The 71,524-nt window shown below is 41.6% G+C and overlaps 1 protein-coding gene across 3 annotated transcripts; it reads right to left on the bottom strand.

Moving 5' to 3' along the window:
- Nucleotides 1–27,658: 27,658 nt before the first annotated feature.
- Nucleotides 27,659–61,318, bottom strand: PANK1 (pantothenate kinase 1). 3 transcript variants are annotated; one of them, XM_010222045.2, is made up of 7 exons: nt 61,225–61,318; nt 45,829–46,181; nt 36,076–36,329; nt 34,163–34,339; nt 33,638–33,761; nt 28,839–28,964; nt 27,659–28,195 (listed from the first exon to the last, which is right to left on the bottom strand). In XM_010222045.2, exons 1-7 carry the CDS (start codon nt 61,253–61,255, stop codon nt 28,136–28,138), a joined length of 1,125 nt encoding a protein of 374 aa, XP_010220347.1. In that variant the 5' UTR covers nt 61,256–61,318; the 3' UTR covers nt 27,659–28,135. The 3 variants fall into 3 exon arrangements, with proteins under 3 accessions (XP_010220347.1, XP_088384905.1, XP_010220348.2); XM_088528779.1 differs by lacking the exon at nt 61,225–61,318 and adding an exon at nt 53,565–53,793; XM_010222046.2 differs by lacking the exon at nt 61,225–61,318 and adding an exon at nt 53,276–53,318.
- Between the last annotated feature and the right edge of the window lie 10,206 nt (nt 61,319–71,524).

The raw sequence follows: 71,524 nt of genomic DNA, 5'->3' as shown, positions 1-71,524 counted from the left end.
AATGAGTGGAGAGCAAATTATCCTCTGCAAATAAGTCAAATAGCTGACGATGTTAGAATCATAAAACCTTTTTTTGCAGAGGAAATGATCAACTCTATACTGTCCAATAACTGCAACACACACAACTTCTACAACAACATCTTGGCACTTTTGGTGTTGATATGCAGCTGGTGAGGTACCTGTTTATTAGTGAGAGCAAAATAGCATCAAAATTCTTTCAGATACTAATCATATTTCTAAAATATGCATTAGGACATGGTGGGCAGGTCATAGTTGTGGAAGGAACTGCTTCTGTTCCCTTTTTTTGATTTACAATTACATTATTACTTCTGATTTTTTAAGTTATTAATTTTGTCAAACATTCCTTATTAATGGTTGAACTTTAAAATATGTGATATTCCAATCATTTACTGAGTTCAAGGAATCATAAATGCACTCTTCTGTATCAGGCACTTATTAACATCCCATTATATCCTTAAACAAATATTAACATATGATCATAATTGTTTGGAAATGCTGAAAAAGCTTTTTATTTGCAGAGGCCTTCAGCTGACAGTTTTCCCACACTCGATATATTAATTTTTTCCATAACCAGGAAAACGTTGCATGAGAAAGAGCAACACTACAAAGTTGTTACCGTACATGTGGCAACAGGGAGCTTTTTCTCAGACCTACTAGTGGTCAAGTGTGTGAAAACTGTTACTCGCCCCTCCTTTTGCTAACGTACACCAGATTCTGCTTTGGGGCTACCAAAGGAAAAAAGAGGCAAGTGCTCTCCTACCTCGCCCCTCAAAGGGGAAGGAGGCTGCTCCGAACAGCCCCACGAGTGCCCAGGCATGAGCACTGCAGACTGCAGAGAGGGGAGCACTGAGCACGGCAGACAAAACGTCCCACACTGGGATGGCCATGAGCTGCCTGTGTCTCCGTGCGCACGGAGCCCGGCCCCGCGGCCACCCGCTCCGACCGAGGCGCTCCTCGGCGCGGGGCTGCCGAGGAAGCAGCGCGCGGACGGCTCACTAGTGTGCTCTCAGAACACACACTGCTGCTTCGAGCTCTTTTGCAGCCATCATCCTTTCAGCCCTTCCTTTTCATGGAAGGGCCTTATTACAGTTAGGAAAAAAATCATTTGGCTTATAATGTCCCCAAGGTTCCTGGCTTGGTTTTTAGTAAAATAGGAACTACGCTTTAAAAAAGGTATCTTCCTTTGCTACTGAGGCTCTGTGCACTTAAAGAACAGAATTCTAAGGTTTTAAGAATTTACAGGAAAAAAGTACTTTTCGGTTAGTTTTCAAGATGCAAATCAGACAAAATTGCCCTTTCAAAGGGAACAGAGATGACTATTTTAAAAAACAAATTCTGTATCTATAGATCAAGTTATCCAGATTACCTCTGTTTATCAGGTGTTCTACTGCTGCTGTGCACATCAGTCCATTTTCCTTCAAAATGCAGGATTTGTTTGCAAAAACTAATCAGGCATGCAAAGGCAAGGCAGGTTATTTCCTTTCATTCACACAAGCTTATGATTCAAAACAAATCTATTAGGCTACTTAATGCTGCCATGTGCTATTCTAATGGAGAATAAGCACCATATGAGACCAAACTGTCACCATCACCATTATTTTCCCTTAGGAAGCTTGCAGCTGAGACCATGAACCTTGTGAAATTACGATAACCTTAGTGGTATCTCAAAACCACTATTAAGTTTTCCCTTTAATAATGATAACATAATCATTGTATATACAGTAGTAGATCATTATAGTTCCCCAAAATAATGGAAGAGAATCATTAAATATGGGGGGAAAAAAAAAAAGATTTTAAGAGGAAGGGAAAAAAGAGAACAAAACCAACCCCACAAACAAGCCTGCTGTTTCTTGGAACTGGCTGGCTTTGGACAGTGTGTACTGATGATTATTGCTTCATGGAGTCAGGCACTTCTCAGAAGTAACTGGCAGATCACAGCTATGCTAAGCAAAGCCAAAACAGCATGGCCATAAGGATATACCAAAGAAAAAATCTCTGGATAGTTAAGTGCATGTGTATGCCATTGTGCTGATAAGGCTACAGAATAACTCTGTGATGACCTCTGTCTTAAAAATGCTGTGTAACATCTACAAAAAAATAAGTGAGATTACTAGGAATCTGCATATATCACGCACGCATATAAAGGTATAGTTTGATAAACTACTTCTAACTTGCATAAAACCACCCGACTATGATTGAGGGCAATATCATGTACAGCATGAATATGACTAAGTGTGCAAAACAGTCAAATATATATAACACATATCCTTTCAATACATATAAAGTTTTTCATATTCCAAGAACTTATAATGGACTAAATTCCCTTGCATTTTCAAAAGCCATTCCAGGCTTAAATCGAGCTTCAGCACCTCCCAGGAACAACAATCATAGTCTCAGACTCTTGCAAAGGCTTTTCTATTTAACTTCATTCTTACAGCAATTTATTACCAGCAATATGAAGACTTGGGGGGGGGGGGGGGGCGGGCAGAAATCAGGATAGAGGTATCAAGGCATAATAAATCTTTTATATGATCAGCTTTAACCAGTCTTTGGTAAATGCCACATTTCTGCCCTGCCCAGACGAGCACAGCCTTGTTTTTTTGGCTAAATATTGAAGTTAAATCTCATTTAAGTGCTATTTAGTATACTTCCTTAACATAACTGGCTGTCACATATTGAGATTGTTTTCTAGCAGTACTTAATACAACTTTTGCATATTTGCCTGTATTACCTGAAGGATTTAGAAACAGTTCTAGGGACTTCCGATCCATCCGCTGCTCTGCCAAAAGAACAAAAATGTGTCAGCTTAAAAATGCATGTCCTGGTGTTTTTTTTTTTTTTTTTTTTTTCCTGCTGCTGTATATTCTGTGAATTTAAGCTAAAAGCCCACCTGAATATGTCTACAGCGAGGCAAACTTCAGGTACATTCACATAACTCCCATTAAAGTCAGTAAGAACTGCACTGAGGTTTCCTATGGTAAAAGTTCATCCCAGCACTTCTCTTTCTGTCCTCCCGCCGCCAGCTTTGACCCTGTAATTACCACTGCTGATAACTCAATACAATCCTGCCAAGCTATATGATATGAACTGCAGAGTATCATTCAGTTAGCTTCAAAACACGTCATACAGGTATTTTAATGACATCTCAGGCTGGAAGCTGGTTAGTGCTGAGAAAAAAAAAGCATTAAATCTCAAATATAAATGTATGGAAAAGCACAAAAACCTAGACACTATGTGAAGCACAGCAGAGACTATGGTCTTTCTTCTGAGATGACAAAATGTGCAGGAAAATACGCAGATATGTATGTGCTTATAGAAAATGTTGACAAAGAACTGAGATTGTAAAATTTTATTTTATTAAAAGCACTTCTCATGAAAAGTCATGAGAATAGTGGTATTAGCTCTCATGTCTTGGTGAAATTAACAGGGTAATTTTTATTCTATTGGCCTAAAAATTCTCTCTGAAATACTAATATTTTCCTTCTTTTCTCACATACACAGTACCAAGGTTATAATGGCAGAATCATTCATTCTAGGTGTCTCTGCGTTGTAGTGGGAGGTGAAATGATTATATAAGATTGCCTAGTTCTGAGCAATTGTTAATTATTTTGACAAGATTATCAGGAAACTCTAAACACTCTCACCTACTTAGGGCTGGTCAGAATTATATCTGCCTGGAGGATAAAACTACGACACATGCCTGCTGTTATCCTCTACATATGCATTTTAAAGGAGAGAGGAAAGCTTCAGAAAATAACAGAGAAATGCCACTAGTAGTAAGCAGGAAGGAAACATCAAATACTAACATGAAAGAAATGGAAACAGATGGAGGTCAAGGAAAAAAAAACAACAACAAAAAAAAAACAAAAAAATTGTTTGCCATTAAGGAAAGAAATCTCTAACCAGGAAGAACCTATTTGACTGCAAAAACATGGTGAAAACACATCTGCTCAGTTTGCCTTGCTGAAATCACACACAAAGTAAACTACACACAAAGTTAAAGAACAACTGACATGTCCTGAGAAGATCAGCACATTTTTCATGTTCAGTCTTCCATTCTGCCACACCAAAAATCTGTATTGCAACAAGGCCTTTGCTAAACAGCTTATTTAAAAGCTTTAAAGCTTTGAGAAAAGTCCCTCTGAAGTTTCCACTGCAAAGTGAGTTTTGGTGCAGCTGCTTGATTACATCATTTGCAGGAACCACCAGCAGGAACTTTCTATGCTGCTTCCAGGCTTTACTGCTGCTAGGGCTTTCTGCAGCCCAGAAACAGTTTCTCAATTTTAGGTTAAAAGCCATCTGTCTTCAAAGATAATGTTTTGTTTTGACAAGTGAAATATGGAAAAAAAATTCTATCCTACTACAAATAGCTACGTATTTGCTTTGCAGATTTCTGAATATTTTTATTCTCTTAAAACATTCCTTTTCATTAGTGTTCCTATAAAGCTCCTCAGCTTGTATCCTATCAGCTCCACATACGCCCATAACTATCAGCTAGCAGAATATTAAAACATTTTGTCTGACAAAGATACCAGTGTTCATATTTAAGAAAATTACGGAGGAGATATAACTGGAAAGAACACTTAAAAATGGCTGAACACAAGAAAGCAAAGGGTTAGCTACACCCACAAAAAGCACAAGACCAGGTAAGTGAGAGGCAGCTCCACAAAAGAGAGACCATGGGTGCCTCAGAGGGGAAAAAAAAAAAAAAAAAAAAAAAAAAAAAAAAAAAAAAAAGGGGGTAAATGGGAAAAGCTGAAATTTAAGAAAAGGTCAAGTTCCACTAGGAGTCATGAGATAGTAGGTAGGAAGCCAGGTTTCCTAGATTGTATCATGCTTTTCTTTTCAGTGGGTATACTGCACAAAGGGCACAAAGCTATAAAAGAAAGAGGAAAAGGAGAGAGTGCATATGGAGCAGCAAAACAGGACGTTACTGAATCATCTTGTTAAATGTTAGACAGCAGTGAAAAGAGAATGCATAAATGGCAGAATTTTAAAGGTTTTAAAAGACTGACAATATCTAATCAAAAGAAACCCTATAACATTTGTAAGAATAAGTTGTAAATGAATCAATCAAAATATTTCTTACATTTCTGCTAAACTCAGCCCTTCTAATTGAAGCGAATGGGAGCCAGCTCTGCCTGCCAAGACTCTCACAACACATCCAGACTCTCCTATCAGCAAACTCTCCACTGGAAACACTTCAGAAGCAAAGTATGCCGATTCTACTACTTAGTGTGCCCTACAGACCAACCGCAGACCATTTATCATAGCATCTTGAACTCCTATTCAGAAACTACAGTACTGGAAGGGCTGCCAACACAAACACTTGACTAAGAAATTGAGGAAAAAATAGTAGAAAAAAGTATCTGTGTTTAGCTCGGTACTATACAGAAATATAGTTACGAGACCACTTTAAAAATAACCTAGATCCTCTATCTCATCCTCCTTCTTCACCCAAATGGTCAAGAAGCAGTTATGAAGAAAGCAACTGGTAGCTATTCAGATGGGACAGCCACATAAGTATCCTTTGGTCACAGTCTCATCACATGCTCAGGAACCAAGAAACCTCAAAAGGAAAACTCAACAGCTACATTATCCTGTTATTCCAGCCAACCTTGTAATTGTCCTTTAACTAGATCCCATTATCAATAATCCTTTTAGCAGGTTCAGTTACATTTTAAACAGCTTGTTACATGGAATGACAAGAGAAAAAAGCAACTCAAGAATGATCTTGACAAAAAAAATGCTTATTTTGATATAGAGAGGATGATATTCCTTGAAAATCTGTCAGATGAAATTAGGTTTTCTCTGAAAGAATGATATTTTCAAGAGTCGCTTCTATTTACAATGTAAGTAAATCCCAACTCAGAGATAAAATTTTATGAGAACATTATTTAAAGTGCATCTTCTGAACTACCTGAATAACTGATAACTTGGAGTATCTGAAAGAACAGATTTTACAGAGAACAGTTGGTTCACTCATGAGTTCCTAAACACCGCAATAATGAAAGGGTAATCAATCCCCTTGTCAGAACTGCTAAACAAAAATTAAAGAGAAAATTCAATCAATAACTAGCTCTCAGCTAAGAGTTCTCCCAGCTGCAATAAGAGTCTTTCTCAAGTAACACCCATTCATGGAAAAATGTTGCTAGCACATCCTGCCTACGTATGCTCTTTCTGAAGTAGTTATTCCTCGGCTGACATGCTTCAAAGCCTGCATCTTTAGATCGCTTTTCTTTGGGAGTAGGCATTTCACAACACGTCAGTTTGTGCTTCATAACCTTTGAAAGGTTAGAAGCTTCCAAATCCAGCAGAAGAAAAAAAAACAGGAAAAAAAGAAAAAATAAAGGAAATTTTTAAATCAGGCCTCAAGCGTTAACTGTTCTTCCTTTTTTTCCTGTACAGTCACCCTAAAACACATTCCCACTTGTTTCACACATCATGCTGCTTGTCCCTACTTTGACACCCTCTTTTTTTATTCCTCTCTCCCTGTTCTTCTCCCCTCCGCAGGTTGTATGTAGTCCCTCAGTACATACTGCACAGTCCTTCCCTGCCGGGAGGATTTGAGACACTGTCAACATTCTTTACATGCATGTTGTATTTTCTAGAAACAGCAAAACCGCTTTAATTTCCACGGAATCTGGCTGAAGAGTAACTGCAAGTACCAGGTGTGGTTTTTTTTTTTTTTTTTCTCCCAAGTGTCTCCCAAGATTTACTTCCTCACCTCGATACAAATGAAGCAGTAAAGTTACCCACCAAAAAGGTCCCGCTGCAAAATGCCTCTGCTGAAATGTCCAAGCTGGTCACGCAAGAGCTCTCAAACTGCTTCGTTATCCAGCTCTTCTTGGCACACAGACAGAGCCTGGCAGCTCTGACCAGTCTCATTTGAACATCAGTCACCTGTGGGCTGTTTCCATCTAGTGTGTGCTATGAGCAAAATACGGCATTACATGGTGGGGGTTTCAGCTCCCAGGGGATGGGTAAGATTACTCTCCACTCCATTAACTTCATTAAGAATAATCTAGCTGTGTGGGACAACTCTATTTACTCAACTTGCTATTTTCTGACACTAATAGAAAGAACTCTGACCACAAACAACAAAGGTGAAGTATTGGCTTCATCCTAAATTTCTGTTTTCTCATGGCCTGCCATAAACTACTGTAACATATACACTGCATTTGAATCCCTAAAAAAAAAAAAAACAAACAAACAAACAAAAAAAAAACACTGCTCAGAGCTTGAGATCTGTGATGTGCTCTGCTCAACTAAAAGATATGGTATGAGAATACAGTGCTTGCCCCCTTGGGAAGCAGGACCTTGCTGCAGTGTGCAGTGATGTCTCTGTTAGGAAACTTTGTTTTTCTGCTAATTTACATTTCGGCCACATGTCAATTTACAAAAACGAAAACCAAACTTGACTAATGTAATTGTTCACCAATTACATTCTGTTTTGATTGCTGAGATTTTCACATTTTTAGGGTGGAATCCAAGTTCTTCAGCACATAATGCCACATACTCCATATTTTTGGTGGGACTTTGAGGACCTACAGTATCAGCTGCAATGCTGCATTCAGTACATTCTTCACCTAATGTCAATTTTTGCTGTCATCAAATCGTATTTCATGGCAACTGCATTTCCTATATTAAATATTTTATCTTAGAAGTGACACAACTATCAGCCACAGAGAGAAACAGATTGAACTGTTTCTGATGAGGAAACATATGAAAACATAAAACATGAAGCCCACATTCAAAAATGAAAATGACTATTACATGAGACTTCAGATCTTACTGGAATGCAGCACTGATCTCTCAAGTGGAGGGATTACCTGGTATTTTGCATTACCTCAGTGTCTTCAAGAGGTGAAGGGCTGCTGTTCTCAGCCAACTGTTCTTGCTCAGCTGATTTCCATTTCAGTGCTCTCAGCTCACAGGAGGCCTTCAAGAAAGAAAGGAAAAAAAAAAAGCCCTCAATATAAGAGATGTTTGTCAGATTTTCTTTGCTAACAATATAGTACAGAGTGTAGTTTGCCCCAAGGAGCATTCAGACTATTTAACTTTTTTGATTTAATATTATTTTAATTAAATTAAGTTTAATTATTTTAATATTTTTAATATTAAAGTAATATTTCAGGAGTTCAGCAATAAGAGAGATAGGAGTCAAACAGAGAACAGTTATAGAGAAGCTGCCCAAATGCCTATCGCCTTTATCCAGAACAAGTACTGCCTGATAGATTAAGCAGATCGGATACTGTAGCTTTAAAGCCTCCTTGGAAGGAAGTGTAAATGAAGAAGGGGTTTGCAGGAAAGCAGGATGGCCAAGAGATGCACTTGATAGCAAGAAAATTCTCCAGGCACAGGAACAACCAGAGCGAGAAGAGACACAAGGTGCTTCCTATCAACCCTGGTGAAACATCATCTGGAAAAGTGAAACAGTTGAAAGTGGGAGTTACCAGAAAGGCAATGTTCCTTACAACATAAAACAATGCTTCTGACAGTGAGAAGTAGTATAAAGAAATCCGCACAACGTGGAACATGACATCACATCAGTTCCTTGAATGTCACTCAGAACATCAGGTTACAACTGAAAAGTTATGATTCCTATGATAAAAGGGAGGGCATGTGTACTCCCCACAAAATGCAATATCAAAATGTACTGCGAGCCAGGCCTGTCCACACAAGGCTGACTATGATGTCCCTGGCCCCATTTCAGTGTGAATAGCAGAGATTCTGGACGGAATCAGGAGGAACAGAAAGGCGAGGATGACACATGCATTGAAAGTGAAACCATGGTGGTTTCCCATCTTCTTTTCTGTATTCTTCTAACAGCTTTTATGGAGGAGTAAATGTGCTGAGCTTGTAGAGAATTTTGGAGGCTTCTGAAGCAGATGAACAAATGCAAAGCCAAGAAATCACCAATCTAAATATCCATGCACCTTGGAAAAAGCTTGCGAGTAATGGATATGATCTCATGTGGAATCACATAGTCCATCAGGGTAGCATCAGACTAGGCCAGAGCAGAGCTGGCACAGGGACCCCAGGCAAGCAGCCCCCAGCATTGTTTCTTCACAAGCTTCTCAGCATTGGGCACCAACAGGCTGCCTGAACAAGCACCTCTGGCAAAGGACCTCCAATCTTGCCAAACAACCACTCGAGGAGATAAGCCCTAAAATGAATCAAAGGAGGAAGATGTACTTGCCCAAGCCATTTGACTTAATTACAAAGAGTTGTGTAGTGTTAAAGAAGCTCCAAAAGCAAGATTAAGATGTGTATATGGTAAGTATTCTAATACATTGTTTACTAAATATTGTTACAGTCCCCAAAATGCTGTGTCAGCAGGAAAACCATTTGAGTGAGGAGGGACACAATGATTAAACAGCAGCAGCACCACCATAGTCTGCAAGAAATCTCTAGAGAAGTAGAGGAAGATCCCACTTCCCACATTTGCATTTCACATCTGGGAACAGTGAGTCATTACATCCATATTGGTCCAAATCCAGAAGCCACAGGAAGGAAGGAAGCTTTGGGAAAAGAATAAAAAATAAAGAAAATAAATGAAAGACAGGGGAATGTTTCCACTGTGAACAAAAGGAGTCAGAGAGAACTCGGCTCTGCCCTGCTGCTGAGCATAAGGAAAGTTAAATTCACAGCTTCAAAATTTCTCTCAGATCCCATTCAAATAAGAGCATGAAGGAGTTAAGTGGTTGCTTAGCTGAAATATCTTCTCAGATTTTGTCAGCTAAACTTGCCTTTAAGATCCTGTGCAATAGCTGGGGAAGCCTTCTTGTTTCTGAAATACAATAAGGCAATGTTGCCTTCTTCTGTTGTTTTTTTTCCTGGAACTTGATTATCAAGAACTGAAATTTTTCTCTTTCATTTTTTCATCTGCATTCTTATTTAGTGTTTGAAATTAACTCAAGAGAAGCTTAAAAACAGTTGATACACTGTTACCCTAGAAGCAATTGAGTAGAAGTGAGTTGTGTAGGTAAACCCCAAAGAGCACTGCAAAACCAAGAAAGCCAAGGAACCTCAGAAGTTTGGTCCTGTCTCCTGGCAAGCTCTGGATATCATTTCAGTGGTACCGCCAAGCATCAAGATCAGAAGAGAAGATCAGATTTGTTTTGACAAGCACAGAAAAACCTGTGATTCCAAATGGCTCTTAGATCAAACAACTTGAGGAGGGTTGGAGAAGAAAAGGTGACAAATTATGACTCCATAAATAACGTAACAATGAGTTAAAACAATAATTCTAATTAACCACCCACAAATGGTCAAATGCTGCACATTGCTATTATTTGTGGACACTGCCATGATGATCCTCTGGCAGCAACTATTGTTCTTGAATGTTTTTTGAATCCTAAGTACAATATTTCACAGTAACCTCATAGATTCTTGTAATCAGCTTATAAGTCTGCTTTGTGGGCATACAAATACAGAGATATGTCCATAACAGACACCGGACATACAACATACAAGACGACAGTTGCCACGTGTAATTACTCATTCTTTTCTATACTTAACACCCTAAGAGAGCCAATTCACACCAAAGGCAATAAAGTGACCTCTCAGTAAAATACGCCTCCCCCATCCCTCTCCCCCAAAAAGTTCTCAAAAATCCTGTAATAAAAACAGGTTAAGAAAAACACTAAAGATAATTAATTTACTGCCAAGTCTGTTCATTATCCCCCAAAGCAGCTAGAACCTAACAAACATGACACATAATAGAGAAAAAAGCACAGCTTTATAAATACATATAAATAAGAATATTTTCAATATCAATATTATAATTATCAATAATTTTAATATGTGTGTGTATGTATAAAATAAAGTAGAAAAAAGTAGTGCAAGTGCCAGGAAGAGAAGAACAACCAACTGCTTTGCAGGCAACCTGGGTCTCTATAACAGAGAATTACAGCTGAAAAAACAACTTTTCTGTAGTATTTAGATAGAATACAAAGGAAATGAAAGCCTTAACTAACGAGTACACTCCTTGCAACTTAGTAATATATTATTTCATTCCCTTAAGGCAGCTCTGCAATCCTGAGCTGCCACAGACACTGGGGCAGTGTCACAACTGCTTGCTCCTCTTATTACCTAAAAAGCTATCTTACTGTCAAAGTGATGGCCTATTGCCTTTGGTGCCTGCAAAACTTATGATTTTGCAAGGACAAAGTGACATATTTTGTCTTTACAGTGAAGGGAAAGATACTGCTTGTGCCTCCTGGCTACACCCAGACTCTGCTGGATGCTATAGCCCGCAGGCAGATCGGTGCTGCCTCAGGTATCTGGCACAGGCTAGACAGGCATCACCTTCAGGGCTGAACATGCAGCAGCCACCCCTTCCTCCAGAGCTCAAAACTGAGAATGCTTCCTCCCAAAGCAGCAGGAGGAAGGACCCCAATTCCAACAATTTTGTAGTGTAAAACTTCTGAAAAAAAGGTCTCTGCGATTCCCATGTGAGCCCAGTGAAACTAACAGAAGAAAACAGCTTCCATTTCATTATTTGGTAATCCAGGACTCTATGTGAGATGCCAGACTCTATGAGCCTTTTCAATTGAGCAGAAAATGGCCAACATCCTTGTTTAATGCTTACTGTGTATACGGTAAGACAGGAGGTACACAAAGGCTGTGCACAGGTTACAGAACTTATACAAGATCCTAACCAGAGCTCTGTGCCATCAGAAAGGCAGAGAAATGTGCAAGACCACAGCTTGCCCTGCATGTAGCTACACCCAGAACTCTACAAGCCTAAGAAAGACCAAAGATAAAATTTTCAAAGATGGGAGTCTCCATCTAGACATCTTTACCCGGAACAGCTGAATTATTTTGCAGTCCTAGGGGCAAGAGCTCTTTGACTTACCATGTGCTAGCAAGTGCAGACAGCTTCCAGAGAAGAAAACAAAACCATCTTTGAAGTTTGATAAGCCAAATAGGAAACACCTACATTTTCAGAGAAGAAAAAGAAAAAAAAATAGTAGTGATTAGCTTGGATGGCTTGGGTTTAAAAACCAAATCCTGTGGTTTTAAAGGATTACAACTTTCCAAGTTTCACCATAGCAGGGGTTGGGAGCCTTCTGCCTGCAGGCAAGCTGTAGCTTGCAGCCTTTCAGTCCACTGTCATATCAATATATACCAATGAACACAGGCGACAATGTGGCGTGTGAAAGATGTGTTTGGTTTTCACAGAACAGCAAGCAAGAAAGCCCTTTTCTCTTAGAAAGGATTCTGAAAACAAAGATACGCACACCACCTTTTAAAATCTACGTGCGACTCTCAGAAGATAATCCAAAATGCAACTGTAGTGACTCACCTCCCCTTATAATGCAACACAAAAGTGGTGCAAGTCCTTTCTGAGAAGCCACAACGAGATCATGACAAAGAAACAAGGTGCATATAAATAAGAACGAGAATAAGCCCTAAAACAATATGCAAAAGCAAAAGTAACAGTGATTTCCAGACCCAAAGCAGTCACAGCAGAAAACTCATGCTCCGCTGACTTCAGTCTCGCTGTACAAACTTAAACAGTGCTATTTGCAAAATCAATTCTGTGTCTCAGAATTTAACAGCAGGTTTAGGCTACGTCCAAAATATATTTAACAGAATATGCATATGTAAAAGTAAATTGTGTGCAGGTGGCAGTTTTATTTTGTAGGTTGAAAGCTACCCTTTTAGATGTGTTTTAGAAAAGCAGTTAACATACTCCCCTCTCAGACTTTTAGGCATACATTTATCTAGCAGAAAATAATCTGATTAATAACCTTCACTCCCTTAGTTTGATCTTTCAGAAAAAAAAAGGCTTTAAAAACCCATTTTCTGCAATGGAAATTAATACAGAAAAATATATCCTGAAGTTATACAAAACAAAGGTAAACCACTGACAAATTTATTAAGAGAAAGCTCAGAAATGCACGTGCAAAACACACAGACCGAGTTCTTTGGATACACAATCAGCTAACCGCACTCTAATGATTGCATTAAGATAGCTGGGCTTTCAAGAACATTTTTCAAGCAACAACCATAACCACATCTACTACAAGCCGTAGTTTGATAAGCGACTCTTTCAGCAGCAGCAATGCCTGCAGAAACAGCTCTTACCTCCTGCTCCCTGCTTCATGCTCCCTCCTCCTGGGCCACTGGCAGCCGTTTGCAGGACCACAACGAATCAGAATTAAAAGTAATCAATAGCCAAAGACGACAAGGCTCTCTTGAACCTGCGTCAGCTCCCTGGTGCCGTTCAGCACCAGTCCCACAAACAGTTGTGCTAGTGCAGCTCGGAGGGTGGCAGGGGGCTGCTTACGCAAGCACGGTCGTCCGAAGAAGCGTGTGCCAAACTTCTCCCCGAGGAAGCAATTGTGTTTGCACCAAAACATCTGAAAAATCTTCCCCCCTGTGCCCAATCCCTGGGATCCTGGCCCAAGAATACAGATCTGGGATGGATCCCTGGGGTCGTCCCTTGCAACGGCAGGCAAATATCAAGTGAGCAAACTCTGTCAGTCAGGAAACATAATTTGTTAAGTCACCTCTTAGTTAAAGGAGTATAAAAGCTTATAGTTGAACTGAATATACACCCTGGGGCAGGAGGCGGGAAGGAAAGGTTACTTTGATTTCCTCTTTCTACTTAGCAGCTAAGTCATTTTGACAAAGCTCTGCAAAAAAGTTGCACACTGCTATTTTTTCTTTCATTGTCACTTCCGAACTTGAGTTTAAAACAAAAATGAATGACTGAATTTTAAAGTCATTAAAATAGAAACATCTAAGCAAAGTCCTGAGAAACCTTCAATCAAAATGCAGCTGCTACTACACTAGCATAAAAACAGAAAAAAATATAATGCAAGGCAAAAATAGTGTATGAAACAAACAAAAACCCTCCAAATGCATGAAATAAGGAGTGACTTATAACTACGCACAGTTTGCATGAAAATTTGGTTGTCACTGCTAATGATTTGAAATGAGCAATAATGCAACTCTAAGCAGGGCGTAACAGAATCGCTCCAAGCAAAACGCAACCCTGTTGCGCTTAATTAAGCTTTGCGTTACCCCTGAATTTCTCAGCACCAAAGGAAACATTTCTCCATGGCCTCTGCAGGAGCAACCCGTAACGACACACACACACAGCTATTCCAGGCAGCCTGTTAGCTCAAGGAAACCCGCTCCACACAGGGCTCTCTTGCCAACCCAAATTCACCCCAAACATGTAATCATCAACTTACATTTAGAGACATTAATCAGAATGCTTAAACGAGTGTCCATCTAGTCCAAAAATTTAAAACAGATAGTACCTATTGCATCTTGTGGCAGCTTTGTTTCACCAAGCAGTTCCCCAGCCCGCATTGGCCCCTCTGCGAGCACCTTTCCATAGGGATGGTGGCGGCTGGGCAGGTGTCGCCCGCGCGAACACAGGAGCCGCCGCACGGGGAGGCCGCTCCACGCGCCCCACGAGGCCCCGCGGCGCCACACGGCACCGCCTCGGAGCAACCCGCACCCCTCCACCTTGGCACCCCGGCAGCGGCGCCCAGGTGCCTGGGACCAGGCATATCCTTCCCAGTTACGAAACAGAAAAGAGAATTAAGGTCTCCAGTGACATCTAGGAATTTTAATCTGCTTGTTTTTCTTTAGCTGGGAGCTTATTTGAGCAACAGCTTATATATATAGTTTCCCAATCATCTGGTTCCCCTACTTTTTTCCTTACCCTGCGCAATTCTGGAGTCCGCAACACAGGGAGCGCTCGGCAGAGACGCTGCCGTGGCGGCAGAGGACAGGGCTGATTGCCCTGGCCCCCAGCGCGCCCCGGCGTCCCAGCTTACGCACAGTCCCACGAGCAGGCGCCGTGGGGCCCGGTGCAGCGCCACGGCAGCGAGCGGGGCGAGCGCACGGGAGGAGCGCGGGGGCCGCCTGCCCGCCGGGAGAGGCGGCGGAGGCCGCGCGGAGCTCGCCTCCTCCCCACCCGGCTGTAAACTGCCGCTCGCCCACGTGTCAGACACCCCCTGTGCCCGTTACCGGCTCTGAGGTGGCAGCTGAACACTGCGGTTTTACCTCAGTCAATAATTAGGGTTAAAAACACCCAGCAGCGCCCCGGGCTGTGTTAATATCTTACCGTGCCGCCTGGCTGCGGTCAGAAAGCAAAAACTGCTGCTACCGAAGTCGCTTACCTGCCCCGTCCTTGTCCTGGCCTCAGAGTTCGCTGTGGCCACTGGCCTCAGATGCCAGCGCTTGAGCAGGACCCCTCCTGGAGCAGCGCTTCGGTGAGCGCCGCGGGGGTTTTCAAAGGCACCCAGGGTGATTTCATCACCTTAACCTGTTTTTGCCCATCAAGGCAGAGCCCGTACTGGGTTTTCTGGGTGAGCAATCTCGGGATTTTCAAAAGCTGTTTTTAAGCTCTTCTGAAAACCAGTAACTTTTAAGAAAGTAACAACAAAACTCATGTCTGTGGGTAGCCACCTGCTGCGTGCAGTGATCCTGCACGTCCCACGCAGTCAGGAAGCGCACTGCCATTGCTCACTAGTTTACAGTGCTTAGACTCAACTCAAAACCCCAGAGCAGGGGAAGAACTCGCACAGATTTCAGCCGGCTTTGGACCCTAGACTCTTGGAACAAGTTTCAAATTCCAGCAGCCTTTTGTTTATCCAAGAAAGATAAACCAAGTGGCCTGTTGAATACTGCATGGGCTTTCAGGGAAGATCTGGAAAACAACAGGTCTTTGCTCAGAATGGACATTAAACATCCTGTAACACTTTCTATAAGAACAAAGATAAAAAAGGCCTTTTCCCTCCTGCCCCCCTTTTCCCATACATGCTTGTCTGACAAGAACTGCCTGGTTCCTGTCTTGCACCCAGGACCTTTGCTGCCCTTCAGTGCTGCTACGAACAGCAAGTGCCAATCTCCCAGAAGAGAACAAACAGAGCCTCAATAGCAGGTAGCTGATACCTGTTTGCCACTGGTCTTCCTTGGTAAACCCCAAATCCCTCAGGATATGTAAGTACACCCAGCTGGAGCAAGCAGAGCTGCTTCTGGGCACTTTCTTGGTAGGAAGAGACTCCTTTTTCCTTGTTTTAGGGCCACTCCAAAACAGGACTGTGGCATACAAGTACTCCCTTACTGCTGTGTGGTAGCTCACAGCAGCCGTAGAGAATAGGGCTAGATTTTCTCCACCAGAAAGATCCATTGATCAAAACAGCTCTCATTTTCTTGGTGAGATTTGGATTTCTCTGTTTTTACAGTTCTGTGGTATTTTGGAAGGATTTCTATGCTTACAGCAAGTCTCCTTAAATGCATTTCTATGACAATCCCCCATCAATGATGAGAACTAAGACGAATACGCAAGGCTGCTGACATTCTGACCTCTGGGGCAACAACAGGTAATGCTTTCTTTGTGGTGAGGAAAGGATGTGGTCAGAGCACCACAGAAAAACAAAGCACAGTATATTTTGCACATACTGTGAACATTTATGAATATGAGTTTCAACACTGCTCATTTGCTGACCTTCACTAAAACAATATGCAGACTTCATGTGGCTATTTGGAGCAACATCCTAACACTAACACAAATATGAGGTCTTGGTTTTCATTCTTATTTTGTACATTTGTGACAGGTTTCCTCTAGTCACTGCTAGAACAGATTTTTCTCCAATGAATTTCAACTGCAGACACCTGATAAATGATCCACTGCACTTGTCCTTCTAGCAGTTTGACAAACACCACAGAACATAATTCACTTGTTGTCACCTTCTTGGTTGCTGGACTATGCTTTTTACTTCTCTGGAACTGCCATCATCAAGACAAAGAAATAACATTCTCTTACCTTGACGAGCACTCCAGGTAAAGACAACTCATCTCAGGGATTTCTGGCTTTGTTTTGTTCTCTGTACAAACATCAGCAATAATAAAACCTTTAAACTGTTTTTTACACTTTCTAAACCAAAAATAATCAGGCACTGTAAAACTAGAAAGTGCTTTTACACTTTGGAGGAGGGTTACCTGCAATAGTACCAATAAAGTGCCATAGTATATTTTGTTTTGTTATCTTCAAACAAAAGTGTCATTTTTAGCAATGTGTTGCTCTGCTGCTGTTTTTTGTGGTCTATGTTCTGGTCTAGCATCAAAAGCCTCTAAATGTAACGGCATTACCTTTAGAATCAACACCACACCATTCCTCTTTACAGTGTGTTTGCCTGACATTACAATACACAAATCATTATCAAAAGCATTTTCTAATAGGTTTTTCTCAGTGTAAACTGGGCCTTACTCATGTAAGTAAGAGTTGACAAAACCAAGCACAAGTCCCAGAGAGAAGACAACACCCCAAATTAACTCCACTGTGCTTGCACTTTTATGTCTGAGTACATGCAGCAAGCTTTTGAATGCACATTAATGCACATATTTACCAAAGATCAGCACTCCAGTTAGGCAGAATTTTCCAGTACAACAGTTTTTCAGTAGAAAAAAAGATTGACTAAAACAATTTTGGATGAAAACATGGTTCTGACAAACATTTGGCAGTACAAACTTAAGAGATTTAGGAAATCTTGTCTGTCAAATAAGGTTCCTTTGGCAGCCTGCTCGGCTTCCTGCTAGCTTGCTTTTTTGGTGGAAAAAAGGGAAATTTCAAAATGTCTGAATTTCATTGCAGATCAGAAGGAAGTCTTAATTGGGTGCTGGAACTTTTCACCACAGGGGAATAATAAATTCAAATTAGTTGTACTTGGAAGCAAGCCTTTACAGAGCCATCTAGTCTCTGGCTTCCATACTCACAGACAGTGAACTAGAGGCCCAGGCTATTTCAATCTATACAGGAATCTGACACCAAAAATAGCTGTAGCATTGCTCGAGTCTGAGGAGACCTAAGTACTCCAAGGCTCTACACATTCTCATGGCATTTTACATCTGTTTTTTTCGCTGGATGGCAAACGTGGCTTGCCCAGTCCTACAGCAGAGACCGTGTCAGCACCTTACCCTGAACATTACAACAGCAAGGACACAATACCAGGCTCCCCTTTGCTTGTACCAGCACTTAGATAAAAGCACAGCAAGGCCTGAACCTTTGAACAGGCTGAATGGCAGGCAGGGGGGTGTTGAAAGCCTCGAGGCAGCGCAGGTCTGCATTACCCCACACCCGGCTGCATGCCGCACGGACGAGAGGGTGACCACCCCGCAGCCTGCACCCCTCTGCCCGGCAGAGCTCCCGTCTCCCGGGGGAACAGGCCGTACCTGGGATGGATCCGCAGCCGGCACTCGCTGACGGCGGCAGCTCTCAAGGGGGGCCCTCCGCAGCCCCCTGGACGCGCTGCCGCTCCAGGCCGCTTCCCTTCCAGCTCGCCTGCAAAGTGCTCAGCTTGACAACTAGCAATAACTTCAGTTCCGTTTCTACCCTCTAGCTCCTGTATTTGCTGCGTTCACAGGGTCCGTAGGAGTCTCTTTGCTTTAAATATATTGCTTTCTATAAAACAAGCCCATTGATACTATCTAGAGCAAACATTTACAGAGCCACCAAACAGAAAATAGTGTCATTCCAATTACAGGACAAATTACAAGCATCAGAGATTTCTATTTTATTTGGAGAGGCATCAGATTAGGTCTAGGGGCACTTACATAACAGTAAGCCTTACAGGGGGTTGAATGTAGGATGTCTAAGAGTTGTTTTTTTTTTTTCTTCTCCCCTTTGATTTGAGTACGTGTGGACAGAGAGCTAAACCAGAGACAGCTAAATGTACAAAGACTCCCTGCTAAATATCCTGTAGCAGGGTATTTAAGTCAGTCTTGTGATGTTGATTCTCCACGGCCTTGCATTTCAGCAGTGCCTACACAGCTGCCAGGCTGGACAGGCTGCCGCCGCTTCAACCAAATAAGTTTTATTTCCCTGCTGAGGGTGCAGGCTAAGCAAGGTGCTAAGCAAGGTGCATCACAGCTTTCCAGCATCTCTTCTTGACATGACAATTCATCAAACGCTAGAAATAGGAGAGAAATTAAATTTCTATAACTGATTTCTACAGGAAATAGAAGTTTTTTTTTTTAATGCAGAAACGATGCTGGTGACCCAAGTCCAGTGTGGCTTGTGGCTGTGCACACCTCCACAGGATATGCTTACCCCAGTTTCTAACAGGATGAAGCAAAGAAGGACTCGCTGCTACTCTTGTTTTTTAAAGCATCCTGCTTTAAATGAATATGAACTCAAATAGTGGGTGGCATTGCCACCTAGTGGGAAAATGGCATCAAGTAATTGACTCTCTTGGGCCAGTGATACCATTTGGCAGGGCAAGGTTTGAAGCATCACTTTCCAGGTAGGCCCAGAGGTGGCAGCTCAGCACAGAAAACCACAGATATGTGGTATGTACCACAGATATGGTACAAGGCTTGTGTATTTTGCAGTGGACCTGGAAAACATAAAAGCCTTCAATTACATGCACGTGCCTGCAAGGAGACTTTTAGGTAGAACACCAGAGAGATATGGAAGGGTAGTAACTGTATCAGTTGTTTTTAAGACAAATGCTGCTATTTTTAAGACTAGTAACAGATGCATTTCCTCATTGATAGATTTCAGATTCAAACTTCGCCCTTGAATCAGATGAGGCTTATTCAGAAAACAAAACAAAACAAAAAAAAAAAAACACACCACACTGATGTTTGCACATTTAGTCTTCATTAAGTCTTTTTCAGCCTTCTTCTGCAGCCAGATGTTCCCAACACTAAGTCGCCTATCATACAAGATAAGCTTGCTAGCAGGGTGAATGGAAAGGTCAGGGACTGAAAGGGAACAGACTCTAATTATCTTCTTTCCTCCAACAGCCCAGCAAGACAAATAGGTTAGGAGAAGAAAACTTTGTTCTTTTCTTACTTAATGCGAATAGAGATTTCAGTTTCCAAGACCAAAGAGCTCTATATTTAGCAAGCTAAGACTTGTATGCTGTCTTCACACAAGTGGACATAAGGTTAGAGTGATATTAGTATCAGCTCTTTGGCTCCTACGCTGATAAAAGTACTTATAATTCCCGAGAACTTTATAGCAGTACGCGTAAGATGTAAAAATGTTTTATAGTTTCATGTTAAGCAAGTATCCACAGAAATCAGACAGAGGATCTTGTAACTCTCCATGTTGTCTGGCAGGTCAAAAATAAATAAATAGAATTAAAGCTCTTAGTACTTAAAATAAAGAGGGGAGAAAAAAAAAAAAAGCCACAAACAGAAATAAAGTATTCCTAGCAAAAGCTAAGCTGACCGGGATGCTTGTTCCCCTGAACGAAAGATGAATTCATTTTCAGAAGTTAGTGACTCTTTTCTGCACTCTCACTATTTTGGAAGCAATTTCTAAGCAAGAAGGGAGGGATGGAGGGAAGGAATTTTGAGAAGGATCAATGGCTGAATATTTTCAAGCCTACCTGAAAATGAGAAAGGGCAGCTACAATACAGGACAGGTTATCACCAGCCTTCATCACCAGGAAGCGGCCTTGGCTTCCCTTGCAGCCCTCTTCCCTCTCCAAGGAGGGAAGAAACTGGCCATGCAGAGCACGGCCACACTGCACAAGCGAATCTGCCGCGGAGACAACTTCAAACCTCCTACGTTTGAAGAGAAAAATTGATAACTAACTTGCTAAGTTGAAAAAGCAGCAAGTTTAAAACACTAGCAAATTTAGTATAGGGCTGTGGGTTTTTTTAAAAAAATATTTCTGGATTTTTTGTGCGCAGCCCTTTGTAGCCAAGTGCAATATGCTGAATGCTAGCTGGGTAACAGCATGACGTTGTCTTAAGAACAGTATGTATTTGTTTACTTAGTCAAATAACAGTAAGGGTGAGGTTGCTCAAAAAAAAAGAAAAAAGCAAAAACAAAACAGTTCTACTAAAAGGAATTACAATTTCTTTTAAGTCAATTCAGCTACTTTTTATGATTCTTTTAGCCAGACAAGCTTTAATAATAATAATTTCTTAAATAATGTATTCTATACTAATTTAAACAACAAAATATATGAGTTTTTTTAAAGATATAAAAAGAGTTCTTTAACACAAAAAACTATTTTTCCAAATCAATTCTAGTAATTCCCTATGTTTTTAGTTAACTCTCCTGGCAAGTCCCGGGCAACCCTCTCATCTGAAAAGAGGACTTTCTCACAGCTCCAATTGCCCTTCCCACACTATATATCTGTTTTGTAAAACAGATGTTCAGAGACCACATTTAGTTGTGCTGCTTCATGGACATACTGGACTAGAAACAGCCAACAAGCAGAATAGGAGGGGGCAACGCCAGTGGGAAGAGGGAAGGTGCAGATAACACTTATCTCAATGCTGTATCTCTTCTGCTCTTTTTTTTTTTTTTTTTTTTCTTTCTTCTAATGACTAGTTCTTTAAACAAGAATATTTCAAATGCAATCTCCCAATTGGTGCAGCTCTTCCAAAAGCTTGTAGACAAGAGTATTTTGATCTGCACGTTTTTCTTACTGGCCTGAGGCATTAGCTTCCATGTGCCTTCCGGCACACATAGCTCTTTCTTACCCGTTGTAACACTTGTACTGGAAGTTCCTACAAGCTGCGACTAGCTTTCTGGTTTTGGGCAGTGACTAACAGTATGCACATTAAAAATAAATAAATAAAGGCAGGTCACAACATACCAGTAGGCACACACACCGTCCTGTTGCTTGAAGCACTGTTTTATCAGTTGTGGTAGTCTTGGGTGTTATTAAGCAAGTGTTTGCTCTTGGTGAGGCTCTGTCCTCCTCTAAGCCTTGTTGCTTGAAGCTTTCAGTGCAGCAAAGACACTACAGTTCTCTCTCTCAAGGAGAAGTTCCTCTCATTCAGGAATTTAAACCTGAAACACTTGGGAAAAGCAGCACTCACATTATCTAGGAGCAAGTGCTGCATCCTGTACCCACAAGCACTACGGGGGGTTTCAGCTGAACTCGGCTTCTCTCACGTACTCACAAGGCTGCTCTGGGACACAGTGCCTGTTGTCAGAGCGTAACTTCTCATCTATTTAGGGCCGAGAAGTCCAGATTTGCTTCAAACTTTGCAATTTTGAAGACAGATGGGACAAAAGTGCTGGAAAACAGTGACCAACTTGGAAAGAGACTCAAGCACCAGGAAGTTTCCTGAGCCCTCACAGCTGTGGAAACAAAGCAAGCAAAAACTCTTAAGAACAGGGAGCGCGAGCTGCTCTGTTTCTGCACAATGTAACGCCACCGCAGGCTGTTTGTCCCGCTTCGGATCCTACCTTTAACTCCCCTGCTCCGGGGCTTGGCCTGGCTGCATCATCCTGCTGCTCACGGGTGGCCTGGGGCTTCTCCAGCCCAGGCCGGGCCGCAGGGGGACAGCCCCTTGCTGCAACCTGCTGCTCGCCACCGCTGCGCCCAACAGGCCAGGAGAAAAGAGCGTTCCTGCCAGGATGATGTAACTGCTCCGGACGCGCAGACTGCTGGGGCCAGCACAGCCCCTGCTGCCTCTCGTGTACAGAGAAAGGCAGCATCTGAGAGCAGGCCATTGCCTGCACTAGAAAGCACATCTGCCCTACATACAGGGAGACACCTTGAGGGATAATTCACAGCATTTCCCTCATCCATCTGACTGGGGGCAAGAGCCCCCCTGTCCTCCCTTCCCATCCCCACATCCTCCCCTCGCCTCCCCAAGGATCACTAGCTGCCTTCTTCTGAAGCACTGAATTTCTCTTTACTCTTTTCTGAAACACTCAACTTCTCTTTACTCTTTTCTATCTTTCTACCTACCTCTAGCTCCTCTTGCTTCAGGAACAGCAAATCTCACCTCAAGGCAGTCAGAGGTCCATGCATTCAGGTTCTCTCTCCTTGCACAGTTGGGATCACTTTGTTTTTTTGGGGGGATTCTGGGAGGTGAGGGAATGAGGTTTGTAAGACTCCCAGATACAGTCACAGTCCGGTGTTTTTTTTACCTTCAAAACAATCCCCCTTTTCATGCTACAATTAGTTCGCAATCAACTCCAGTAATACATAAACGAAACAAAAATTAGATTCAGTCTTTATACTTAATCAAGTGTTTATTTTCCAGTACATTCTACAGTGTAGATGTCTTCCACCTCCCAGGTACTGAGAAGTCACAAGACGCAAAGCAGACTGTGGCCTCCTCCATAGCCTGTATCTCATTTTAAGCCAGATTCAAAGACATCTTGTACTTTGAAAAGCAGATCCCAGTAGAGGAACTCATCCAACTGGAAACAATCATGTGTGTTTATTTTGTCTCTAGTTCAACCCCATATGGTTTTCCCATCTTGAAAATTCAGCAGTGTCCTGCCAAAGATCACTTGCAAGTATCTTGTGACAGTCTAATGGGAACATAAATGCTGATAACACTGAAACAGTGGGACAACTTTGCTGAGGCTGGAGTGCACGACAAACATACCACTTGCCCTACAAAAGTCAAATTCTTGTACTTCCCCCCCGCCAAGTATTCCATACCCTTGTTCTCCATCAAATCCAACACATTAAGTACTGCATCTTTGTCATCTCTCTCTCTCCCACCAGCTTTAGCAACTTTGAGCCCTTTATACATACAGTGTGTATATATGTATACATATGCACACACACGAACATTTGTCCAAATTCTTTAAAAAACTAGGCTTTTAGGGGGAAATGGTGAGGGGAATGGGATGTGTTTCAATTAGAACATATGAGTCCAGAAGAAGTGGAACTCGGTACAAGCCATCAGAACCGAAAGCAAGAAATCCCACTCTTCTGCTTTAGCTTATGTTAATAATTACATAACACATTTAAGAGAAGTTAGATGATTATAACAGCTCGTCTTGTTAAAAAGTCTCATGAACTTATATTGAAACAAGTACTTTAAAAACGTACTAAACAACCTCAAACTCACTGCTCTTCTGCTCTTCCTCAGTTAAGTCCCCTCCTTCCCTCTTCTCCCTCTCAAAACAACATTTCTCCAATCTCGGTATCTCTATGTATAAACTATTCTGTAATTGTTCAACAGAGATTAGGTTGCTCCAAAATACAGTCTACACCAGTTATAGAAAAGCCTAAATTATTTTGATCCCCTTCAGTAACAGAATAAATGCCCTGAATCGGTCTTAGGCCCTTCTGGTATCTCTATAGGAGGAAACGAGGCAGAGAAATCTCCTAGCCAAAAGCCTGTTGAGAATAACTGGACAAAAAACATAACTGAAAAAAATCAAGACAGCAGCAATACTCTAAAACGCTCCTCTATAGAAAAAAAATGCAATAGTGCTATAAATCAATCACACATTACTATCAGCTGTGCATTATCATAATCATGAAGGAGGTATATGGGATCAAAACAAAAGCTGGAATTGATGAAAGAAAAACTTAAAAGGCAAACAGCAAAACTACAGTACTAGCAGATTCACGAGATGGTGCTGCTGGGGAAGTAGATTAGATTTCAATGCAATAAAGAACTAATCTTCCAACAAGCTTTCCTCCTTCAGGAAAGGGTTTTACTTGCAATAATTTTCTCTTATACCGGACTCTTGATTTATCCTACTTAGCCATTTCGCTTATCTGCCTATACATTTGGTTTACTACTGTTTTTGCTAACGAAAAATGCACTTCTGTGGTACATATTTTAAAGCATTTCTTCCCCATTCTTTTAACAACTGACCTATCAACCATTTCAAATTTTACCTCACATTGCTAAAGTTTAGACTTTCTAAAGTCTCATTTTGTTTCTCCTAATCATAGTTACCTTACAATCCCTAGAATCTTTTCTACAGTCAATGTTTGGGCAACCAAAGTTGTGCTTCCCTTCTTTTAGCACACAGCCTGATTTATGCATCTTACATAGTCTATTTATGTATTTTTCTGAATGACTTGTTAGATTTTTTTTTTTTTTGGGGGGGCCAGAAACCTTCTGGTTCACAAAGTGTTATTTCAAATTTCTCTGCTTAACACTATATTCTTCCTCCACATCTGGACCAGAACATCGAAGTGATAGAAATCCCAAGCAAATTCCCTTCAGGAAGAGACCAGGGAGGTAAAGGAATAATCTTGCTCTGAGGAAGAAAGCTTCTAGCTTGGAAGCATCACCACTTTAGTGGAGCACATTTACATCACTGGCGTTATTCTTCCCTCTACTGTTTATCATCAGAAGTGCAATTACTTCTAAGATCCCTAGATCTGGTTAAAACATTAACAAAGACAGTTTGCAAAAATTCTGCATATTCATTTTCTCCTTTGATGTACAACAATTGTGCATGCATTAAGAAAGTACTGATTACAAAGAAAGTTTTCATACAAAATACCAGTCATTCATAGAAAATGATGACTCTAAGCTTTTTTAAGCACGATCTGCACAAGCAGCACTGTTTCTTCCTTACTTTCTGCACATGGTCACCCATGACACTTAGCAGTTATCTTAAGAAAACTCCACCTCACACCATATTGGCTCCAAGCACAAAAGAAAGTGATGATGTTCATCTGACTTTTGCTAGGCAAGATCAGAGCACACTAATACAGGCCAGATTAAATTGGTGGACAAAAGAAAGGGAGTTAGTAAGTAGCCCTTGCAGCCTGACAGCAACCTGATATTCCACCAAAGCTGTAGTGAGTGCTTCAGAAAGACAGTCCCTCTTTCCTAAAGGGGAGTATTCCTGCCAAGGACTATAGAATACCATCAGATTGAACAAACCAGTCCAAGATTAGCATCATTAGGAGGTGGTGGGGAGGACATCCACGTCTTATCCTTTTGCCTGCTCCACTGCCTGCATATTGTCCCCTGCTTCACTCAGTGCAGAGGAAGATCACAGTCCATTGTACAAGAGCAGGCACTAATAAATCTGCCTTCAGTTCTTGGGGAAAAAAAAAAAAAAAAAAAAAGAAGGTGAGAGCAAGCAAGCAATTCTTCATACGTCTAACTAAAATATTTTCCTTTAACAACAATCATTGAAGTGCATTCCGTTTTCAATCATATTCCTCTACAAGAACATTAGCATTTTGCTTATATTTAGCATTGTCACACGCATAGCTACGTTGCATAATGTTCCATGTGCTGTATGGTATTAGAGCTTTATAGAGGAACAATCAAACTGGGCAGCAAATCAGCACAGAGGTCTACAACTCTGGTCTAGTAGATTAAAAAAAAAGGAAAACCAAAACCCATTTCTTTACCCAAGCGAAATAATACTTACAAGCATTTTTTCACATACTGCCAGAAGTCCAGAATTACCTTGTCCCGAGTCAGTGTCACTGGAAGATTCTTTGATCGAAGGTCACACTTCAAAGGCCACAGATCAATCTCCAATACTTCTGGAAACTGAAATAGCTATACATATGACATTGTATATATACAGTTTTGTTTCCTCTAAATATTCGAAGCAACCTACCCATCATTTACTTGCAGGTAGAGCTTAACATATAAGCTTAATAAAAGTTTCATCTTGTTGATGAAAAGTTACAGGCACTGAGCAGAACTATCCCTATTTACCTCAAGCTTAATGCTCCATGAAAGTAACTACAGCATGTTAATATCCTCATGCTGCAGTCATTTATCATCTATGAAAAAGCCAATATTTAACAGGTAAAAAGCCTCAAAGACCAAAACAAGGTAACAAAGGGTAAACAAGTCAAGTATCAATGAATGATCATAGAAATAACATGTCACACAGAGAAATGTCACAAAATGGTGTTATGTATTCCACATAACTTCAAGAAACAAACTCCACAGATGCATTAAAACTTTCAAAATGGTAGTGGTTTTTATTTCTGTCAGACAAATTAACACACTTTGATTAATATGAATTTATTTCAACATTTGGGAGATACGGAAATTAATGACTAATCCAGAAATAAAATCACCACTCTTCAAAAAATATACTGAATGCTCAATATGTGTGTGAATTTTATACTGTTCCTCTGATGAGCCCTTAACGTTACATGATATCACATACAGGTTTGCAAGACAATCACATACAGATTGGTTTTCAGCCTCATTTGTGAGCCTTTGAGGTGTCTAAGAACAGCAAGTTCATACATGCTATAATGAAGCAACCTAAGCATATAGATTTCCAATGAGTTTTGATTCATCTCAAAAAATAGAGGTCCACAAACCAAGAAAGTTGAAAATATTATATTGGAATAAATACTCAAACCACAGTGCCCTGGAGGGAAAAAATCCATTAACATTAGCTTAAAAACAGAAAATACATTACTGTGTTTTTTCTGATTTTAGAAACCAGGACTTGAATAATGCAGTTTTCAATTGTTTTTGATTAAGATGAAGTTAAAAATTGCAGAGTACAGAAAAGTCTTCAAATAAGAAGCAATCTCCCTTTGTCATCTAAACCAAGCATGTATCAAACATCTGTACTACAGAACTCTTTATATAGAGCAGAGATTTTTCAACAGAAACTGGATTTTATCTTAGTGTCAACCCAAGAATTAATGTTTTAGATTCCAACTTGTTTAGTTTTCAATAATGTAAAGGAGAATTAATTCCACAAAAGCAGTTAGCCGTCTGTTCCTGTTCTTCAAGTCAAATGCCCCCCCCCTCAGGTTTTCTTGCTGCCTTCCCAGAAGAAACCCCCAGTCATGGAAATCTTTCTTTCCTTTCCTGTTTTTTTTTTTTCTTTTTCTCGGAGGGGCGGGAAACAGGGGAAAAAGAGGGGGGAGCAGGAGAGGCATAGGAGGAAGAGAGGTGTCATCTAATGAAGGTAACAACAAATCAATAATTAGTTTTCACAGTAAAATGCATCAGCTTTGCAGTTTCATTTGAAACCAAGAACAAATCATGAAACGTCATGAAAATATAAGATAAAAAAAATCTCCTAGAGTGATTACTAAATGAAGTTAAAATTACCACACTAATCAGTAAACCCCAGAAGAAAAGCAGATGCCTCATAGTACAGGTCCTACATTAAACAGTATCCACCTTCTACAATAAACCCATAAAATCGGTATGTTTGGCCATGTTGCACATATTTCCCCTTAAAAAACAGCGTACAGAAAAAAAATCGTTATTCCCAGTACGAATCCTGAAGTAGAAGCTCAAAACCAGGAAGTTAAAGATTAGCTAAAAGGATTTAAAATTATTTACAAATCCAGCACATAGAACTACCATAATGGCTTCATTTCCATCCTTGTAGTGGCTTTCACTCTCTTCCAGCAGCATCTGCGTTAGTGATCTATGATTGGCTGTATCACTGCTCATCTGTCATTTTAAGCAATTCTAGAAGAGCCCCAACCGCTCCAAAATATCCCTGTAAGCAAGACAAAGACAAAACAAATCCAATCAAACTCAAAAAAAAAAAAAAAAAAAAAAGACACAAACATGACCACGTAAGGCCTCCAGTTCTGGTAAAGCAATTAAAAGCACATTTCCTGCAAGATATGCCACCTTATGCCAAAAATTTCCTTATCTGAATTATGATTTAATTTGATCTTGCTTATGTACATGGAAGAACATAACACCAAAATGAATATTATGCCGTTCTCCAAGTTTTTCAAAAAAGACATTACAGAACCATGATAAGGACACCGTATGAGGGAGGGCAGCTTCCATTAGGAACCTTCCACCCAGCCGCCCTCACGACTGCGCTTAGCAAAACCGCCTTCTGTTTCCTTCCATATCCACAGAGGCACAGGACTGCGGAGGGGGGTGAGGAAGCAGAGCTACCAGATGTACAATGTTTAACAATAAATACTACAAGAGTAGTAGTAGTCAAGTCAGAGCTAACATAGATTATTTACAAATTAACTTGTAATTAAGGGATATTTACATAGAATTCAGTTTGTGCTTTCTCTTCAAAGTGATGCTAATGAATTTTCCCCCCTCCTCTCTTCTCTCCCCTCTTCCTCTCTCCTCTCCTTACAATAAAGGTAGGTTAACATCTATTTCCTTACCTCATGTTCCAAAAACAGAGCTTTGAGCTGACCCTTGGACCAATAATCCATAGCATATGCTAGCACCTTCATAGAAACCATATTAATTCTGAGAAAGTTTCCAACAAATACCACCTTGTCGATGTTCTGTAAAATTGAAAAGCAGACCAACATATATTAGATTCAGTTATGCTATTATTCTTAACGTGTTTCAGGCTCTATTAAAAATTAAAATGGGAATTTTGGGTTACATTTCAATTATCCAAACTAAAAACCCCCAAGAATTCTAGCTACTGACTGCCAAAAAGATCTGGCAACAGAAAAGAAGTTTTTTGTTCTTCCAAAGTCAGAGCGAGCGCCAAGTATCAGCCCAGGTAATTTGCAGTATTACGATTCTTTCTTCAATTTATCTGCGTATGATTTGGTTGCACTGAAAGGCCTCTATTAACCCTGCTTGTTTAACGAAGCAACCTTCTGGGCATCAAGATGATCATTAAATCCTCATGGAGGACTTCTGTGGAGTATGAGAAACGTTACCTTGGAGATAGGTTCTTTCACTATCTATTACATGAACATTGGTCCCATTTAAAAAATAAAAACGTGGCCAACATGATACTTTACATATATTGCTTCACATTTTACCCCTCTAAGTTAACTTGAGCCCAGTTTTTGTATAGAAACTTAAATATTTTTTAAACAGCAGAGCTACACCATCAACAAGAGCCTTTCCTGTGCAACCATCACTGCTTGTTACCAAAAATTTCAATACTTTCACAGTGCCTATAACTTTCACCAATCCCAGTGTGGTCTACAAGGCAAAAAAAGATGGTAACACTGATTCCGAGTGCGAGTGTGTCCATATCATGCACATGACACATCAGGACTGGTGCAGAAAATTCACTAGAATCATCAGCCAAACCCTGGATGCATAAGCTTTTAAAAGGAGTTTTGGAGGAAATCCTAGAAACATTTTCAAGCATCCTCAGCTGACCACCACCAGAGAAAAACCTGTCTAGATATTACAGATACTTAGTGTTACCTCACTTCAGTCATTCAGCTCTATGAAGTCTAACACTTGGCTCTGTAGCAATTTTAGCAGACTGCAGTTTTCAAGTGTTCACTACTACATATTTTACTACTACACACAGTATCCTCAACTGAATACTCAAAAGGTGTTGATACCCAGATACAATAGTTAATTCAGTACCTAACAACTTTAGAGATGGCTATTAGATTGGCCTTCTCAGTCAAAAACAAAGCAAAGCAATAATTATTTAAATAATTCAGGTTTAGAGCCAGCTGTGCGCTTAGACTGCAGCTACGCCAGCATGCATCCACATTATTGGAATGGATGTATGGGAGCTTATAAGGACCTGTGAAACTTCAAAATGCTGCTGCCAAACAAGGGTAAAAGCATTTGGCATCTTTCGACAGCACAGTTTTGGCTCTGCAAGTCATTTCTGATGAGGAGGAGAAAAAACCCACACCTAGTTATTTTTCTGTAATGCAATAGCAACAAATTAAGTTGAACTTTGAATTGCATTTTCACCAAAAATTTTTTGCTCACTGTACATGTGAAGCTACTTATATCAGAAAGTAAGCAATACCTATCACTGAGCAGAGCAGCTACTAAGTAAGTTCAACCAAGAACTCGTAACCCATCTACTTGTGTATATTGACAGGCAAATTCCATAGCAATTGTGTTTTCCAGCATTCCAGGCTTAAATTAAATAAATAAATAAATAAAAATGTTAAAAATGTAAAGATACCTAGATTTTACAACAGAAAAGAGCTTTGGCATTTTTCATTAGATTAAAAAAGAGAAAAAAAAAAAAGAAGAGAAGGAATGCCTCAGCTCTTCAAAAACAGCCCTGCCAATTTTCTTTTTAAATTGTTCACAGCTGAAATATTCCAAGTTGAAAGGCAAAAGTCTTAAAATGATGAAGGGTTTGTGGTGAAAGGCATGCTTAAGCTAACTGAATTACAACATCCTAGAAAACATGCACTTTTGCGTGTGTTTTGTTAGATTGTTCATCTATCTGGCAGTAGAAAAGCTTGAGTTTACATATCCCTGTGCCATTTAATTGGAGAGTGAAATCTGTATGAATGATGCAATAAAAAAAAAAAAGAAAAAAAAACCTGTGCACATTTTTGCAAAAGCTCTTGTGCAGATGGAACTTTATGAAAAATATAAGCCAGAGATATTGGTTTCCTTTATGTAGTCTACTGTGCCTAGGACAGACAAAATGTTTCAAATGATGTGTAGCCAAATGCTTCCAGACTATGGAATTTTTCTACCCTATTGCCAACTTTGTGCAAGCAAGCTTAGCTTTGAAGTTCTGTAGACAGAATATTTCATTTATTCCCCAGCCTCAGTCTCTTCCTGAACATATGCAAGTCATTTTCAACACAATATTAAAACTGCAATCACTGAAAAAAGTTATCAAAACTCATATTTCAGAGCATGTAAATTGATTTTGTCTAAGAACCTAAAGTGAGTTTCACCATAATCATAACCTAACACACATTATACTCCACAAAAAAAATTTAACACACTCAACTGCTGTTTAAGCATCTGAATCCCTTTTTGGGGAGCATTTAAACTATCAAGCCTGGTAAAGAGAGTCAGAGCTAGGTCTCCCAAATAAATTAGACAACTAAAGTTTAAGTGGAACAATAGCATTGCTTTTTAATGAGTGCAAGCTATATGGAGATAAGCTGAATCACTAAAAGTGAGTAGCTTTGCCTCACTGTTACCTTATAAAGCAATAGCGTGTTTGAAATATTTTCAATAATACTTAAAACTAAAAAGAAAAAAAAAAAACACACAAACATTTTCCTCCCTCCCCTTTCAAACTACAAGAAGTATCCGAGAAACCATATTCTCACATTGACTGGTGAGTGAATGATAGTCAGCATATCAAACCACATTCCTCCATAAAATACTATGGATCGTGTCCAATTTTTAAATAAGCCTGCCCTCCCTCCCCAAAAAAGGTTAATTTCTTCATAACAACACAAAAGCATTAAAGTTACATTAGAGGCCCATTTCCTCCTCTGAATGCATCACATGTGGCTCCCTGCTGAAACTCTCCATGCTTTGATAGCCCTGTACAATGCTGCTTGAACTCCATGCCACAAGGCAACACTGTAAAGAAGCTGAAAGCAAAGAGAACATGGAAAGAATCATCATGACTGAAAAAGTCAAACTGCCAAAAAAACAAAACAAAAAAAGTACATAGCCACTTTTCACAATGAAGGGATGTATATCAGTGGCATTTTACAGGGACACATGCTGAGACTTGTACTGCTCAACTACTTGAGAAGTGCTGTAAAAAGAGGGATTAGCAGCACAATGATAACGTTTATCAACACACAAAGTTGTTCAGGAGAGTCAAAATTAAAAAAAAAACCAGCAAAACAACGTCAAAGAAACCTATAATACTGAGTGCCTAAGTAATAAAATGGCAGGTGAAGGCTAGATTAAAAGACAGCAGAAAGAGGGCAGAGGGAGAGACATTCTACCAGTATCCAGACACAGCGATGGACTCTAAATTAGCCATTACCACTCAGGAAGGACTGTAGAGGGTCTGTAGATAGTTTATCAGTAAACAAAAACAACAACAAAAATCCCACTAAACTGCATTTTCAGTGGCAAAGACAAAAGTCAAATACAAAAAACTGTTAAAGGCACAGGTTAACCCAGAATTCATCAATACACCACTACATAAATTCATGGCACCAGCATATTATGAGCACAGCATGAAGATCTGATCATTCTGTCAGAAAATTAGAACTATAAAAAGATTAAAGGGACAATATGAAAGGGCAGAAGAGAGATACGGTCTTCCATAGGGGGGCAAGACAAATACCAGGCCATTTTGTCTTGAAAAAAAACAAAAAAGGGAGATGTGGCAAAAGGGCAGCACATGTAAAATTTTAAAAAGACACCCATAAAAAGGGACCAGTGATAAATGATTTAATTTCTCATAAAGCAAAATATTTTATTGCATCCAATAGATTTATCAGGTATCAGAGGATTTTTCCTCCCCACCTTTTTGACAGCGAAAACAGTTCATCTTGCCACAGAATGTTGTGGTGCTTAAAAAGTTACCAAAGTTTGTAGGTCAAAGCGATTCATTACCACACATATTGAACGATGCAACTTCCAGCTCAGAAGTCCCTGATATTTACTACTGGAAGCCAAAAAAGTGTATTAATGGAACAAGCCATCCCCAGTTCTCATGCTTAAGGAAAAGAGCACAAAGAACGAGCGGAACAAGTATCTGCGAGGAGGCTGAAACAGGCACAGAACTATATCTTATCTCCCACCCAACAGAGTGGATCTTACAGATATGAAAGCCTAGACAGTTCTAGTTCATCAGGCTATGAAAAGAATAGACCAAGCAAAAGGGTGTGTGGCTTTTTTTTTTTTTTTGCTTTTAAATCTCTCATGGAAAAATAATATTTGATAGCAGCTAAGAAATGATTAAGAGTATTACTGACTTGGATTACAAAGGACTTAATATGCAGGTCTTACAGCTTGAGAGCAACTGGACACCAGAAGGCTTCCCGTGCTCAAGGACAGCTTTACAATGCGGCTTTCCCCTGTCTTCCCTACCTTTGAGGTGTGCATTTTACCCTTTGCAGCAAAGCATACACAACACAAAATCACTAGAGTTAGGACCCAGCATTAAATACACGCATCTTTACCAAGGCCAGCCATATAATCACTATACCAGCAATTAACATTTTTTATATCAATGATCTATTGTGTTGTTTCGAAAGGTTTTAAGCTCGTAGTAAATATGCCATCTTACCTCATTCAAAGCACACATGCGAGCAATAGAACCTATGTTGTTGGTGATGGTGACCAAAGTAGCTCTGGCCAAGTCCTCTTTACTGATGGAATCTCTCTTTTCTTTACTCATCATATGGCCAAAGCTGTGTGAGGAAGATCATTCCTTTTAATATGAAGTATTTCGGAGCGTTAAATACCCTTAGAAATTATTTCAGTTATCCAAGTTTTGCTTGGATTTGATATTCATCCACTTGGAGCAAAGAGGAACACATTAGAAGGGATCTCACTGTAAGGACAAAATAATGAGCAAAGACACCTATGCCAACATAATTGTAATTTAAATGGAAGCAAACTATATTAAGCATTGCTTATACCTGTTAAAAAAAAGGCAGAAAGTAGGTGAGAGATCCTAAACACAAGCCATCTGATAAACAAGGATGACCCTTCCACATGGACACGGTACATAGTCCAAGGATTAGGCATTTCGTTCAGCATGCAGTTAATATGGTTGTTTTTCAAGTGTTCCAGTGAAATTAATAAGTACCTTGAGGCTACAGCAGATCCTTGCAGGCCAAATCGCTCATAATCTCCTCCATAAATATCTTTCACCAGCTTATCCACGTTGGTGCTGTCTCCTTTTGCAGCCATTTCTAGTGCTTCCTCAAACGTCTCGCAGCCAGTCAGCAAACAGCACAGGCCCAGGAACGTTCCACCTCCAAGACTGAAAAGCACAACTCTGTGAAACCAGCAGCTTCAAGTAGCTTCTTTCATGGCTGTTCAGATCCCTGTTCTGAAACATATTCTACACAGTTACCAACTATGACCTTGCAACTCTACTCCTGCATTGGAGAAGTAGAGACACCCTATATGGAGCTTCTATTTAACACTAGTGTGGCTTTAAACGTGGTATTCCTAAGCCTCTAATATTTAGAAAGAAAAAAAAAAATCAAGATAGATGAAAGGAAAGCTAAGAATATGGTCCAATCCCACTCACCAGTCTGCTACTTGTAGCAAGTTTTCTGTGGGTAAGAATATGCAGCCAGCAGATGACTTGAGTCAGGGATAAAAGAACTACCAGCAACCCAAATTAAGCATCTCTGCAGAGATAAGCAGCAAAGAGAGACTACATTCCCCTAAGCCAATGGTGGGAAGCACTTTGTTTGGTTCCTTCTAAAAGTAACCAACTTCAGTTACTTATTTTAGTTTATCCGAAATCCTCAACAACCTCCAGCACAATATTAAGGGTTATATATGTTTAGTAGTGAGTATTCCATACCAATTGGTAACTATTTTCAATTAGAATTCTACTTTATACTCCTTAGTCTCAACAGATCAAACTTACTTAATAAAAAAGCTACACAGGCTCAATGCATCGAAAAGCATCAGTTCAACAGGCTTCAAAACCATCATCTGCAATCACCTGGGCTGAGAAACCCCTGGGCTGTTTTGAACTTCCCTATTTATCACCTCCACATCCTTCCTCACTCTTAACACCTGTGAGAAAGGCAGTTTGCACTAACTGCAGTCACACTGATTGCAGCCATTGCAAAAGTAAAGAGGACCAACAAATCTCAAACAATTCATCTGCACTCCACAAAAAAACACAGAGGCTACCTAGGAACACCATTCAGTCAGTTGTGCTGGACTATTAGGAGTATTTTTCAGAACACTCCTAGTAGCAATATGATATATTTGCCAAGAAGTAGAAAGCTCTGCACATCAGCTACAAACAATGTTGGTTTTATCATCAAGTTGACAATTCACTGAAATTATCCACCCTGTTGAATGCCCAGCTGCCAAAACAGAGCGCTCGCAACTAAATCTCTTACTGAGTACATGCAAGAGACCATTGCAACTCTGCTCAGTTTGTACCTCACAAACTGTTTCAGAGTCCTAGCTGACCCAGGCTGAAATTATGCTGAGGACAAAGTAAGAACATACACACAAGCAAATTCTGGTCTTTACACTATGCCACAGTTTAATTTAACAGCATATTAGTGTAATCAGTGAAGGAAGAGAGAGCTCAAAATTCCTTTGCCAAAAATCCAGTAGTAGCAGGTAATTCTACCAAGATCTTCTATATTCTGGTTCGTGTCCTAGTGATCAAGCAAAAGGTTTCTCCTTAGCCCAAATATTCTTATTTTACTGCTCTGGCTGTTCTGGGGCATCAAAGGAAGGGACAGATTCATTTATTGGAACAGATCTATTGCATAATTCATAGCAAGAGATAGGAAGCAAGAACACCAAGAGGAGACAAAAGCAGCTCCCAGTAGAATGAATCAGTAATTTTGGTTATACAGCCTCTGCTCAGAACAAAACCTGGGCTATTTTCAGCTTTGCTACTGAGAGGCTTTTTCTAAAAAACAAAGATAAGCACAATTTGGAGCTGCACCTACTAGTCATGCTGACTACAGTCTATCAAATTACTAAGGAAAAAATACATGGGATAAAATTTACCTGGATCCCGTGACTCTTTTATAGTTATCCTTAGAATACACAGCTAGGATGCTGACCCCTGAGCCTATGTTAACCAGCAACATAGGATATGGATTATCAAGGCAGTAAGGCTTTTTCTGGCACTGTTCAGGATCCGTGGGATTTTCAAAATAATAGCATTCTGGTTGGCCATTGAAACCAACAGAATCAACGTAAAGCAGGCCCTGGATCAAACAGTCCAATTCATCCAATTTATGGAGTTGTAGATCAGCAATCTGGAAGAAAACAACAAGAAGTTAGTTGAGCATCTCTTAGTACAACATGACACTGGAGAAAGGCTCCTAATAGCAACACATTATGAAATTTAAAGAGTACAAAGATCTGAGTAAACAAAGTCACAAATAAAAGCCATTTACCATCTTCCTGACAGTAACTCCCAGAACAGTTGGGAGATGGAATATTTGGTTCTGACCTTTGGTTCCCTGCCTTTGAGAAACTCCACAGTCTGCAAGCAGTATAGGAGAACTTGCCCTACCCTCCAACAGTCTGAAGCAATAAACATCCTTCCACTCATCCCTACCCCAAGAGGAACTATGCTCTGCAGCTCTCAGCATTTCTCAGGATGCAACAGGCCTTAACTCCTAATCCAACTATTTTCCCCAGCAATTTAATAAAACATTTAATAGAAAAAGCAAAAACAAGAAACTTAGCTAAACCACCAGACAGTTCAAGCTTTACCAATTGTATATTATGTTAACAGGCATTAAATTTGCAGAAGAATATTCCTGAAAAACCATATTTCTAAAATATTTCACAAGCCAACAGAGGGCTGTTCCTTGAAATTATGAGAAGCACTTTAAAAAAAGTTTCCTGAAAAAAATTCAGTATTCCCACTGTTTGGTGAAAACAGCAGTGAAAATCCACAAGCAAAAATATCTTGAAGTCCATGCCCCGGCACACTGTTCGTAATAACATCATTGTAAGAGAGTGCAGAAAAACAATTTTAAGACCTTAGGAAGGACGTTCTTGAGATCACACGGATTCCCCCAAAACTGGGCCTAAGCAGGGAGGTCTATTTGTCATTTCATTCCATGTACCAGAATTAGAAATTATATGCCTTCTAGAAACGTATGATACGGTGACAGCCTGTAGGAAGTCTCCCCTCCACAGGACACTGGTTCAGACCCGTGGTAGGGAGATTTCTGTAGGGATGGAGGAGAAAAAAATCACCCATCCAAACCCTGAAGTCTCCTGCATTCTTGTACCTGGGCCACGTGTCTTATCTATTCCCTTTCTACTAAAAAGGCAACAGGACATTAGAAACAGGAAGAAACTATATAAAACTAAGATGGTTCTTAAAATGTACACATTGCAGTATATTTTTGTAGCTACTACCTATTTTTAATTCTGGAAGCTATATTAAGTTACTATGAAGAGGAAAGATATTTTAGTACAACAGACACAAGCAATAGGTTACATTCTTCTGAGCTATTTAAATCTTTTCCCTTCCCCTCTCATACCAAGCAGACTCAAAACAGCTGAACAGTCGTTTGTAGGACTCCTGCCTGTCAATACATAAAAGTGGAGGTCATTGCTTCTTGTTTCATATTTTACTACTGTAACTGTTGCAAGTTTTCTTCTCGGTTGCCCAGTTGTTACACAAGTTACAATTATAGAAACACAGCATAGAAGACTTTAACTATTTACCCAGCAAATAAACAGAATGAAAGCAAGAAAAAAGTGTTTCAAATAAGTCTTACAAAAATCTTACTAATAGCACAGATTTCAGTAGCTTCCTGCTATTAAATGGGCAGAGTAAACTGCAACCAAGAGGCATTATAATACAGTGGATTAACATCATAAACATCTTGCATACTCTCTGAGTCCACAAAGCCACCTCTGCTTAGGAAAGGATTATATAGAATATAATTTATAGTATTAATGTATATAATTATATGTAATTATATTTATATAATCAAATCTAATTCATAATTAGTATTTAATCACAATTAATGTTTATATATTTAAGTGTTGCACATAGTTTGCCAAACACTGGCAAAGGTTCCACACTTACCAAAATCTTTCCTATGTTATGCACTGCAGAGACTCGTTTTTGTCATTTTACTGCACAAACTGCAGCTTGACAAACCATGGTTTAGCACAGACACACGATGCACAGAGTGATGTCACATTTCTTTTTATGCATATCATTACCGAGAGGTATGAAATACTTTTTCTTCCAACACATGCTATTTCCAAGCCTTCCTGCTCCCTGTTCGCTCACCGCTACACAAACAAGCTACGGAAGAGCTATTTGTGACAGACGAGTCACTGCTGGATTTGCAGCCTCTACGCCTCGCATTAGCCGAAGAGAGAGCAACAAGATGCTTGTCCCTCTTCAGTGTCATGACAAAGCTTGAAAACAAAGAGCCATCAATCCAAATCTAAGAATAAAACACGGTATCAATGCAGAAACACATAAAACCTTCTACAGACTCTCAGGTCTGCCCAACGATTCTGTAAGGGAAGAACAGAAGAAACTAAGCAGAAGCTTCTTTCAAGCACCCACCAGCAAAGCTTTGTACATGAGAAGTCAAATGCAGTAAGAGACTAGAAATTCCTTTAACAAAATGTTATATCCAGTAAGCAGAAAAGCGTTACTGCTTTCTTTCATACACAATAGTCACTGCAAACAAGCTGTTTCACAGTTTTGTTTTTGTCTTCCATTACTGAGGGAATGAGATCAGCATCAGTATTCCACACAGATCCACCTTTTACTGAGAGAATCCCTAGTTCTTTGGCCACGAGATCTCCATGGGTCAAAACACCCCAGTTCTCGGAGGCCGCAGGAGAGCTGGGGCTGGAACTCACAGCCCCTGCTGCTGCCTCTCCAGCTGCCCTTGCTCTATCCATTCTCTGCTCACAAAGACTCAAGCACCTCAACTGCATCGCGAAACAGAAGAGCCTGTACACATCCTAACAAATGTACAAGGAGGCTTATGTCTTTTCTGGTGCATCACCTGACTTCACCACGTGCTGCTGCTCCTCATTTTTCAGCTGCTCAAATCAGTTTTCCTTGCAAAAACTCAAGTTTATGTGCAAAGGCAAAACAAAGATGAAAAATTATGTAAAAATACATTTTAACATGACTTATTTCCTGCAACTATCATTACAAAAAGTATAGAACCTCAAGAAATTCTTCAGGATCATCAAAAGCAAGGACGAAGAACTTCAACAGACAGACAGTTGGGTACCACACAGCAGAGAAGTCAATGCTGCCGCATGACAGCTCATGCCTGAGCAACTAACCCCAAAAAGTGAGTTGGAAAAGGTCCATTGTTACAAGTAAAGATGCTATTTTAAGAATGAAAACCTTCCTCTTTCTGCAGATTTACAAGGAGTACTAGAAAATTGCATTTTCTGTTCAAGACTTGTGTATATAATGCCAAACATAAGCCTTAGCTGTATTCAGACATCACAGAGTACAAAATGACTCACACCCAGCAAGACCACGACTGCAGCAACCACAGCAGGGCAGCTGACAGGACCTTGATGCCAAGAAACAACCTGTCCCCAACTTGCTGCCTCCTTCACACGCAGGAGGACAGAAGTCAAAGACCCAGGTCGTATTTGTTAGTTTTTATGGGCAATTAAGTGTTTCCTCTCCAGCAGTGCAGACATGAGGGGGTCCAGGCCTCCTCAGGTGAGCTGAGGGCAGCCAGGACATCTCTGCAGGGGTGGGCAGAAAGAGCCTAGGGGATCAGCACGCATCTCTTCAATGAAGCTCTGGCTCATGAAAGTTTTCACTAAACTTTAATTTTTAGAGAAAAAAAAAAGGTAACTTTAAAAACCTATTGCAGTTAGAGCTGCTCACTTGTCTCCTGAACTTTCAATGAAAGATAGACAAATATTTCTTTAAGAAACTGTTATGAATGTAACATTTTGCAATTTTTAAACTATGAGTTAGAACAGCCTTGCTTACTACATCACTCTGGCTTTTATAACCCTTCTGGGCTTTGCTCCAAATTTTCATTCTTATAATAGCTCATGGTCTATCTTTTCCTCCTGTCTCTCTCTCTCTCCTTACCTCTCCTCCACTTCCATAAGTGCGCACTTCGCTTTCTTTGTATTTGGACTGTCTTCACTTTATCAATACCACCACCACAGAAAACAAATTGAAAAAAAGGAAACAAACAAAAACCCCCCAAAAACACACAAACACCTTTTAAAATCTGCTTCTTTTCCAATTTAGATGATGCAGGTATTCTCCCCAGCTTATCCCATACACTGAGGCTAGGAAATTTCCACTTGCATCTAAATGAGACAAAGCTCAGTACAACCAAAGAGTCAACCCAACATCTTCATCAAGGCCAAAAACAAGGATGACTCTACCCCAGTTTGGGGGTAAAAGCACTAGTTTGGGATCCATCTGCAGAGACTCCTCCTTCTTGGCCACCCAGCTGGGAGGATCTCTTCCCTCTCCTGCCAGGGAGGGCAGCGCGGGCTCCCCGTCCCCCAGTGCCCTCGGCCGGATCTCCCGGCTGCTGGCAGCGGCACAAGGTGTCCTGGCTACTTGACTCCCTTCCTGGATTCCACACGAGCTCCGAGCCGGCTCCACACGACTGTGCAGGAGAGCGGCCTCCTCAAGCAGCGAGAGCCGACACGAATCACCCAGGTTTGACACCACCCCAGGATTAGACACAGCTCCCCGTTATGCAGCACACACTGCAAAATAAAGCTACCAGGCACTGTCAGGCATTCAGCTTTTATCACTACAGCTAGCTTTTCTATAGTATTTTCTATAGGTTTCTATAACATTTTTATGGGTTATGAAGTGAAGACCTGAAATTGTGTTGGTAACTTTTTTTTTTTTTTTTTTTTTAATACACACATTCATGTACACACACACATAAATGTTCTTTATTAAGTGTTTTTTGGCTCAGGCCCTGCTTCCCCTGAAGCCAGCAGCAACATTCCTATCAAGACAAGCTGGGATCTGTAGTAACCTATTCAGGACACGAGTAAAGAGATCTCAATTTCAACCCATTGCAATTGTCAGAAAATTTGCAATATAGCAGCTTTTGGATAAATGTCTGCAGAGCAGACATGCAACCTTTCTTCCTTCTTCCCCCACATGGTTTTGTGAGGAAAGTCAGAAGAAAGTAAGAAGCGGCAGCCTAAGAACTTGCTCCTCAGAATATCACAGCACACCTCTGTGGAAGGTGCGTGTGATACCACAGAAGAGGCAAAGAGCTTACGAGATGTATATGACAAGTAAGCAAGCAAATAAGCTGGTGTGCTCTTCAGTTTCACAAACGGGACATTACTTATACATTTACTGATGTGAAGTGACAGTAGGAGGAAGGAGGGAGGATGATCAGAATTAGGGGACAGATTGATCCATGCCTCAACAGCCCGGCTACCTGAAAGCAAAGAAAGGCAGCCATAAAGACCACTCATTCAGAAAGGGAAGGAAAAAAAAAAAAAACACACACACATAACCATACACACAAAAACCCTACAACCCCACGCTAGAAAGAATCCTTTCAGCAGATCTCTTACTAATGCTCTTTAACGAGCATTAAGTATAACCATACGGCTGGTAAAATTATTTCTGTGGTCTAGCTTAATGAATACAGTCAGTTTTCCTACTTCCGATGAAAACATTCAGATCTTAAAGAGTGAATCAAATAAATTGCCAAACGACTCATTATCGCCTGCAGCCACCCAACAGATCCTAGAGACTTCTCTCTGGCTCCTCTTATCTATAATCATAGAGGAAGGCCAGGTGGTGAAACCCCACTGGCTTTACAGATTTAGTTGCTTTTCTATGCATAAAGCAAAGACTCCAGGCAGACAGCAGATAGCTCCTACTGTTTTCCTATTTTTGTTAAAAAAAAAAAAAAAAAAGGCCGGATCAAATCTATTTAGAGATTTATATTTGGGTATTGTAATAGGCAAGCAGCCAAGGAGCATTTACCTGTTTATTTTAATAAGAACTGCTGCAATCTTAGAAGAAGAGTTTCTCTTGAATTTGAGTGTTATTTGCAATATGTTGAAACTTTTTTCTTAAATCTATGCAATCCTGAGACTCGTAAGCATTTAGAAATACTAAGATATAAGGAAGTGTCCGTTAAAAGTATGTGTGGGGTAAAATGGAGGTTTAGAATAAAAGCAGGTTACTTACAACAAAATGCCAACAAATGTATAGGATTGCAATTAACACTCAAACATCACTTTTTCCATACTGCTTCCATTTTAAGCCTCTGCCATATAAGGCATTATATAACATGAAATACTCCAACAGCAGGATATTAGACTTGGCACTAGACTGCTATTCCTCCAGGTACGTTAGAGTAATCAAGTGTGTGAAACAGATATTTTAATGCTTATAAAGAGCAATGCTGCGACTGTTGTCAATGTCCAATGGCAGTCAGCAGAGCACATCAAGGGAAGCAGCTGCTGCTACAGCGGCTCATGATGTGTGCCAGGTGAAATGCCAGCACCCAGGACACTTAGCCCTCCTAGAGGTACTAAGCAAGCCTTCACACAATGGAGAGCATTTCTTTTGCTTCTGTAATACCACACAGATACTACTCTTTGAGCCAAGCAATGTTTGCTTTGAAAGAAGGTGTGGAATTGGATAGCTGTAAGAGGTGTCCAAAGCACTCTCCTTAGGCATGACTACACTCCAGGGATTGCAGTACACTAAAAAACACCCCAGCAAATCTCCTAAAATGTGTGTATGGATATCCACACACTATACATATCCACACACACATATATATTTCAAGTGCTGCGGCGCAGAGAATATAAACTAACATTGCAGGGCCTCAACATTTTACATGCAGGTCCACTAGTAACCAAGTGTCCTCACAGTTTGGTGCCATAAGCAGCAGAACAAGCCCAACCTGGGGTCACGCTCCTAGCACTACCCTAGTTGCCTTGCAGTAGGGAGCACTGCAGGATACAGCACTTGGGCACTGACTGACTTGGAATTGACAGGCAGATTGCCAGCCTGACTGCAATTAGCAAAGTGAATAAGAAAAGTCAGGTCAGTGACAGGTTTATTTACACAAATATCTTTCTAGCTAGAGATGTTTTGGGATCTGTACTGGTAATCTGTACTGTGCACTCTCCCCCATCCATCATTTAAAGCAGACTAATGGGATCACATCTACCACTCTAATGAAAAAATTGACATCAGCAGCCACTAACTATGAGTAACTTCATTTCTTATTTTAATTTTTTCCCTAATTATCAAGTTTTAATAAAAAAGTACTGATGCATCACATAGAACTTTTTGGATATACCACTTAATGTGAGACAGCAGAACGCGTTTCAGTCTGATTCTCAAGTTTAACCAATCTTGAGAAATGCCAGTAAGAATGACTGGGAATCAGAATAATCAAAAGCTACAGCAGCCCAACATTTGACATGAGAGAGATTGGACCTGCATTGTAAACTGCATATTTCCTCAAATAAGGCCAAATATATGAAGAAAGATGGCTAGAGTGTGATAACCACCACGTAACTTTCAGTTAATTCTACAGTTGCAGGAATAAGGGATATTCCACTTTGAATCTCCTTATTTAATAAGTTGATCTGATAGTATACAATGCAGAACATGAATTCAGGAAAACTGCCCTTCCCAGAGGGATGGCTAACATCTTCAGAATGTCTCAAAATGACCTCCTGTTGTCACGGGAGGGTGAGCCAAACCACACCTGGACACCCGCAAGGACGCTCCCAAACTAAACTAAGGCCCCACTTGTTGCAGAATTCACCTTGGGTTATGGACTCTGATACCTCTATGCAAAAGAAATGTAAGTTGTCCCTTTTGTGGGAACAACTATCAGAATCTATTGAGGCTAATCTCCCTCAAAACCCACCTAGCACTAATAAAGATTTACAGCAATTCAGGAACTTGACAGTCCTTCATTATATTAGCAACTTTTACGCCCAACACTTACAGAAGATGGTTTCCTAGTACAGCAGCTGGAATTTGGGCTCACCTCCACAGCATTCTCATTGCCCCTTGAGGAATGAGAATAGCTTGATCCTCCGGTAGGCAAAGAATATTCACAAAAAAAAAAATCCTATAACACAGGAATGTATACCAGGAACTCGTAGATTCTTAAAGAAAGTCATTTTTGTCTGAAAGGAAGCAGTCAAGAGCAGATGGGCAGTTTCTTCCCTGTGCAATTTCAAGACACTTACGCACTTCTTTTGCAGTTGACACTGACTACCAAAGACTGGATTCTTTTCATTTAATGCTTGGCAAGCTGTATGCCAGTACATGCACCTCAGTACCAAGCATGAGAGAATCTTAATGCGTCCAATTTTTTTTCCTCCTCCTGCCTTCTCAGACCACAATAAAGTCACTGTCAGCAGAGGCATCTCCACAGAGCCCAGCCTGGCAGCCTTGGCTACTCCTGCAGTAAACACATTGGCCAGGGATGCTCCAGTACAGTATTCCACAGCTGAAGAGGGAACAGAATTGGAAAGATAGTTCCCCCCAGCTTTTATAAACCTTTATCAGGACAGAGCAAAGGCGCATATGCAAGCAGAGTGAAGCTATTCTTTATCAGGAATCTGAGGGTTTACTTCCAGAAATTTAGTTCCAGTCTTTGCAGAACCTACAATTTGCAGACATTTCTGCACCCCAGGTCCCTCACCTAGACAGGACAGCAAATAGCATGAGGAGCTACACATGAATTACAGCTCTCATAGGTGGGGCAGGGCCATACAACATGCCAGGTAGAAGAAGAAAAATCCAGAATAGGTTAACAGTAGAAATCTTGGACTGCAATGATTAAGAGAAATGAGAGGTTACAAGCGAGGCAGGAAGAAAGGGGACTACACAATCAAGCTTGTCTGTAAACATCACCCTGGGTGTCAGCGAGGCAGCTGATAGGATCCGAGATGGCCCTGGCCAGGGTGAGGAATGCACACATCAAAGACTGGTCAACAGCTCACACATCAAGGCTGCGTCTCTCCAGCCTGAGGCAGAGACAGACAAGCAACTGCTGCAACCCATCACCCTGCACAGTCCCTCCTCGCACTCCAGTCAGGAGCAGGAGATCTGCCTCCTAAGGTCACACATCACATTAGCTGTGCAAAGAACACTCTGGTACAAACAGGCTAGTCATTCTTTTACAGAAAATAAATGGAGACATGCACCAGTAGAGACACACACAACAGGCTCCTGCCTCCCCAGTGACTGTTTCGCTGGGAGGCAGCCTGCACGACAGCTGCCTCTGCTCACCACTGCTTTCTGCAGGGCACACTCCAGCTCCATTCAGAAGCTGCAGCTACTGCAGAAGTTAACACCCCAAGCAGCACTTCAATACTTCAGATTTGCATCTCCCCCCCCCCCCCCCCCCCCCCAGCTCCATGTAGGGGAGCTTTCTTCATGTGACACTGCCAGAACTGAAATCAGAAGCTGACTACATTCCTGTGCTTCCCTGGGCTTTCTCCCTCCACTCCAAGCTTGCTCTTCCAGAATCCAGACTTCAGCCTTCAAGCAGACTAACACCAGAAAGGGCAGAAAGGTCTTGTTGCCAGCCTGCATGGTTTCATTTATGGATTTTTAATATATATTCAGTATACAAGAAGAGTACCTGTAGTCTCAGGCTTCAAGCTGTTAGTGTCATCCAATTAGAGCTGACAAAATTGCTATTTTCTCTGCAAATTTTCACAATAGAAAGTCTCCTGTAAAGTCCCTTCCCGCAAACATCCCTCCCGCTGAGGCCACAGGACTTGTCCACGTACCGTTCTGAAGTCCTCCTCAAATTTGTAAGCTCCACCTCCTGTGGCGCACAGCGTCGTATGCAAACTGGAGAAGTTCTTCTCACTACCCATCTGTATGAACCTGTGCATGGCACAGCTGGGAAATCGGATGAAATGCAGGTTTCCTTTGCGTCCACACATAGTCAAATTTTTCAGTTCAAGATGGACATCACGAATGCCAGTTTTACCGTAAGCTGTATTGGAGGTCAAGTATTTCCTAATGCTTTTCAGGTTTTCCACCTCCTCCTGTTCCTCTTCTGCAGTTATGTCTTTAGGTTCGAAGTAGACCAGTTTAACCAATGTTCCTCCGATATCCATTCCAAACCATGGAAATGCTAAGGGAAGGCGAAACAAAGAAAGAAAAAGCCACTATAAATATACAGGTTAGCTGTATCACAAAATTTTTCCTGAATGATTAATCAGTTGGTGGAAGTCAAAATATCAGAATCTGCTCCTGCAAACTGTTGGGCACTTGCATATCCAATTCACAGGCATAAGATACCTTTCTAAATTAGACTTTATCATCAAGCCTAAACTCCCCAAAACAGCAAAGAACCTCAAACTATCCTCCCTCTCTGGAGAAGTATACTCTTACAAAATCAATTTTCTTTTTCCAGGAAAATATTTTCTTAAGCCAACACCTCTTGGGAAAGCACATTGACTGCATTTCACCCAGTCTGGCTCCTGTCACCAATTCTTAAAATAGATTAAGGGAGAGTAGGAGAGAAAAAACATAAAAAAAAAAAAAAGAGATATAACAATCAATTAACCACTAACCTATCCAAAAATATTCCTCAAGTTGCATTTCTACTGCGTAATATCTGTAATTCCCTAGCCACTCCGTCTGTCCTTGATCAGCTGTGCTCTCTCCAAAAACAGGACACCCATTTAACACCAACTGGAGCTTGCAGCATTCCCGTGTTCCAATGCTCCTTTTGCATGGTGGCAAAAAGTACCTTTCCTATAACAGTGGGTGTTTCCTCAAGCACCAGAGCTGTAACACTTGCAGATATCAGCAGAAAGAATGAGCTGCGTGAGTTCAGTGTTTAGAACCCACAGACAACGTCTTTCTTGAGGAGCACAGACGCCCCGTGCTGGGGCACACAGTTATGCTAGAAATGCCACTATGCGCGTGGCCAGCGCAGGCACAGCAAGGCCCTCGCGCCATCAGCGAGGAGGGAAGCTCAGTGCGGCAGGCAGGTCGCTGAGACCCGGCCCGCCTGCCCCGGGCGCTCCGCTTAAACACACACGGGCACGGACTTTAAATACTAGGCCAGGTAACGTCTTCATGGAAAGTGAGAAGTGAGAACACAATTTTACACAGGTGTTGCAGAAGGCGGCAGCTAGTAGTATCTGTTAGAGAAATTTTAATTAGAATTACTTGACTACATGGCTTATACAAGATCAGTTTCTTAAATAGCAGTCATGCAATTTTTTTCTAGTTTATTCTCCCTACGAACTCAAGCTCTTTTCATTCCGTGAGCCAAACTGCCAGATGCAGAAGGAAAAGAACTTTGGTCCTAAACGGAGGCCCTTTTCTTGCAGCACAAATGAAGAGCACAAGACTACTCCACAACCAGTAACACTTCAGTTAGGCTCAGCAGCTTAGCTTCTTCACAGCTGCTGACTGCAGTTATCTGCTGGAATTCACCTGCAGTAAAGGAGACAAATACTTCCACTCATTGGACATCTAGGACAAAGAAACCAAGTCTCAAAGACCCTGAGAGGTCCCATTCTAAACCATAAAAGCTCAGTATAACCGTAAAGAAAAATCTTTGTACTACAATAATTATTTTAACAACATATTGCAACTTCGGTTACTACCAGTCTATTCTGAAACAGAAGGCAAAACTGCAGCACCATTAATTCTTACCAATTCTTGACAGCAGCTCTGGATACCCCAACCCAGCTGGTACCTATGGATTGAACTTTGACCAGGGCCATCCCTGCTGACAGGTAGGTATGAGGAAACCTACTTGCATGCATACAGCCTCCATGGGCCCTGGCGAGAAGGGTGAAAAAAAGGATGACCTATTATGAAAAATAAAGGCACTGGATGTGTTGCAGAAATGTCTTTGCAGTGTAAAAAAGAGCAATTCTCCTTGGTTAAAACCATCCGATGAGACTGTTACAAGCTGATTTCTCCTTTTGCAAAGAGAGTTAGTAAAGTTACTGTTGGCTCAATCAAATCTATTAGTGTGGGGAAAATAACACCACCCTGCTATATTGCTGCACTACAGTAAGTCATTAAACAAAAACTGATAACACTGTAAGTCTAGTTCCAGGCTTCACAGAACTGAAGTGGGAAGCCTCAAGATGAACCATAGACTTTTAAGAGCTTGACATAAATCAACAGCAAAGACTCCACTTATCTTCTTAGGAAAATTAATTCTTTTTATGTTAACAGACTGCACCAACAACTTACAGGCTTATTATCTCAAGACAAAAATCTCCATTACTCCAAAACTTTGCTGCAGCCACATGCAACTATGCAAACAGGAGGGATCTGCAGCATTGCATAATCCCGTAATCTGATGCACAGCAGCAGCTGGGCTATCTGGGGGAAAGGTTCGCTCCGAGAGATTCCACAGGGCACTTCACCTAGTTTTGCCACGGGCTTTGAACAGCATGAACCCATAAAGCTCTCCGCACAAGACAGGTTACATTCAGAATTGAACACACTTTTTTTTTTTTTTTTTTGAATGCTGTGCTTAACACTAAGCAGGGAAGAAAAATTTATCAAAGCTTTGCCTGTTCCCCACGGGCAAGAATCCCTTTCCATTCTTACTTCCTTGGAGCACCTGGGTCATTAAGTAACACCTCCCCCTATCTAAAGGGATAACAAACAACAGCTCTGCTGCACGTTTAAGCAACCTCTACATAAGTCAGTTGAATTTTTGATTCTCTACTCTTAAAGAGAGTTTGTGCCCGAATCCTGCAGGTTAGATCTTTATTCTCTCTATTAAGATCCCAAACTTATCTGCAAACTGATCACAGCAGTTCCTTCTGTTGCCAAAGCTGTTACAGTTTACACAGGTCTCCTCACTCATTGCTGCAGACTACAGTGAGAAGGGTACTAACATTTTCACCATCCTGGTTCATGCACCAAACCCACTCAATCTCCTCTTGTTAGAGAGAGGCTCCATTTTCTTTTTTCTGTACTTCTCTGAAAGTGTTTCTCCACAAACACAGATAATCAGAGCAATATATGCTATTTCAATACTTTATAAATAACTTCATTTGTGGTATTGATACTCTTAAATATCTTCAGCATCACGTCTTATAACGTTTTATGTTCGTTTTTTTTTCCTAAACATACATGATGAAGTCCTGGGATTTAATTTACATTTCTCATAATGTTTTGCAATTTCCAAATGGACTCATTTTCTAGCAGTTGTTCTTAACAGTTGAGTCTTTGATTAGTGCTACCGGCATTCAACAGGTAGTTATCTAGGTATTTTTCAGAGATCTAATTTTTTATGTCTTCAAGACACTGCACAAATAGAACAATAAGATAACAGCTTCTCATCAGTAAGAACATTTTTCATGTGTGCGTGTGTGTCTATACACAGAGTCAAGGTCATGGTGAAGACTAATATTAATTTATCTTGATCACAGTATTTACCAGTTTATAGTGCAGCCAACTTATTTACCAACTTGTAAGTCCTCATGGGCTTCAGTACTTATTTGCACACTACATTTTGGGACCCTTCTTCCACGCTTTTAAGTGGCACTAGAACAACCTGCACATGATTTCAGAGACATGGGAATTTACAAGCAAGTGTGCCTTTCAGAAAAGCAGCCATCCAATAGCCAGTGCATAATCTGGCTCCCCATCAGTTGGCTGCATAATCAGCTGTTTACATGCAGATACTTATGCTTGATATTTTGATGAGTGAAGAACCTCCTGTTTCAACTAGGACTGGAAGAAGGGAGGAGAGTCAAAAATAAGAACAAAGAAACAAAATAAAAGTCACCCAAGATGGGATAGCTTTCTCACAGCTTCTGTAAGCTGCTTTCTATTAAAAAACTGATAATAACTTACATACATAACTCAATTATTTATTTTACAGGTTTGTTTTGATCAACCCAAACATATGTTTTAAAAGAGAAACATTTGTTTCCATTTGGGCAAAAGTAGCATGTATAGCTTCGGAAGTTTCTTCAAGCCTTACAAAACTAAGGATAAATAAATCATGCATACATATTAGATCAAACTTTCTAGATACTTTAAGAACACTGAGGCAGTGAGGGCTTACTGAATGTCTACCTCCTCACTTGAAAAAGAAAAAAAAACAAAACAAAAAAACCCCAACAGAACCAGAAGCACAAAGTATAGAGCCGTTTGTTAAACGAGAGCAATCACCACACAAACCGTAGACTTATTACCCAAAACTGACTTCTGAGGTGTAACAGCAAATCCTCACAACAAACAGAATCTCCCCACCCCAAACTGGCAGAGTTAGAGGGAGCAGCGATTAGCGACCAGGAACAGGAATCACGTTCCTGGGCACCCAGGCTAGCGCGAGTGGGATGTACGTGAGCATCCCCCGCTGCCGGCCCCGCGCTGCTCCCGCCGTGGGGACAGGGACACCCGAGGGGACAGCCGGGCATGCAGCCACGCGCACTGCTCTTCTCACAGCCAGTGCTACACCTTAGGCCATCCTCGCTCCGGCCTGTGGTAAAATCATCTGGAGACTTGCTGTGAGCAGCACGTCACCACAGGTAATTCCTAAGATTACAAATTTGCCGGATACTCTAATGTCTTGGAAACAATTCCAGTAACCAGTAAAGTCATATTTATAGTCACTGCATCATAGAGTATCACTCCTGTTCTCTTCATTAATGGTATTATATGATCATGGTATTCCATAGCCACATCATTACAAGAGAAAAATCCAGTTAGGTAGCCAGGCTAAGCAGTACTAGCTACTCATGTTGCATTTAAACATCACATATGCAGCAATCTAAACAGGGGCCAAAAACATTCCTTACTGTAGCTACACCTTGAAAGTGCTCAATAACAACTGCCCTGATTAACACACATCAGTCATTAACAGTCATGCTGTCTCAAAACACTCATTCTTGGACCTCTAATAGTTACCAATTAATTTAGGGTGACAAATAAGGTGCTGACTCAACCTGAGACCTAAAAGCTTCATCTTCATTTAGAAAAGAGCAATTCAATTCAGACATCTAGATGGTTTCTTCCCTACAGCAGAAGTGGAAAAACGCTGGCATCAGTGCAGAAAACAGTCACACCGAAATGTTTGCTCCTGCTTAGCCAGGATACTGTTGCACAAGGACCCATGAAGGGAAAACAGAACATACAAGCACCAGGACCTTCAAAGACCACATTTGAACCGAACACAACGATACTTCCTCCGGCTATTTTTATAGCATTGACAGCATTTGAATATTTTGTTCTCGTCTGGAGTGCCTTACAGCATAAGGCATCACAACAAATACCTTTCTCCTTTTGCTGTACTACGCTGTGGCACAGAAAGCTAATGCGAAACCTGGTCTCACTAGCTGCCCGCATTAACGATTTGAACCAGAAACAGGCGTAAGCAAGACATCCCTGACAACTCATTCTGCTTTTCAAGGTAAGGAGGAGTAAGCGATAAGAGAAGACAAGTTAGTCCTCAAGTACCGCAACTTCACCAGCGAAGAATATTGGTTTCAAAGGGAGACTTCTCTTACAGAAGTCTACATCATTCTCACCTCAAAGCAGTAAAAATAATCAAGAAAATATGTAGTACATGAGGATTTAAAAGAGTAATTACTGCAGACAAGTTTTATTAGCTGGAATATTGGGAAATGCCAATTACCTTATTAACTTTTTCACCACACCATGCAAACCCCACAGTCAATATTTAAGTCTTATGGGCTATGTGGCAACAGCACTTCATTTTGCAACATCTCCCTAAGCACAGAACAAACATCTGCAAAGGCCAGGATTAAATACAAAAACCAGACAAACGGGACTGCGTAGTATTCACAAGAGCTGGAAGCAGTAGACAGCTGCGTAGTACCTGCAGAATCCAAGCAGAATATACCAAAGTTAAGCTAGTGACAACGCACTCTGTCATACAGTACTAAATTGGAAGTTTTCCTTTGTACAAAATAAGCCATACAAATTATTCAAGTGCAAGAGCGGCAAGAACTAATGCCTTATACTCTCAACTGCTGTTTTTGTTACAGCCTTGTCTAAAAAAAATAAACAACACACACACACCTGAACACACTGTTGTCATGTATTTGGGCAGTACAGGCACTGCTGCTTATACTCTTGACTTTCATAGGCTTCTCCCCACCCAGAAGATAGGAAGGAAGGAAAACAAAACCTTCTTTCTCTTATTCAAGTGATTACTCAAATCCCAAGAAGGCTTATTCTTCTTTCCAAAAAAACAGTTCTTAATGCTATGAGGAAATTTAATATGCAAGTGCTGACTCCTCTTAGTTACACCAAAAGAAGTACAACACTAGTCCAGAATCTTGTTTCCCTGCAGGGTGAAAACAACGCTGCAGTTCTTCTGCGAGCAAAAGCCTGAAGGTGAAAAAAAAAAGGCTGTATGAAACCAGCGTGCAACACAGAATGGTTTAGTTACCAGAAGCCTGAAAGGAGGGAAAAAGAAAGGGAAAAATAAACAACCACAGGTTCTGCAAGCACTAAATGATTACTCAGGACAGAAAACTTTCTAAGGGAAAGAGGCTGCACAGTCCATAAAAATCATTTTAAACGCCCGTAGGAGCACTGGCTAACGGACAGCTCGGAAACCCATAGCACTCAGGGACTGCTTCCGATCAGTGCTACGCTCTTACCTCAAAGTTCTCTGAACTAGGATATCCATTCTGAGGAAAAGAAAAACACAAAGTAGCTGAACACACACTACTCCCTACCGGGAGAACACCCTTCGATGCTGGCAGGGGGGAGCTGTGACCCTGGCCGTTCCCAGTCACCCTTTCAGAAGGTGCTCAACTCTTAGCAGGGGAGCAAGCGCTCGCTGGCTGTGCGAGGGGCTGCAGGAGGCTACCTGCTTCACCCACAGGCTTTACTCTGAGACTACTCACTGGCTCCAAGCCTCTGTGTAACAGCCTCGCTACAGCCAGGTAAATAAACCATGTTATTGCCAACAAATTAACACAATTAAGTATGCTGCAAATACAGAAGCTGAACACTCATAGCCTTAAAACAACACCTGGCAGGCAGCCGCTGCACTAACGCTTCCCACACTGGCTAACCAAACAGCGTGAGCAGGCTCCTCAGAGCTGTATCACGCATGCTGACCCCACTTCACCGCTTCGGCTACGTATCTGCAGAATTGCTTCTCTTTGGCGAGACGGGTTCAGCCCCAGCCTGTTTCCTCGTGGCCTGGCCGGGTTCGGGGGAGCCGCAGCAGGGGCGCGCGGCCGGGCCGCTACTCACAGCGCTGCTTTGCCTCGATGAGCTTCATGGGCGCGGCGGCGGCGCGGGCAGAGCTGCGGGCAGAGCTGGCGGCGGCAGCGCCCGCCGCGTTCGCGCGGGGCCGCCGCTCCCCGCCCGCCGCCCCATTGGCGCAGGCGGGCGCGGCCCACGCGGCCGCAGGGCCGCGCCCGGGCGCCGCCGCCGCCGCATTGGGCGCCGCGCCGGGCCCCGCTCCGCGCCCCCGCAGCCCCTCGGGAGCGCGCGGGGCCCGCGGCGAAGGCGCCGGTTGGCGGCGCCGCCCGTCACTTACGCGGTCGGTGCCTCCTGGCCGAGTCCAGCCTGCGGCGCAGCCGGCACTTCTTGGCCGGCGATCCGTGCGCGAGCGGCGGCGGCTCCTGGCGGAGCAGCAGCGGGAGCGGCGCCTCCCCGCAGCCGCCGTGGGACGCGCCGTGGAAGCCGTTGTGCCGCAGCCCGGCCAGCCGCGGGCAGGCGGCGGGCGGCCCCGCGGCGGGCGGCTGCGCGCGGAGCTGCTCGCCCATGGCGGCCGCCCCTTTGTCTGCGGCGGAGCCCCCGCGGCTCCGTGCGCCGGGATGCGGCGGCGGCGGCGCTCGCTGCGCACCGCGCACGCGTCCTGCCCGCCGCGCGCTGCAGAGGGGCGGCCGCCGCCGCCGCCCTGCCCCGCCGCGCGGCGCCCCCCGCTCACGTGCGCGCTCCCGCCCGCGCGCACCTGCCGCCGCCGCGGGCGCGCGCAGCCGGGCCCGCTCCCGCGGGCTGCGCGGAGGCCGCGGCGCCCGGAGCGCCGTGACCTTGAGCGCGCGCGGCCGCGCGGCGGGGCTGAGGCCGCCTGCGCTCCCCAAGGTCATTCCTGCGCGCTGCCTACCCGGCCCTGCGCGCGTGGGGCTTCCCAGCGCGCAGAGCCGCCACGCAGCGGGTCCCGCTTGGACCCACACCCCGCAGAGCACCCAGGCAGGGCCCTCCGCGGGGAAACGGCTACGGAGAGAGCGGGGCTACCCGTCTTGGCCCGGCGCGGGATGTGCACTCTTGGGCTATTCACACGGGGAAACTTGCGAGGTTCTCTGCCTTTTTTTTTTTTTTCTCCTGAAATCATTGTATTACGTTAAAAAAAAAGAAAGAAAAGTGGCAGACCACAGAAAAACAAACAAACAAAAAAATAGCATGCATGGGACAATCCAAAGAGATGCTTGAGATTAAAAAGCAAGTGCAATTTTCATCCTAAAACGAGTAACCAGTATTCTGAAGAAGGTTCAAACACTCCTAATTTTGCCCATACGCAGCCCTGTTCTGCCCACCGCAGTGCTGGTCCCTGCAGAGCGAGGGAGGGACGGGACCTGCGCGTTCATCGCTCTGCGTATCCGTCCGGAATGGAAAGCAAAACCCGCTTAAAGGACTGTGTCCAGGTCTGTGCACTAACGTTCTACGATAATGTGACATAACTGAATAGTACAGAGAACAGCAACAGAAAAATCAGAGTGCTCTGAAGCGCTCACCAATCTTATTCTTCCCAATTAAACATTTCCTTAATGTTTTGCTGTAGGTTACTGCACAATGATGGGAAAGTCTAGGCCAGTGTTACTCAACAGCAACAACAAAGTTACCTGCAAATGATGTTGGAGAACAGCGAAACCGAGAAATGCTACAGATGGTACAATCAACCCTTAATATTGTGTTTTCCCAAAAGATAAGTTGTATGTACAGGGACAGATCCACTTCTGAATGGACAAGTTTCCCTGATATAAGCTCTCTGTCAGGTACTGACAAAAAAATAAATAAATAAATAAAAATAAAAATCTCCAGGTGTTTTGTATTGCTCTGATGTTCTTTGTCAAAACAACTCTGGACACTTATAGAGACAAATATCACATGAATGGGTTTATGCACTTCAAAATGCCATTTTTTGGTCTTCTCTTAGTTCACACTTGTTTAATTTTGAATGAAGTTTTGGAAAGTTTTTATGTGCCTTTTTCAGTTTTGATTTCAGAACTTTTCAGCTCATCTACAATGCAGACTAAGACAATGAGAGTAAAATTAGGGGATATCTATTTTGAAGTGAAGGAATCTTGTCCTTGGACATATATAGCATTGCTTATTTTGGCACAGGCAAACTACATTGAAATTCATTTACCATTCAGTGGAAAAATAGATGTGAGACTATTGTATTGATAAAATTAAATTACTTTGATTTAAGCAATGGGAGCAGATGAACTACTCATGCTCTTCTGCATCAGCTCTGAGCCACAGATGGATCTCTTACACAAAGCTCTCACGTAAGTATAGTTATAATTAATAGAAAACAGTAACTCAGATTTTACTCAGATTTACTTTGAAAATCTGGAACTTGTGAGAAGACACAACCCAGAAGTATGATAGCTGTGATAAGTTATCACCTCAAAAGAGGACAAAAGAAAAAAATAAATTGAGGAAACACATCATCCTGCTGTTCTTCCAGTTGAGGAGCTGGCTCAAGACTTGCTGTCTGCAGGGGCTGATGGAAACTACTTGTTTAATTTTAAATCATTTCTTACATGTTTCCTTTCGCTGTAAAGCAGCAGTCTGGTGGAACAGGACTGCAGTCACACATTGAACAGCCTAGGATACAAATGGATTCAGAAGAGTGAACAAACCTGCCGTGAGTCACGGGGTACTACATATTTGCATGGCAGACATTTCATGCATTATTCTACACCTGCCTGCAGTTCAGACGCCTGGCTTTTTATCACTTTTATTATTATTATTGTTATTATCGTTTTTTATAAGTACACAATGCCAGGCTGTAACAGTCTCACTCCATGAGTCAGCCTCATCAAACTAATGACTAGGCTGTGGCTAAGATGCTCTCCTATAGGATCAAAAGCACCGCACTTCAGCCCTTACACAGAAGTTCCTTCACTGAACTTGAAGATAAGCCCAGGTGCAATTTTGTCAGGCAACCTGCCCCAAAATGCTCAAGACTCCCCCCCACCTCCCACCCACTCCCCAATTCTCTGGGTTTTTTTCATCTCTAGTCTAAGGCAAAGCTAAAATAAGCACCAAACAGGTGCGGTCCACATGTAAAACCATTATCCAAGAATCAAGAATATGCTACAGGGCATCTGTGCAGTGATTCCATCCCAAATCCAGATAGCTACAAAGCTTTGGCCATATTATGGAAAGAAGTGATAATAAGGAGCATGCACATACTTGGAAATTATACCAACTGCATTATGCAATGCAAAGAGCATAACAAACAGTCTTCCATTACAGATGCTTGCAGATTTATGTTATGGGGATTTCTGGCTCCCTGCCATTCCTGGTTATATTTCCATTCAGATTACTTCTGTTTTTATCCTTTTTTCCATATTACAGGAAAGTATTACTAGCTCTCATTCATTTTTCCCCTCAGAAAATAAAGCAAATATAGTACTGCTTAATAAATTCACATAAAAATACTAAGTACGTTCACTGGAAAAAAAATACTTTTGATTGGTTTTAGCTATATTTGTGTATCACATGCATCAAAGTGTCAAATCTGAGTCTTGTATTTCTCCCTTATTTTTGTTCTAATATTTTTTTTCTTTTGTGCATGCAGGGCCTTCTGTAGACACACATGTTCAAACCAGGTTTTAATGAATTTGAAATTGCCCCCCTATTTGAAATTGCGGGGGCAGAAAACCACCAGCTAAGCATAAATATATAATGACAAATAACAGATGGGTAGATCAACTGGGGCACAGCAGCTCACAAACTAAGTAGCATCTGAACTGGGAAGGGCAATGCCAGCTTTCACAAGGGGACCTGAGCACTCCCCTATGGATGAGAAAAATTTACTGAGGAAGTGAAGGGACCCATAATTCAGTTATGGGTCTAAATCTTTGCCAGACTGAGGCTATAGAGAACTATATTGATACCATCAGGTCCTGCCCTCCCCACCCGCCTCTTGGTGAGGGCTCCTTTCAGTCAGGCAGCCAGACTTTCCACCGGCCAAAGTGGTTTCCAAATTACTTGCAGGCCGATCTGAGATGAGGCTAGTGTTGCCCTTGCTCTCTTTCATCTCAGCTGAAAATAAAAAGGCAGGTAGCAGGCACAGAGCAGCAAGAACCTTTGTCTTCTCAAGTCTTCAACACAACAGCTTGTGTGCGCCCAGCTAAACAACGGCTACTTAGTTCAAGGGCATGTTGATTCTCCCCAGCTTTAACTGATCCCTGACAAGCTCTTGGTGCTTCTCTCTTATGGACAACAAAGCCTCAATGCATTAGTTTGGATATTTCTAATATAACTCCCCAAACTAGTAAACATTTTTTTAAAAACTAGTCCTTGGTTACTCCTGAGGAGTACAAGATAGCGAAGATAAAGTAGATGCTGGAGATGGCTCACCTTTCCCATGCCATAGTTCCTACTCTGCAGTTCTTAATAAGCAAAACCCAAGTATGGATCTAAACTCTCAAGTGTGCAAAAGCTAAAAATCTTGCTTTATATATACGTATGTATGTATGTATAAATATATACACTCTCCTTTGCCCCCGTCAGCTAATCCACTTCACCTCTGGTATTTTAGTGCTTGGCTCAATACACTGCTCCTTATCCTTAATTACCAAACTAAAATACATAAAGGTAATTGGCAAACATCTGAGCTCACATCCCACTGATTGAGAAACATTGTCCATCATGATAAAAAGTGATTGCAACAAGTGGCAGAGCATTTGGTAGAGAAAACAAAAGCCTTTGCTCTCTGACTGCTCCCTCATAGCCAATTATGCTTGTCTAGGTCCAGGCACACTGGCTGGGCCTGGCTGAACAACCTGACCTCTTTTTCAGCTCAGCATTTTTATATGGTGCTTCAAAAACCTCTCAGCAGGGAGGCGACAGTTTCAAAACAAGCAGTTTGAAAGACAACAACGGAGTTAGAAACCCCACTCGCCCTCTGCCAGAGCTGGGCAAGAGGAAGAGCAGGAGAAGAAACTGGTTCTCCCACCAACATTCAGATGCACTGAGATTTTCTCTTACATTGGTCTGCATTCCCAGACTTGAGATACTGGCACAAAATTTCCATGCATATTAATGTCTAAGGAAGTAGAAAAAACAGAGGACCAGACTTTGCTATGCCTATATGTAGAAGAGAAATAAAAGGCAATGTAGTCTGCCTAGGAATCTAACACACTTCCAATCTGGACAGCATTGGGCTACTCTCCTAACCCAGCAGGGAACACGCAGTACCCATTAGACAGCAGAAAGGATGCAGAAACTCATTTTTCCCCTTCCAAACTAGTCCACAGATGGGGATCAGTGCAACAGAAAAACAAACTGCCCCTTTGGCACTTCTCAAACACCTTCAGTATCAGCAGGGAAGTGCATTTCTGAAAGCAGTATTTCAGCACAGTCCAAATAGCACAACTGACTCCAGAGGTAAAACTTCAATATTTGAACCATACAAGGTGCTTTGATAAATAAACAAAAGGTGCTTTTTAGGTTTTTGATCCTAAAAAAAACCCAAACATTTAATCTGTCCTTGTGAGATTAGGTTAAAATCACATAACAAACTCCATAAATGCTAGACTCTAAAAACATCATTTTAAAGTCCATGTTTACCGAAAACTATAGTCCTGTGTAGGAAGGGGCTGTGCTGTAAACAACAAGTTTGCTCCAGAAGGCTGCAGCTATCTAGTAACCAAAGAAACAAAGAAAACAAAAAACATTATGCTAATGTCAGGTTGGTTTGATAGTTACATTCTCTGATATTTCTGGGATTGGTGACTTTTCAGAGTAAATATTACAGTGAATAATCTGTTCTATGCAGTTAATTTTGTTTTGCTTAAGAGGGCAGTGTAGAGATTTCAGGTTTTCACAAGGTCAATATGAACTATGTATTCAAGAAAAATGAAAAACAGAATTATAATCATAGATGCCTGTCTCCTCATTGGACACACTGTGGAAAAAAAAAAAAAAAAAAAAAAAAAAAAAACTAAAAATAAACTTCCAGGCCCTCTCTTTCATAGGAAACAACTTGTATTCCATTGCAGGAACTTCGTGTCACCAAAATGCTTACACGCACACAACCTCTTGGTCTAATAGGAATTTAAGACTCAAAGCAACCATTTGGGTCATCAAAACAAGTTCTTTGCAATCAATATCCAATATGAAAAGGTCTAAGGAACATCTACGCTAAGTACAACATGCTACAAGAACATCCTGCCCACATATGACTGAGCTTGCTGAAACCAATGCAAGTGTCTTTCAACATTCCCACATAAGGTCCTAATGCTACACATTAATCCCTCTTAGCCTAAGAAGGATAAATTGAACTTCTCCATTGAGCACTGCCAGCCAAAACTGTTATATTCATCCTCAATTTTGTCATGGGCATCAGATAAAGAAATTGCAGAATCAGTTTTAGTGTCAACCATTTAGCAGAAGGGAAAATAAAACAAAAGCATCATGTACCTCCTCTACACCAGGAAAAAACTGACACTTGTTCATTTAAAAAACCTCTGTATAGCAATTGGAAAACAAACCAATAGGGCTAACACATCTGTGGCTAACACCTCTGTCTCAGATACTTCTTGTCTAACTGCTCAAAGAGTAGCAAGCACTGATGGATTTGTTTTTTCTTCATTTATAAAGCATTCTCAAATACCAAAGACTCAAAGGATACATATATCCCTTATCTCCATTCCACTTCCTCTTGGAAGAAAATAAAAGAAAGGAATGCACACAAACCAGAAAGGGAAATATAGGTGAAGATGTGAGGAAATAACAACTGCAGTTGTTACGAGGCATCAAAGGTCAAGGAACACAACTGATAAAAAGATCCCAGCAAACACTGCAAGGGCAACACTTCCCAAGTTATTCTTTAAACTACCCCAAAGACTGGGTCTGTAATGCTTTGTGGGTAGCTTCTTCCCCAAGAGACTCGGTAGTAAGATTTGCTCTCAACTTGAACAATGCCTGAGGAATACAAAAATCTTTTTTCTCACCTCTTTAAACATAAAATCATCCTAATTATATGATAGAGTCTACATTCATAGGCACACGAGAAGTCTGATAATCTGAAAGTCTGATAAAATCCTATACCCAGAGAAATTGCCTCTTTTATGACCTCCTTATTTTGCTCCTTTTGAGTTCTTAAATCCTCTCAGCACATGTAAAGTAACGTATGCACAATCCAGTGTGATTTTAGAGCTCAATTCCCACATTTTGAAGCAAATGCAATCAGCACTTGATTGTAACTGCTTTTATAGGATCACTAAGGACTTCTTAATCAGTGTAAAATATTTAATAAAACTTTTCTGAGATCTCTCCCTTGCAGAGAAAAAGCAGGCTGGAATCTTAGTTTCAGTGGATTAGAGAGTCTATAGTAAAAATAAACAAACAAAAACCTCATCTTTACCAATTTAGTATTCGTCTGATTATGAGCAGATTGATTCTAGTCACAGCACAGACTGACATATGGAAAAAAGAAGACATAACATAGTTCTGAATATAAATACTTTGCATTTATGTAGCATTCTGTACCCACAGATCTTCAGACACTTCACAAACTGTGAATAACTGCTCTTCTCACCTCCCATTGAAAGAAACAGAAGCAACAATGTCATAAACGAAAGCAAATAATTAGCGAACTGAGAATGGATCTGCTACTGCCCCTCACCTCCAAACTAAAACCAGTATTAAAGAAGTTTGACTCAGAAAGGAGATGAAATCCCCTCCAAAAAACAGGAAAATGTAGTTATCTTATTCTAGAAACACTCCGATTTTTAAGCTGTTTACCTAGGCAGGATCAGTACGGAAGTAATAAACTAAAATAATGTTGTTTGACAACATCATTAAAGTATATTGGTTTGTTTTTAAAAAATCCTTTTTTTTTCCCCTCAACAAATCAAAGAATCAAACAACAGTTTCAGATCTCCTAGAACTGTATTCTCAGCAAATTGGCTATTAATCTAGCAATGGATTGTTTGATTAGCAGTCAAACTTACATTTCATCAGACAGAACATGCTGTCTTCCATTTGATATGGCAGGGCCTTGGAAAGACTCCTCCTTCATGCTGCATGTTGCAAACAGGACCCACTTATGTTTTAAAAAAAATCTTGCTTGCTATTTCAAGCTGATTCATCAGCATTAGTATCCTCTGTTGAAGCTCCCTAAGCCTATTAGAAACATACATTTTCACTTCACCAATGATTTGCTGTTCTCTTGGTAAATTCAGAGAGAGCTACCTATTTACTTCTACACGTACAGCCACAAAGGTTATGTCATTCAGTTGTTACCAGTGTGATCAAAGTTCTAGGTGCTTAGGTTACTGACCTCAAAACACACTGTTTAAAGTCCCTGTTTGACATAGTTTCTGGTATTCTCTACGTCAGTCATTGTTTGATCTGGTCTCCAGTACATTTAGAGCTGAACAAAACCAAGAGAATAGAAACTCAGAGCAGTTTTCTTAGACATTCTCTTCTCTCAGCAAAGGAATACTTTCAGCTGAAGGAGAAAACAGCCTATCTTTTAGAATAAGGATGTATGTCTATGTGCAATGAATTTGAGTAACTTTTACCTTCTACCAGTGTAAGAATGTGTTAGAGAAACATGAATGCTTCTCTAAAAGTTGCCAAACTTTCCTCTTCATTGTCTCAACTGAAAATAACAATACTGTGATGAAACCATTCCTTGTTTTCATGGTGTGATGAATGTCTAACCTGCAGGCAACACCTGACTTCTTTAGGGAAGAGGGTACGTATAGCCAGGTGAGACCGAGTTCCCTGCAACTGGTGACACTGAACTCTGATATGAGTTAACTGTGTAGAGGAAGAAAAGGGACAAAGGGAGTTGAGGGAAAAGGGGAAGGTGAGCAACAGACTTGCCTAATATGAGGCCAACGTTCCCAAGTTCGTGCTTTGCGTTCAGTTTCCATCATATGCAGGCACCAGCATTAGATCTGGTTTCATCACATGAAACCTGCCCTGTGATATCACCTTGCAAACTGCATCATTAAAAAAAAAAAAAAAAGTTGCAGCCAACAGCCTTTGCAATTGTTCTGATTCTTTTTAAAATCTATTTTATGTTTTCACAGTTATGGCAACTCTAGTCCTGTATTTTGCTGGGGCAAAAGAATAAAGCCAACTCCTCCTCAACTCCTCTCTCTGCTTTGATGAAGCAAAGTAGCACTCCCAGGAAATGTTCTGAAAAGTACCTACAGGAGAGAGAAGGGAGTAAAGGCGATCTGGGCTCAACAACCAGACACACTTTTCAGAGGGCAGGTAATAGTGCCTGGCAGTGCTGAACTGTGCTCACACTCTTGTGCATGCCATGGCAGATAGCGCACAACACTAGCAGTGATCCCATCATTTTTTTATCACTAGGTAGTTCAAAGTCATGATTTAGAGGCTAAATTAAAAGAAAAGGGGATTTTTAAGCTAACTGATAATAAGCAAACTGATCAAAATTGAGAAATAATTTGAAAGCTCTATGAGCAGAACCTACCAAGAATGTGTGCAGCCAATAATAGCCAACATACTTAGTTTCACAGAAGTCCACAGTGTAGAAAGCATTATTGCAAATTATCAAATAGTGGACTAAGGAAAGAAAAATTTGAAGTTATTTGTTCAGACATACAGCTTATCATTAGTAAATGTAGGATTCAACTCCACTGTCTCTCAGATCCTCCGGAATAAGTTACACCAAAATAACTATATAAAGCACAAATCTCTTGAGGCATTTATCTTCTTATTGATATAATACTGGCTGCCTCCATAAAAGGAATTTTACCAAGGTACTACAGACACATCACAAGCAGAGGTGGGATGGATCTTCCTGTCTTCCCCATGTCAGTGTTCTCAAAAACATCCAACAGATAACTCATTGAGAATTCTGGGGTGAAATGTTTGTGAGTAAGAATGCTCTTATGACAAGATTTTGATAAATCAGTGCTTACAGTTCCTCAAAGCAAATAAATACGTACCACATTAAATTTCCTTTTTCCAAATTTGCTGCTGAGATTCTTGGACATGTTCCAAGCTGCTTTAGGTTCCTTGTAGCTACCTATACCATCCACCTAAAAACAAAAACAAAACATCAGATAAACAAATCTGGCATGTGTAGAACACGTCAAACAGCACTGTGGCATAATTTGCAGGGGATAGCTATATTGTTACACCTGAAATCAAATCTTGTGTTTTATTTTTATCAGCAATAACCATCTGGCTAAAACAATAACAATACCATAGAATCTATTTCTGATTCCCTTATCTTGGGTAATTAATTCCCTGAGACCATGAGTCACCCACTCAGAAGTGAGTCATTTTCTAACTTTTTACTGTTAGAATGGTTATCTTTATTTTACACAGTGGCATGCACCCAGAAGAATCTTATGGCACTTTCTAAATCTGTATACATCAAATGTATATACAGGAACAAGAGTCTATTTTTCAGTGCCCCCACATGAAAGCAGTACACACTAGCACTACCGAAGCAGGTCTCACTGGAAAGGCAGTATCCTATAACCAATTGAAATAGCAAATGGAAAGCAGATGCACAAAAAGGAATAACTAATAACAGAATTTAGTTTTTTACACCTCTGCTTTCACAAAATGGGGTTCACTTTGGGGTACAGAAGATCAGATCAGCCAGTGCTTGGCAGTAGTCATCTTTTGCAGGAAAAACCTTTCAGTTTCTTCAGATAGCAGTTGTGATCAAACTCTTAGTGAGGAAGCCTGGCTTGTTTCAAAACTGTTTATCTTTGGCTGGAGTATGTTGTGACAACACAGGGCAGGACAGTATCAAAGAAAGAACTGCATGATGAACCACATTTAGACATATCACCTCTAACTGTGCAAGTGAGGATAGGTCCAAGGGCAACTCTATTAGGCTGCATTCCTGACAGCTATCTGCATATTTGCCTCCTTGCTTAAGGACTGCAAAGATGTGATTTCACAAGCAATTTAGCCTGTCGAAGCACCTACCAGCAGAGAAGCAGCTCTGCCCTTCTGCCACCATCACAGCTTTTCCCCTTGCTTTTCTGCTGACCCTAGCACCTGTTTGGTCATCTTGCTGACCTGGCTGAAAATAATTGTATTAAAATGTGTTTAAACACTGAGAGGCAACTTAAACTATCATCAATTTTCATCATCTCTTAGACCTGCTTGTCCGCTTTTAGGAAAGGAGACTGTGCAAGTGTTCAATGCCTGCAAAGAGCAATGTAGCCTGACGACACGACACAAAGACAGGCTTCTCAAGAAGGCCCTATTCTTTGCAGAGCAGATGTTTGCTGCATATTAAGAAACTCTAACTTCTGTTTTTCCTACAACATATCCACTGTTCAGCCCAAAATACTAATAAAATCTAAGCTTAAAAATGGATGAGCTCAAACCAAAACAGGAAATGCCCTGGGGAAATTTGCTATTTTCAAAGAGCCAGTGTTATCAAGTGCTTTAAAGGTAAGTCAGTGCTTAAGAAAATTGTTTTCTAAATATGCATTCCTTGCTCTTTTATCATGCTGCAAAATAATCATGTCATCTATCCAGTACTGGCATCTAATTTTATACTTAAACTAAGAGGCTAGAGAAGAAAGCAAATTTCCTTCCAGAGGGCAACTCAGGTTATGGTTATGTTGTTCAGCTGTACCACGTTGTGTAACTGTGCTTCCAGGAGAAGAACTTAACTTAGGCCTGGAAAAATTCTGAGCACTTCTCTCCGCAGGCTCTACAGCAAGGCTAAATCAAACACCAAAGGTCAGTGGTGCAATGGTCCCACTTCACCTACATCTTCACGTGAGTCCAAGCAGAAGCTCAGCATCCCCAAAGCCATAATGGCATTCTGAGGAACAGCATGTAATGACAGTGAACAGCAGTTATTTCTGAGGCCAATAGACATATAACTGCCAAGAATAATAAAAATAATAATAATAATTTTAAAAAAAGTTATGGCTTGGGTCTCAGAGCCAGAAAGATGAACTATACTGAAATACTACCCAGCTACCCTTCTCCTCATTTAGCTTAAAAGCAGGTGGGACCAATGCCATTGGATCTATTCATAATTCACTAGTAACCACACTACAGGGAACGGGCTTGTAACCCTTGTAACATATCGTGCTGCTTGCACTTAGCCCTGTTTGGCCCATATTATATGAGAAGTTAAGCTTCTTGCTCCTGAACCTTGTGTTTTTGAGATACAGAAGTGTGCAGTCTTGTGGCTTCTGTACAGGACATTAAAAAAAAAAAATGACTTACAAAGAATCAGTAATACCTGGAGAGAAACAGAGTTTTACTAATAAGGTTTGGAATTCATCCCCAGTCCTTAACCTGGAGGTTCCAAGCTAAAACACAGCCTGTACAGGAAATAATTAACATTGTGTATGGCAAAAAAATGGCAACTGGCCTACTCTCACACTGTTAAAATGCTATGCAAACATTAGAAGAACTTAGGCCCAGATTTCCATGTGACAAAAAGAAAAGGGGGGGGGCATTTCAGGGCACCAAACAAAAGTTGGATGCACTATTAAAATATCCTTCAAGAAATATAATCAGTATGTATAAAAAACCCTTGATATTCTGAAGTATCCAGTGTTCTCAAACTATGTCTGTCCTTCCACATCAAAAAAACTACCCTACCCTTTCAGTAAGAAAGGAGGCAATTGCACTGTCCACTGAACATTAAAGGACTAACTATGTTAGAATGATTACATATATTGGATTTTCTAAAATGCCCAAACTAATGTACCTACTCCATTTTTTAATGACAGTAGAACATGAGGACTTGAAGGCCTTCTAAGACGAAAACCCTGGCAAGTTTCTAGTGGTATGTCTTGGGTCATCATCTTAATGTTCATTAGGAAACAAGAATATAACACCCCGATTTAATAAAAACATCAGTACTTGGTACTTGTGAATTCTGTATCTAGGTCTCCAGTGATGTGACTATCAATGGCTCAAAAATGCAAAGCCTAAATGTTTCAACACAACCATAACCTAAAGTGATGCAGATACCTCACAACTTGCCTCCCTCGAAATAACATTTATCAAATCTTTGTATGAGAGAGCCATCTATACAGACTTGTTCTTAAGCATAGTCAGACAGCACATAAAATAAGAGTAGTAATCTTTCCTTGTATAAAGTGTTACAAAATACATTGGACTTCACATTTTTAAAAATAATTGTTTTACTGCTAACAACACATATACTGTCATAAACACCTGATAACTACTTGCATCATTCATGACATGGCAATTGATCAGATGAAGCAGCTGATAGACTTTTAGGACAACACTTGGGCCACTTTATGTGAAAATAGTTCTTACCATTTTCTGCATTGGAGTTGTTGACTGATTTGGCCTTGTGTTGTTGGCCTGATCAGAAGTCTGGTGTCCAGATCCTTCAGTTCCTTTCATCAATAAAGAAGCAAAATACTTAGCTACCAGTCCTATAAAATTTGTTGCCATAGTTATGGAAAAGCCCTAGAAAAAGAATTTAAAAGAAAAAAAGATTCTTTTTGTTCTCCAGTTAGTAAACTTTCAGTTCCATCTTGTATTTATATATATGCCTATGCCTATACACATGCACAGACATATACAAAATATATTCATATACTGGGATATCATCATTACCTTTTCCAAATATTTCTTAATATTATTCACCTTGGCTCATTACAATTTACTCAGATTGGCAGTTCAAATAGTAGACTGTAGAAACAATTAAGAAAACAGTTTATTATCATTAATGATGTGGTGATGTTAAAAAGCCCTTTGAGGTTAAGACTCTCATTATCTTAGGAAGACTAGAGCACAAATGCATTGGAAAGCCCTAATGATCCTGTCTTGAAAAGCCTTTCATTTATAATGACAAAAGATTTAAAAAGGGGGAGAGAGAGGAAGATACAGCACCCTAATACAGAAAAATGAATTGCAATACCAATTCATCAGAATTGATAATAACTAAATTATTTATTTACTTTAGTCACTATAAGCAATACAGAATAGTAGTAATAGGTGGCATTTTGTTATGTGTGCTTAAAAAGAGTTATACTAATTAAAAGCATGCAAGGCACAAAATTATACGTTTAGGTAGATGCCAAGCCTTTTGATAACTTGGAGAGGCAGAGATTTCAAAACACAACATCTGACCTTCTGAACAGTGACTGTTACTATAATACAGAAAAATGTAAACGATTTTGAAACTTTTCATCTTAAACACAAGGTTGAAAGACTGAACTCCATCTCCACACTTCCATTATGAAGTAACAAATAGGGACAAAATGAATAATCAGAGGGTGGAAGAAGGAGCAGGAAGAAAAATATCAGCTTTTTCATCTCAATTACACCCTTTCCAAAGATCAACTTAGTTCTCAGTTATGCAAATTTACAGCAAACTAACACCTTTATAAATCTACCTGAAACCTTCTCTTACCTAACAAAACATTTCTGCTCAAGGAATCATACTATATTTGCCATACACAAGTTTCGAAGCAAAGCCATAAATGCCTAAAAACAATAAGCTGAGCATGTTTTCATCACACGAAACACAGACACTGGTGCGGACGGCCGGACTCCGTCCTTGAGAAGCGCATGCGCCGGGCGGGATCAGAACAAGCCGTGTCCATCCAGGGAGCACCCGCGGGGACCCCGGGAGCACCAGCTGCTCCTGCCGGCGCAGCCCGGCCGGACTCCCCTTCCCCAGGACTCCCCTTCCCTGCGCCACCTCCGCAGCTCCCTCTGCCGCCTCCTCCTCGCTGCATGGCTCTCCTGGCCGTGCGAGGAGGTAGAGCTAATTGCAGCATTTGAACTGAGGGCCCTTGGGCTTCACAGTTCCAGGGAAACCTCAAAAGTGTGTACGCTAAAGCTCAGAAGTCGCTCTAAAGAACCCAAGCTGGTTTTGCTGAGTTTGTGCTTTTAAAACTACTCTTGAGGTTTCTGAGTTGCAAAATTCTGAAATGAAATGTGATAGGAGCCTCCAAGCCTCCTCTGAGGAGGGGGAATCCCTGTGCTGACCAGCTCCAGAGCTGCAGGAGAGAGATTCCAGCTCCAGCGGAGACGGGAAGGCTGTTCTGCCTGCGCCCAAGGGAGCACAGGGAAAGCACCACAGACCCCTAATGGAAGTGGCAAATTTAAGCGGTTTGATAATTCTCTGAGGAAGAGGGGTTAAGCACAAAGAAGAAGAAGCTGAAGTCAGTCCTGATTTGGACACTGCTCAGATGTGGTGAAGGACACTGGGCCAAGGCCCAACAGTGTTGACTGTGCCATTAACAGTCAACACTGAGATAGGCTGTCTCTCTCACAGATGAGTGTTTCTGAGAATAGTGGGGGGAGTTCTAACAAGTCATCTAAAAAAAAAGTTTTCTTTTTTTTTTCTTTGGGGAATGACAATCTTGCTTTACAAGATATAGAGAATTCTAAAAGGAAACATTTAAATTTCAGTGAGTGAGAAGGTCCTTTAATAGTCTGGGCAGCAGATTTTTTTTTTTGTAACTAGTTGCCATAGGCAGACCCCTTAAGAACTGCTGGAAAGCCACAAAGATTATTTGCATAGATTGAATTTCATAATGTCCAAAGCAGCCTGGGTTGGTTGTGCTGATCTAATATTTTCTTTATACTTTATACTGCACTTTTGTAGGTTGATGATCATCTTTGGAGATACTAGGTTAAGTTACGCAGGGTGTGCAGTACTACAAAAACAGTTCCAGGAACTTAAAATTCAAATAAAACCAAAGTGCTGCTTGTATCATAGGCTTTGTTTCTGGGCTTAGCAAGGATTAACTTTCTGTATGAAATATCTCCCAACCTCTTTAGCAATATAACTTGCAAAACATTCTGAGATCTTCAGTTTTCCACCCAATGGAAGAGATCAGCTTTTGAGGCTGCACAGAGGAGACAATTTTTCTTTCTCTAGGGCTTACGAGGGTTTTTTTCTTCTGTTTCACAAACAATTTCAAACTCCAAGTTGTGTCATTTTGTGATCTTATAACAGACCAACTCTTGCAATACGCCCTGGGCCCAAACTGAAATCAGCAACTTGTACAGCTGTGACTGCCTCTGACAGGAGAGGCGAAGGGATTTCACCCTAAGGAGAACCTCCCCTGAGCAGCTGACGGGCACCTGGGCAGAGCCGCAGTTTCTGCAGAACCGCTCGCACTAGGGGCGCTCTGTTCTGCAAATGAAGGAAACCTGTCCGGTTTGGCGCTTGTTGACGACTTCCAAGTTACCTTTTCGCTTCCTCAACAAGTATTTTTGACTCGCTGAAGCTCGAGGAGCTGCGTGAGCCTCGGGAGCCGCTGGCGGCCGTTTCGCTGCCCGCGCCCCTCCGCACCCGCCCGGCACTGCGGCAACGCATTTGATTAAAGCCAAGGGTTCCTCTCTGTGCTGTTTAAGAAGTTCAATCCCTGTCCCGCCACCCTCGCAACGAGCCGGAGATTCTCCTCGGGAAGGTTTCAGCGCTACTAAGGGCTCCGGCAGCCGCCGCTGGCTCCAGTGAAGACCCGCCACCTCCCGCGGTAGCGCGGCCTCTCCTCGCCCCACTGGACGCCGCCCGCGCCGCTTCCTTACCGCGCTCCGCGCCGCCTCCGCCGCGCGTGGCCAAACTGCCCCGCCGCCATCGCCGCCAATGGGCCGCCCAAGGCGGCGGCGGCCCCGGGTAGCGGAACCCACCGCGCCACGCGCGCCGCCCGGACTACATTCCCCATCGTGCCTTGCGCCGCCGGCCGGCCCCTCCCCCTTCCCAGCGTTCCGCGCGGCGCCGCGCGCTGCCATTGGGCGGATTTGAAAAGGGCCCGCGGCGGCGGCCGTTGTTCGGTGGTGGCGGCGGTGCGGGCAGGTGAGGGCGGTGATGGCGGCGCCCCTGCTGCTCCGTGCGGGCTCGGGGGCCCTGGTTGGGTTGGGCTGGGACCGCGGCGGCCTCCTGGGGTGGTGCTGACGGGGCTGCCTCGGTCGGGACCGCGGGGGGCGCTCGCCCTCCCCCGCCGGGTCCGGCGGCGCCCCCAGTGGGAGCAGCGTCCTCCGCCCTTCTGCTCGCGGCCCTCAGGGACGCGAGGAGGGAGCGGAACCTTGAGGGACTCGCATCCCCTGGGGCTGCCCGGCTTTCTGCCCGCCAGGAGCCCCGTGTCGCCTGCATGGTGCTGCAGAGTTCTGCGTGTGCTGCGTCGATCTGGGGCCGCCTGCTTTTCCTCAGCTCGTTCTCCTTTAACCGGTGTTTGTACCACTCTGGCAAAGACTAAGTGAAATATCTAAGGCGACCAGAGTCCTATGGTGGGGAGAGGGGGGGGACATTCGGCGTCTTGAGGCTGTGCCAGCCGCCCAGAGGCTGTGTGTGTGTACACTAGGGCTGTGAGTACCCTGGCTTTCAGCTTGGGCTTTGAATAGAGACGGATGTTTGCCTTTTGCTTCTAAAGCAAGGTGTGGAATGAAAGCTGAATCTTGGCAAATCCCAGTTGAAAAGAAGCCTATATTTAAAGCAAACACTTTTCTGGTTCCTGACAAGGCCTGACTAAATGTTTAGCAGTGTATTTTTTTATTATTATTTTTAACTTGTGCTGATAAATAAGGCTTCTAGATTGACAGCACAGATATGTATTTCTGGTTATAGCTTATTCTCAGGTCAATATTTAATCAAGCTGTGGTAATATTTCAGGCCAAGCTTCTCCCGATTTTTTATTCTTGTCGCACAACTGATTGAAGAGCTGTGAGTAGAAGAAACAAAGTAATAATTTATTTCCAAACCACAACTTTTCTCCATGTCTGGGCTCCAGAACTGTGGGAAGCTATGCAGTAGATAGCCCAAGGCAGCAGGTATTGGGGAGTTTAGTTTTAAGCAGTTTCTGACATCCTACACTTAATCTATAATAAAAACTCCAAAGTCCCAGCTATATTTCACAGGAAGAAATAAAATATGATATATTCTTCTTTTTGTATAAAAGTCATTAATGGTTGTTATGAGGATGACCCTGCTCAAGAGGGTGGAGAATTCCTATGCATCTAACCAGATCTGCCTCAGGGGAAGAACTGCCTTGCCTTCCTGGTGGTAGATTTGCTAGTGGGTTTAGTTTTCTGTCTGTGGTCATGCTAACTCTGGAAAGATTTTAGTGTTGTTAGATGTTCTAGTTTGCTGTGTCTAGTGTGCCCATGCATGCAGTTGATCTGCCTGAGAAAAGAGGAGAGGAATAAATGTTTGTAAAGTTAACCTAACTTTTCATAGGTTAAATGTTAAAATTTCACCTCTTTATTTTCTATTAACATTGAATTAATTTAAGTTTACTTTGCCATAGCACATGTTCATTGCCCAAGTTCAAAGGTGCACAAAAG

This window comes from Tinamus guttatus, unplaced genomic scaffold (genome assembly GCF_059628265.1).
Source record: "Tinamus guttatus ecotype Peru unplaced genomic scaffold, ASM5962826v1 Tinamus_guttatus_pri_ptg000314l, whole genome shotgun sequence".
NCBI classification, from domain to species: domain Eukaryota; kingdom Metazoa; phylum Chordata; class Aves; order Tinamiformes; family Tinamidae; genus Tinamus; species Tinamus guttatus.
The sequence above is the reverse complement of the archived record's forward strand: the minus strand, read 5'-3'. Positions and strand labels throughout refer to the sequence as shown.

Coding starts and splice junctions, on each gene's coding strand:
- PANK1 (XM_088528779.1), bottom strand. CDS start 53,793: ATGGGCGAGCAGCTCCGCGCGCAGCCGCCCGCCGCGGGGCCGCCCGCC. Junction 46,182..53,564: donor GGCCAGGAGGCACCGACCGC/GTAAGTGACGGG, acceptor GCCTTCCCTTAG/CATTTCCATGGTTTGGAATG. Junction 28,196..28,838: donor CTCTGTTTTTGGAACATGAG/GTAAGGAAATAG, acceptor TCTTGCTTACAG/GGATATTTTGGAGCGGTTGG.